This window comes from Camellia sinensis, chromosome 9 (genome assembly GCF_055761805.1).
Source record: "Camellia sinensis isolate YWXY chromosome 9, ASM5576180v1, whole genome shotgun sequence".
NCBI lineage: Eukaryota > Viridiplantae > Streptophyta > Magnoliopsida > Ericales > Theaceae > Camellia > Camellia sinensis.
In genome coordinates this window covers 162,319,707-162,380,654 of record NC_138969.1, presented here as the reverse complement: position 1 = coordinate 162,380,654, position 60,948 = coordinate 162,319,707, and the positions used below count along the sequence as shown (strand labels likewise).

The following is a 60,948-nucleotide window of genomic DNA, read 5'->3' as shown; positions in this document are numbered from 1 at the left end:
CTTTAATTATTTTCTGATGATGTGAAATGATCTGTTTTTTGAAATGCTATGTTTTGTATGAATGAATGATTGTCTAAGTTTCTGAAATGTATTCGTGGCATCCTTAGCATCATATGATATGCGTCCCTTTACGGTCATCCCTTTATGGGTCCTCAGAAACGTCTCTGTGCACATAAGTCATCGAAATGCCTTAAGGCTGTCCCTTTATGGGTCATTGGAATACCTTCACGGTCGTCCCTTCATGGGTCATCGGATTTGTTATCGCTAATGGATGTGCCACGTACTATGATGCGAAAAATACGAACTTTGAATACGAATACGACTACGTATATGAAACTGTTTCTGCTTTGATATTTGATCATGCACAAGACTTTGTTTCTGTATGGACATCATTCAATAAAATCTTTACTCTGTTTTTATTCACTAGGCTTCTGCTCACTATTTATATTATGTATATAGGTGAGCAGGCGCGTGACCAGGCCTAAGCTGTTGCCTGGAAAGTTTGGGTTAACTAACCACTGTGCCTCCCGTGGAGGTTCTCTTTTGAGATCCGATCAAGTTTTTGAGAAACAAGCCTTTGGGGCTTTTGCACTTCCTGATGTTTATATTTTGTTTGAACATGTTTTTTGAAATTCTGTATATGTGGTTTTGGTGACATATGACTAATGTATTTATATAACGTCACTCTTATGTATCAAAATTTTAAGCTTTTGTTCCATGTATGTCTGTATAGCTCTATGGACTATGAATATTTCTATATTTGCTTCCGCAGCTCCTTATCATATGATATTCAAGTCAGAGGCCTTTGGTAATCCCAGGATTACTGGCCGGTTACGACGCTAAACCTACAAGGGCGGGTTTGGGTCGTGACAGAGTGGTATCAAAGCACGAGTTATACCATACACGCGAGTCTATATGAGCTGTAGGATGTCCTAACAAAGAATGAGGGACATTTCATTTGCATGTGTGAGTGTGTTAATTTCTGTGAATGCGCAAACTGAAACTGAATATGAACATATGAAGTGGAAAAGTATGAATTGAAACTGGATACTCTAAGCATGGTGAAAAGAATTATTGGCTTATGTTTATTATTGTTTTGTTTACCTATAGCAACATGGAGAATGCAAGGGAAAATGATACAAGTGAATCTTCTTAGGCCCGAATGAATAGAATGGAATAGATGCTTACAGCCCTAACTGAGGCAATGACGCAACAACAGAGGCAACAACCTTTACCTCTCCCGCCTCTACCGGTATAAGTTGAACCGAATAACAATGACATTGTTAACTTGACCCAGAAGTTCATGAAAATGAAACCACCAACTTTCTTAGGTGGTGTTGAGCCGTTGAAGGCAGAAATATGGCTGCTTGAGATGGAAAAATTATTTGAGGTCTTTCCTTACTTTGAGACTTAAAAGGTTCTTTTGGCCACCTATATCTTAAAAGATGAAGCCCGTAGATGGTCATTGTTAATCTAAAGTAGTAATGGGAATATGACATGGGCTAGTTTCAATGAGATCTTTTATGACAAGTACTTTCCCCAATGCTTCAGGGATCGGAAAGTGTCAGAATTTCAAGAACTCAAGCAAGACAGGATGTCAGTGGCCGAATATGAGGCCAAGTTTACTAAATTAGCTCGTTTTGCCCCATACATAGTGGGCGTGGATTATAAGAAAGCTCGAAAGTTTGAAGGAGGACTGGATCTAGATGTGTTTGATTGGGTACGTGTTTTAAAGCTACATACATATGTGGATGTACTTGATAGAGCCCTTATGGTTGAAGCTAACTTAGCCTCAAAGAAACAGACTAACGCTCTGACAACTGAATGGAGGGGTAAGAGATCAGGATCTAATTTTAAAAGGGGTTGGTCATTCTCAAAGAAGCAAAATATGAGATCTTACAGTAGCTCAAGCCAAAGTAGTGGATCTGCACCGACTTGCCAGAACGTGGTAGGAAACACAAGGGGGTTTGTTATCGAGCAACGGGTGCCTATTTCAGGTGTGGTAAAACCGGCCATATGATGAGAGATTGTCCTATTAGGCTCGAAAATACTAACTATCCAGCAGCAAGTATAGCTGGAGCCGATTCTGCATCAAGAGCGAATATAAAAGCTAACACCGGGAAGGAAACCTTAAGGCAGGGTCGAGTATTTGTACTTGTGCCTGGTGATGTGCAAAACACCGAATTTGTGGTGTCAGGTATAATCTCTATCTGTGCTCAGAATGCTTATGTGTTGATCGACTCTGGTTCCACACATTCATTTGTATCACATGCCTTTTCTCGGAAGTTAACTAGACCATTAGAACCTATGAACTGTGCATTGTCTGTGTCCACCCCATCTGGAGGTTCTATGATATGTGCTTATGTATATCCGGCATGTGATATTATGATTGGTGATATGATATTGTACGTTGATTTGTTGCCTTTGAGCATTGATTATTTTGATTGTATTCTAGGTATGGATTGGTTAACGAAATACTATGCCACCATTGATTGTGTGAGTAAATCGGTTGTGTTTAGACCACTTGGTATGCCTGAGTTTGTTTTCCCTAGAAATGGGGTGGTTTCTTCTCCGTATATGATTTCATTTATGAAAACCAAGAAGTTGTTGAGGAAAGGGTGTCGGGGTTACTTATGTTGCATTTTGACTATGACTTCTAATAACTCGACTGTTGAGAACATCTCTGTAGTGAATAAATTTCCTAATGTATTTCCTGATGATCTACCTGGGGAGTTAATTGATAAGGAAATTGAATTCACCGTTGACGTAATACCCGGGACACAACCAATTTCTAAGACCCCTTATAAAATGTCAACTTCTGAACTGAAAGAGTTAAAAGTCCAACTCCAAGAACTCTTAGACAAGAAATTCATTTGTCTGAGCACCTCACCTTGGGGAACTCCAGTGTTGTTTGTCAAGAAGAGAGATGGGTCTTTGAGGCTATGTATTGACTACCGTGAGTTGAACAAGATAACTGTCAAGAACAAATATCCATTGCCTCGAATAGACGACTTGTTTGACCAACTGCAAGGGACACAAGTGTTCTCTAAGATAGACCTTAGGTTTGGATATCACCAATTAAAAGTTAAGGCATAAGATGTAAAGAAGACTGCATTTAGAACTAGATATGGGCACTATGAATTTTAGTAATGCCGTTTGGAGTGACTAATGCACCTGCTACCTTCATGGACCTTATGAACAGGGTGTTTAAATCATATCTGGATGAATTTGTTATTGTGTTTATTGATGATATCTTGATTTACTCCAAAAGCAGGGAAGAGCATGAGAACCATTTGCGAACTGCTTTACAGATTTTCGGAGAAAAGAAGCAATATGCAAAAATTGTCCAAATGTGAATTTTGGCTTGACAGTGTGGCATTTTTGGGACATGTAATCAACAAGGATGGTATCTCTATTGACCCTCAGAAAATTGAAGCCATTGTGGACTGGCCAAGACTAACTAATGTGTCAGAAGTTGGAAGTTTTCTAGGACTTGCAGGGTACTATATAAGATTTATGAAAGATTTCTTAAAAGTTGCTATGCCATTGACACGGTTGACGCAAAAAAATGCACCGTTTGACTGGAACGATCAACGAGAGTCAGCCTTCTAAGAATTGAAAATTAGACTGGTAACTGCACCAATTTTGACTTTGCTAAACGGAACGGATGAATTTCAAATTTACAGTGATGTTTCCTACAAAGGCTTGGGGTGTGTCTTAATGCAAAATGGAAAAGTAATTGCTTATGCTTCTTAGCAACTCCGTCCCCATGAAAAGAATTATCTGACTCATGCCCTTGAACTCGCCACTGTGGTTTTTGCTTTGAAAATTTGGCGACATTATCTGTATGGTGTGACTTGTGAAGTGTACACAGATCATGAAAGCCTCAAATATTTCTTCACCTAAAAAGAATTGAACATGAGACAGAGGAGATGGCTAGAATTGATCAAGGATTACGATTTGTAGATTTTGTACCATCCAGGGAAAGCTAATACAATGGCAGATGCCTTGAGTCGAAAATCTATTGGAAATTTGTCTTGTTTTCTCACCAGTCAAAGAGAGTTATTATGTGACTTGGAAAGGAATGAGACTGAAATTGTATTACGTGAACAGGGCGGGATCTTGGCCCCCATTTCTGCTCAACCTACAATCATTGAAGAAATTAGAGAGAAACAACTGCAAGATGAATTTTTTGAAAAAGATTGTGGATGGCATAGACTCAAAACCGAGGCCAGGATTTGTGCTGGAGAATAATGCGCTAAAATTCCAGAATAGACTTTGTGTTCTTGATTGTTTGGATTTGAGAAAACGTGTTATGATTGAAGCCTACACCTTTAAATTTTCTATGTATCTAGGGAATACAAAGATGTACCATGACTTGAAGAAAAATTTCTGGTGGCTGGGAATGAAGAAAAGCATTGCTGATTTTGTGGTTCGATGCTTACATTGCCAACAAGTTAAAGCTGAACATCAATGATCTGCCATATTGCTACAACCGCTTCCAATACCAGAATGAAAATGGGAACATATCACGATAGACTTCATTGTGGGATTACCTCACTTGTCTCAAGGTATGGACTCTATCTGGGTAATTGTTGATTGTTTAACTAAATCTGCACATTTCTTACTTGTCAAATCTTTGTATAATGCGGATAAGTTGGTTAACTTGCATGTTAATGAGATTGTGAGATTACATGGTGTGCCAGTATCTATTGTACATGACAGAGATCCTAAGTTCACTTCAAGATTTTGGCAGAGTCTACAGCAAACTCTGGGGACTAAATTGAGACTAAGTAGTGCTTATCACCTACAAACAGATGGCCAATCTGAACGGACCATTCAAACATTGGAATACTTGTTACGGATGTGTACCCTAGATTTCCAAGGTAGTTGGGAAACCTACTTACTATTGGTCGAATTTGTGTATAACAATAGCTACCATTTGAGTATCGACATGGCTCCTTATAAAGCTTTGTATGGTAGAAATTGCTGTTCTCCGATTTGTTGGGTCGAGATAGGTGACAGACCATTGTTGGGACCAGAACTTGTGCAAGAAACAACTGAAAATGTGAACTTGATTCAACAAAGATTGAAAACTACACAAAGCCACCAAAAGAGTTGTGCAGATGTTCGAAGGCGAGATAGAGAATATGAAGTCGGGGATCATGTGTTTATAAAAGTGACTCCAATGAAAGGACAAACTGGGGTTGGTGTTAAGGGCAAGTTAGCACCGAGATATGTTGGGCCATATGAAATCCGTAAGAAAATCAATCTGGTGATGTATCGGGTAGCCTTACGGCTGGTCATGGAGCATATGCATAATGTTTTTCACATATCTATGCTTTAAGAGTATTTGAGAGATCTATTCCACGTGATTGAACCAACTCATGTGCTTTTGAAAGATGACTATACTTATGAAGAACGGCCAATGCAAATTGTCAACCGAAGAATTAAGAGATTGAGAAGCAAGGAAATTCTGTTTGTAAAAGTTGATTGGCAGAACCACGGAGGGACCTATGCAACTTGGGAAACAGAAGAAGATATGATGAAAAGATACTCAGATTTGTTCCCTCTGGATTCGATTTTCTTTCAAAATGAAGATAATTCGAGTTTGGAGGACCAAACTCTTTAAAGGGGAAAAACTGTAACAACCCCGATCCATGATTACCTACTAAGCTATGATTAAGTATGCCTAATGAGTAATTAAGATCAAACTTTGAATTAATTGCATACAAATAGCATCATTTGTGTTTATATCTGTTTATCGTAGAAATATCTGTTTGCATTTTTGTTTCGTTTTGCGAATTGAAGGCCTTATCAGCATTTGATTATGAAATTGACTTGATTTCTGTATTAGTTAGAATTTTTAGAATTTTATGGTAGGTTCAATTGAAATTCGACTCGGAACGGATTAATTAGAATAATTAATGTCCAATTGATTAACTTAATCAATAATTTAATTAAGCCACTAATTAAGCCTATATAAGGCCCATGTGAACTCATTAGTTCATTTTACACTCTCATATCACCCTACTTTAAAGAGAAAAATGTAGAGAGAGAGAGAGAAAGAGAGAGGTGAAAATTGAGCTCATCTTAGGTGAATTGCTAAAGAATTTGGAGGGTTTGGTTGGGGCTTCAAACAATTGACCATTGAAGGTAAGAATTCAACCTTCTAGCTTTGGGATTAAGTCACTTAGCACATGAATTCAAAGAGTTGAGTTGTGTAGTGCAAGAATTGAACTTAGATGGTTAACTATAGGAGTGTAACATACATGCGTGCATGCATATATTTTAGCATTTGAGTTTGATTCTAAAGAATTTTCATATGCATGCGTCTATCTTGACTTGGTTTTGAGAATTCATCACATTTCTTACCATTTGATCTTAATTGATCATGTTTTGGAAAGTCTAAGGTCATAGTAATTCATCCATGTCATATTCATGGCATATTCATAAGTTTCAAGTTGACCTTTGAACAATTGGCATGCTATTGGGCCTTGATTGTACGAAATGGTTTTGAATTCAAGATGTTTTCCAAGTTTAGACTTGTTTTCTCAAGCTTTGGGGCCCAAAGGTTGAGTTTGAAGGCATTGAATTCGAGTTTTGGACTTAGGAATGCAATCTGGAAATTCTAGAATTTGCATCCTTCGCTCGAGCGACATATCCTACGCTCTAGCGACCACTCTGTGGTCTTGCACTTCTGTTTGAGCGGCCAGAAGTTCGCTCAAGCGTGAAATGCAAGCTCCCAAAAGTTTTACTTTTTTGCAGACCGCTCTTGAGCAACAAGAGGTGCACTCGAGCGAGGACCTCAGTCTTACGCTTGAGCGAACGTCGAGCGGAGAATTCACACAACCAGTACTTTTACAGACCGCTCAAGTGACAAAAGTTACGCTCGAGTGGGACCTCTGTTTACAGTATTTTTGACTAATCCACATTGCATCATGGGCATTCCTAGGCCAAGATTAAGACATAATATGAAGAATAAGGACTAGAAACACACTAAGAATGAAACAAAATAAGTTAAGTACGACCCGAGCGTGTGTTCCAAAATGCGTATCTGTTACTTTGTGTAGGTCACACGCCATGAACCGTTGATCCATTGGCTGCTATCAAAGTTACCTGTGCAATAATTTGTGAGTAATAACTCTGTAAAGTTATGTTTAACTTTAATTATTTTTTGATGAAGTGAAATGATCAGTTTTCCAAAATGTTATGTTTTGTATGAATGAATGATTGACCGAGTTTCTAAAATATATTCGCTGCATCTTTAGCATCATATGATATGTGTCCCTTTATGGGTCATCGGAAATGTCTCGTGCACATGAGTCATCAAAATGCCTTATGGCTGTCCCTTTATGGGTCATCGGAATGTCTTCACGGCCGTCCCTTCATGGGTCATCGGATTTGTTATCGCTAATGGATGTGCCACGTATTATGATGTGAAATATACAAACTTTGAATATGAATATGACGTATATGAAACTGTTTCTGCTTTGACATCTGATCATGTATAAGACTCTGTTTCTGTATGGACATCATTCAGTAAATTCTTTACTTTGTTTTTATTCATTGGGCTTCTGCTCACTATTTATATTATGTATGTAGGTGAATAGGCGTGTGATCAGGCCTAAACTGTTGCTTGGAAAGTTTGGGTCAACTAACCACTGTGTCTCCCGTGGAGGTTCCCTTTTGAGATTCGTTCAAGTTTTTGAGAAACAAGCCTTTGGGGCTTTTGTACTTTCTGATGTTTATATTTTGTCTGAACATGTTTTTGGAAATTCTATACATATGGTTTTGGTGACATACGACTAATATATTTATATAACGTCACTCTTATGTATCGAAGTTTTAAGCTTTTGTTCCATGTATGTCTGCACAGCTCTATGGACTATGAATATTTCTATATTTGCTTTCGTAGCCCCTTATCATATGATATTTAGGTCAGAGGCCTTTGGTAATCCCAAGATTATTGGTCGGTTATGACGCTAAACCTATAGGGGCGGGTTTAGGTCGTGACAAGAACCATACAAAGCCTGCAAACATAATGGGCTTGTTTGGTTTGTGTTTGAAATTTTTTTTTCTGAAATATTCTCTACAAACACATTTCTGGGAGTAATCAAACCAAACAGATTTTTCCCAAAAAAATTCTCAGAAATGTGTTTGGTTGTCTTTTTTCAGGATCACTTTTCAAAACAAATTCTCAAAAATCCGTTTGGTTGGTTTTTTGAGAAACAAAAATACAAACACCCCTAATTAAAAAAAAATAGTGTGTAAACATGTTCATAATTTGGGAATCTCATTTAAAATAAAATTTATTGTTGATAAGTTCCACTGTATTACAGTTTGTAGTGTTTGAAAAGCCTATTCAGTTGTGAAAATTTCCCGATGATGCCTGCATTTTCAAATTCATAAGAAGGACCATCTCTCATCAGTATTCAAACACACTGCACGTTGTGGATAAAGGAAGTAAGTTGGTGTTGTGGGACGGACAGGGTGAGTGAAATCAACCCTCATACATGCCATTTTTCGGTTTGGGCGAACCAAGAGAGGGGAGCATTATCATTGACGATGTCGCTATTTCGAAGAAAGGACTTCATGATTTGAGATCAAGGCTTAGCATCAACGATAAGACCCAACGATGTTTTACGGTTCCCCCACGTCCACAATTTGCAGTCTACCACCCTAACAATTTGCACTCTACCACCCCCACGTCCACATCCATACCCACGCCCACGCCCACGCCCACGCCCACGCCCATGAACACGCGTACCCTTACAAACTTATCCCTGCCAACTGCCATCATCTGTGTTCCTAGCAGTATCCCCACCATAACTTCTTTGATAACCATCAGCATTTCCAATGCTTTGCTGATACCTAACGTCCCCTCCACCATCAGTTTCACCACACTTCTGTTTATAACCATTGGCTCCTCTATTATTTGGTTGATAACTATTTGCATAGTCCTCCGTCTCAAACTGCTGCACATCATTCTGACCCTCAACGGTTCGACCTTGGCCTCCTGTTCTTCCCTGGCTTTCATTTCTCGCTGAAATCAGTCAATACCATATTGTCATATCACTCAACAGGATTCAACAATTCAAAGGTAAGAAAATAAACCCACAATAAAGTTTTATTTTCAGAAAACTAAATTAAAGTTTAAAAGAAACTAAATGAGAAAAAACCCATTATCACGTTTATCATTTTGACTCCATCAGTTTAAATAGATCAAAATAGACATCAAAATAAAAAGCTTGCCTCCATCTCATGTTGATGCAACATCAAATAAAATAAATAAATCTTAATTCATGAAAAAGCATTTGTGCAACTTCATTGAATCAGATAAATGAAGTCCAACCCTCAATTCATACAAACGACACAAATAAATATCTACAAATGAGATTGAGTTGCATTAAGTGATGCTGAGCTTAGTCGCATGAGCCTGACACCGAGCAGGGTTAGAAAGCTGTTAAGATCAACTCCGTCTAGGACAAATACACCAAGCACCACCACTTTGTAATCCACCAGAGAAAGCATAGAGTTATGCAACTCTTAAACTGTGTTTGGATCTCGAATTTGTTTTGAGGAATTTTAGCCAATACTCCATAGTCCTGTGACAATCATGCCAATTAGATGAGATCAAAAATGTAGATAAAGAGGAAACAACTTTTGATTGTTCTTTACAAGTAGCAGTTTTTTGACAATTTTCTCAGTGACAGATTACAAGAAGTTCAGCTCATTGTTGATTTAGGTGAAAAAATGATCAGCTTATTGTTCCGGATGAACTAAAAAGCACCAACAAGGTAATAAGTGCAAAAAAGAAAATAATTATGCCAATAAAGTAAAATTAAACAATAAATAACCTGAATTTGTCTTCTATTCATTTACGTGTCCAATCTCCTAATTTATCATCCCATGTCGAATTCCTCTGATACCCAACAGGAGGAGACCTTGATATTCAAACCACTGTTGACTATCTGCAATTTGGGCATCCCATGATAATGGGTTTTTGTACAGATGGAAATTTGCCCCTAATTTTCTCCAATTTTGGCAATTCTTGTAGATCAAGTTTATCACCAACGAACACAGCAACAAAAAACAAACATGCAACACATTCTATTCTACACTTTCTTAATCTACACGAATTAAAATAGTTTTAGCTACGACCCAACGATGTTTTAGCTTTAACCATATGAGTGCAAATTGTTGCACTACATTTTAAACTAAGTCATTAACTACTACATTAGTGTACCCGCTGAAGGAAAAAACGAAAAACCACAAGAACCCATGGTTTAAAAAAAAAAAGGATCATAATAGTAAAACAACTAGCCCATAGTTTTAAAAAAAAAGTACCCCATGGTTCCAAAAAACCATACATGACCAAACGGACATTAAAAAACATGTAACTATAGTACCGATACATGAACCATACATGCACAAGAAACATTTAACAAACCGTACATCAACACTTCTGACATAAAACAACTACCACAATCTGTTTGAAAATAATAAAAACCAAAATAGTACAACATAATTACTACCAATGGTTGAGCTACCATAACTAAACAACAAGTTCAAGCATTGTTTCAACCACAGTTTGGAATATCCTACTTAAGTACAATGACAAACAAAGTACCAACAAAAGGATGATAATAGAAAAACAAAGAAAAACATTGCATCCACAACGAACCCAAAACAACCACTTCCCGCCAGTATGAGGCACTTGCGCAGGTGTAAAATGCTGTATGCCACCATCATAGTCATCTACCCAGAGGAAGGAGCCCCTATGATTATCCCAATTAGGACAACGAAAAAAATAACGACCATTGTTTGCTTCGGTGCGAGCCATAATCACCAACATTGGACTAGCGCCACATGAACAATTTGGTGTCACCTTCATCTGCATATGGCATGAAATTAGCAATCCCATTTTAAAATATATACAATAAAACATTTTATAATGTGAAGTTTAAAACATTAACCTACTTTGATTATGTGCTCCATTTTTTCCAATTACCAAAAAGAATCTACCTACTTGTAATCATATACCTATTGTTGTATGCTTCCCACATATATGCTGCAACCTCATCTCGCCATTGTCCCATCTGCAGTAGTTGTTCACGTGACATCTTCACATGGTTGTGTTGTTGCATAACTAGTACTCCATCTTCATTTTCGTGGACATTTTGAACTCCAACTTCACACTGAACTTCACCTGCACCTTCACCTCTACCTTCACCTTCATCTTCATCTTCGTCTTCATCTTCATCTTCGTCACTTGATTCTTCTGCATTGAAAAATTCATCCTGCTCTTGCACCGTCCAGATCCAATTGTGCAGAACACAACATGCCATAACGATTGGCCCTTACCGTACCATATCATACCGTGGCATGTGTCTCAATAATGGAAACCGTTGTTTCAACACTCCAAAGGTTCTTTCTATAACATTCCTCAAAGAGGAATGTCTATGGTTGAATAACTCCTTTGGACCATGATAGCGACGCCGCCTATTGAACTCCTACAAATGGTATTTTTGGCCACGATGTGGGGCTACGTACCCGGGCATGTGTGTATACCCGGTATCAACGAGATAATACTTGTCTACAGTAAAACACTTTCAGTAAGAACATTTCATGGCATATTTGGGTGTGAGAAAAAGAAAAATACAAAAGTAAAAACAAATATACTTACTAGGTGGTGGGTGTGGAAAGTCAGCAGAATTTGTGGTGAGTGCTTCTAGAAAAATTCTCGAATCATGTGCACTACCTTCCCAACCAGCCTATACAAACGTAAACTTCATGTCAAAATGAACATGCAGCCATGACATTTTGAGTTGTATGCACTTTTCTACCTCGATATGGCATTTGGTCACCTTCTGGTGCCACAACAACAATATGTGTGCCATCTATGGCCCCTACATAGTCCTAGATGACATTAACTTTGAATTAATTTATCAATTTAATCTTTAAGCCATATAAAATAATTCAAATCAACTGCCATTTATGTTACCTTAAACCATGGCTAGTACCGTCTGTCATTCCGAATTTTAGGATGGGTAACAGCCATGTTCGGTGGTTGGATTACAAATGGCACAAGATTTCCCAACGCTCGCATCATAAGTACGAAATGATGATGAATTGTCTCATTTGAGTGCTGAAATCGATCTCCAGCATTTCTTGTGCCTGAACTTTGACCACAGATAAATAAAAACATAGCCAACGACTCTTCCAGTGACAATCGCATGTTCGATCAGCCTATAACATTTCTACGGACAATTTGTTTAACCAATTCCACAAATGTCGGGACCTCTATTCGCAATTGGTTACGGATTGATTTAGGATTTCCACTTAGTAAGAATTTTATGTACAGATCACCGGTGTATGGACAATTACGTTGCGGTCGTCTCGTAGGAATGTCACGTGTTAGTTGACAAATCATGTGTAAGTCCATCACATCATCATTGTCATCACTGTACGGGTCGTACATATTGTTCGGTTGCCCTCCATTGGGTCGTGACGACGACATCTAAAGCGGAAAGTGTAAAACAATCAAGGTATTATCAGTAATGATATGAGTATAGCACTAAAAATTTAATGAGGACATTGCAACAAAGAAAGCATGACGAAAATAAATTACGACAACATGGTGCTAAGTCTAAAGCAAAACCACATAGAAAGCATGAAATATCAAATTAGCTCAACACCCAACATAGTCCAAACTGAAAAGGAAAAACAAAAAAATTAAAACAAAAAAAATTTAGAAATTCAAGTTTAATAGAAACAAAAAAACATAAACCTAAACAATTCTGCAAGCATCTTCATTTCCTTCACCTCAAACCAAATAGTGGGATGACCAAGCTTCTCACAAACTGAGGATCCAAAGGTACCTCATTTCCGGTTCCATGGTCATAAACATGGTTCGCCATTCTAGTGATGTGAACATGTTCATGGCCTTCAAAAACAAGCTTGGATCCAGGGCCATCGATTTTAGGATGGCCATACATGCTGCGACAGAGTACGCATCAGCTGTCCTAGCGTTTGCCTCTGCTCGAAGGTAAAACCATTCACGTGCGTCACATGAACGTTGCCATGATTGCAGTGTATCATCCATTCTTGGGTTTTTGCTGGACTGACCCTGGCCACTAGACTTACGCTTACTTCCGGAAGTGCAAGATTCATCTACTACGCCTTTCCCCGTCGTATATGCATGAAAGCGTTCATTCATTTCTCGCTCGTCATCAGATGTGGGTGCACCCTGATGAGAAGAATGGGCAAAAGCGCCAGTGGCAAATGACTTGGCAAATATTTCTGACATGAGCTCATAATGTTCAAGGCCTTTGGTTTGGAATTGTTTTGCATTTGGGTGTGCCTACAAGTTGTAAACATTAATTAATCATTTAAAAAAATATTTCTCTATACACATGGTTCTGGTAAATGTATGCGCCAAAATAATTACCTAAACATAATTTTCCCAAACATCATTTGGGGCTATCACTGTTTGAGTTATTGGATCCCAGCCCAAACCCGTGTGGTTTTTTAGAGCAACAAACTCTTTGTAGTTCGCCTTCAAACGCGCGAACTTACCTTTCAATTTTTTTAGCCCAAAATTTTTTCCAACCTTTTTAGTCATCTCCTCATCAATTGTTTGCCACTGCTTTGGGTAAAAAATCCTATCTTTCTTTGACATGGAAAGACCCTCTTTCTTAATTTCGTCCACCAATATTTCTAAAAATATCTTCACAATTTCAGATCCCCACATCTTAAAGTCGTCATTATCGTTAGCCATTCTAGCCTAATACAAGTGCAACAAATGACCGTTTATAGTTATGTGAACAACTTAAGTTCCAAAAATATCATTGTGTTTGGCAGTAAGTGAAATTAAGCATATGCATAATAATAGCCATTACAAATATTACGAATATTTAATATGAGATTTCGCGTGCAAAAGTTTACCGGATAAGGACAATTGTTTTCAGCAGTGGAGGAATTGACTTATGGTTGAGGTGATCTCTTCCTCTTATTTGTTGGTGTATTGAACAATGATCGAGGAGTATGTAGTTGGCTTGGTTTAAAATCAAAATGAAAAATTCACTTATTAACAATTTTGTGCACGATAATGGTCTTGCATAATACATCTGCAATATTTTACACATTTATTATAAACCCTAGGCACAAGAGCAACGAAGCATCATTATTGTATTGTTTTTTCTCTAGTCATAATCATATAAACCGAGTCATTACTTTTCGTATACCGCTTTACATGTCTATGCAATCACTTACATATTCTTCCAATACAAGCTAGACCCACATTGGTACATTAAAGTCAACAGTTATAAGCATAACAAATACCAAAAAATAGTTTATTTTAAGTGCTTAAAAGAGATAGCTTTGCTATTTTAGAAGAAATATACCCAGTGATTAACAAAGTGGAGGGAATGAAAGCAAAAGTTATGTTTAAATTATTTGGCCAAATCGCTAAAGGCAATGCATTCATAGTCACACGGAAAAAATAAAATAAAATAATGCAGAGTATGGCATTTAGGATGGTATACGGTGTTTGGATGCTATAGATAATGATATGTCAGATACAAATACAGATGAAAACCAAAAAATGAACTAATTATTCCAGAAATCATTTTTCAACAAAATAAGAAGGTAACATAAGGATATGGTTCTTAGTTTGCAAACAAGAAAGTTTGTGAAGAGGAAAAATGTCTATTAACTAAAAGATGCAGTTGAGCATTCACAAACATCATTTTAACCCAAATATTTAAACCTCTGTAAATGCATAGTTAAGTGACTCTGGTGTGTTGGTCAATCACACATGCACATGGACAGTCAGTCTTGGTACACTGGGAATGTTACATGAAATCAAACATTGTTAACCTAGACTTTGTGGAGTTTGTAACCACAGGATTAATCGGTGTATAGCCCCAAAATAAATGAGACAGAGAGAGAGAGAGAGAGGATTTCCATACGCACACACAAAACGAAAAAAAAGAAAAAACTATTTGCTAAAATATTTTCAATCTGCTAAGCTATTTATCACTACAAAGATGTCCTCAAACACTAATGATGACAAGTGTGATGGGTAAAATAAGTTTACTCAGCAGTGCTAAGTAAACTTAAGTTGCACTCGCAGACGATCAACAAGAACGAATTTGATAACAAATCTATGGACTATTTTCCAATAAACAAGCATGCATTACTCAAAAGGTAAGGTTTGCAGCATTGTTTTGAGGTAATACCTAAAGTAGATAGCTTTAAATTACTTAGTGGCTAAAATCTGGTTTGTTGATCTGTTCCAGTAGTTGTATTCTACACTTCTGCATATTTGTAGAATTTGCGTACAAATTTCGTTTGGATATAACAACTCATATCAAAATTTGCTTTTTGCTGCATTTTTTATCAGTAAATTGAAATTTCAAGTAATTTCCTGAATGCAGACAGTGCTGCTACAAATTTTCAAAAATTTACCAATTCAGAAATTTCACCACAAATTGACAAACCCACAATCTGTTTGAAAATATAAGCCATGCGAACTTTGTAAACCAAAATCAGTCAATACATTGTTCAAAACGCATGTACCAAATGAAATTAAAAAAAAAAAAGAAAAGGTATTCGTTCATCAGAAATACCTCTTGCTTGCCTGCTTTTGGTGGCCCTCAAATCCCACCGCCCACAACGAAATTTTGAGCACGGCCTCTCTGTTTTTGCAAGGAAGGATGAAGTTATGTTTTGTCTTGGTGGGGTTCGAAGGTGGTTGGTTTGCATTTTATAGAGCCCAGAAGAAAAAAAATGATAGCTATTGATGTTACAAGCCCCGATTGTGTGAAGATTTAATTCAGTTTGACTAAGACCAAAGCTAGGGCACAATTTGGGGGAATCTGTGAGGCAGACAAGTTGTGGCTGTTCAAAAAGGACCCGTACGAGCAGATGCCCCCTATTGCCTCAAGCCTGTGTGACACAGAGATGAAGGAGGCGATAGACAGTGTCGGTGCATCTATGGCGGAAGATTTCTCAAATCTTCAACAGCGTACTGATGGAGGAAAGACAAGTGGGTCTCTTCGAAGGCACTTCGGCAAGTGCAAATCTTGGCCTACAGGTGTGAATCGTCTTCCTTGACACAGCCAAGAGAGAGCCGTTGGACTGCCTCTGAAGGATTTTCTTTGTAGCAGAGAGATGAGGTCAGAAAGGTTCTTTTGAGAGAGAGAAGTTAATGACAGAAGATGCGTAGTGTGTTGGGAACCATTTCTCTTAGACGAGTTTTCAGAGAATATTTCAGAAATTTGTTTGCCAAATGCGTTGTGGTACTTTTTTCTCTCAAAAATTGTTTCTGAAACACAAACCAAACAAGCCCAATGACTCTTGTGCTTGGCTTATAGAAACCATATATTGGCCCCGTTTGGTAGAGCTGTGAGAAAGTGATTATAGCTTATAACTTAACAACTTATAACTTATAACTGTGAACATAAGCTGATTTTTTACTAATAAATTAAGCTTTTCCTCCCCCACTCAAAGAATAAGTTGATTTTTGACTTACAAAAAGCTATAAGTTGTATTGTTAAACCGAACCAAACACATCAAAATATCTTAAATTAAGCTAAAAGCTGAAATAAGCTGGAAATAAGCCCTACTAAACAGGGCCAATTGTAATAAGTTAATAACATCTGGATTATACAATGTTTTTCTTTGTAGAATTACATATTTCATAAAAAATAAAAATAACTTCACGCCCTTAATGAAAAAGTCTGTTTGTCAAGTGTTTTCTCTTCACCCCACATGTAAAAGAGGTTTATTACATATATTCTAGAATTTGGATGTTCCTGATTATCTACATTTTTTGGGGAGGTTTTTTTTTTTGCTATTTTTAAATTTTATTTCTATTATTTTATTTTTAAATCTTTCTCTTTATTGTCTTTAGGATTTGGTTGTGATACTGAAGATGTGATCAATATTATTGCCCATCGTGATGCAACACAACGTGCTCTGATCCAACATGAGTACAAAGCTATGTATTGTGAGGACCTTCTTAAATAGTTGACTTCAGAACTTCACGGAAAATTGGAGGTATTAATTCCCCAATTCCCTGGCACTACCCTCGAAATTTAAATTTCCTCTCATGCTTCTTGTTTAGTTAAACACATAGAGATTGATTTCTTCCCCTTCCTCGAATTTGGATCTTGTAAAATCTCTTCTATGTGTCAGACAACAGTTTTGTGTTAGATGCATGATCCAGCAGGACATGATGCAATTATATTAAAGCAAGCATTAAGTAGTGGCTCCACTAATCTTGAAGCTGTCACTGAAGTACTATGCTCTCGTACACCATCCCAGACTTACACACCTTGAAGCAAATCTATTATTCCATGTTTGGGATTTACCTTGAGAATGATATTGAACAGCAAACCTCAGGCGATCATAAGAATGTAGTCCCTCTTTTTGTTGTGTGTTTGTGTTTATTGGATTTAGCATTATTATAAACAATGTGCTAGAAACATACAGCATAATTGCCCATTTTAGTACCTTATTGGGATTTTATTGCTAGCCTTTTTCACAAAATAAATAAATAAAATTGGGTATTTCATCCATGTTTTGTTGTTCTAGTTTACAGGCTTGTCATTTTTTTTTTGTGGCATAATATATATATTGGCAAATAAGAAACAGAATAAATATTTATACCTTGACTACTACTTGTATATATATTTATTTTAAATTTATTTCTTTGTTAAAAAGGAGTTAGAAATCTATCGCTAATCTTGTTGTTCACCTGCACCTATATTTGCTAAATGAAATCAATTAACGTTGAACTAGATCTCTTTGGTTATCATAGCAGCATCTCTAATTTCTCATTGAGTCTTTGAGACTGCAAATATGCTTCTCCTGCCAATCATAGCTTTTCATCACATGGAAAGCAAAGTTTTATGTACATATATATAGATATATGTTTTTACATATGTGTACACATAAATACATATATTTCCAGTGTTATGAATTTCCCCCCTTTTTACATTCATGGGAGGAAATTGAGAGTCTGACTTCTTAATGTGAAATACTCGTTGCAGCTTTTGCTTGCTTATGTAACCACACCACGCTCTGAAAGCTTCGAAGTTGATAGAGAGATAGTTGAAAGGGATGCTAAGGCTCTCTGCAAAGCAGGGGAGAAAAAATTGGGAACTAATGAGAAAACTTTTATCCGCATTTTTAGTGAATGAAGTAGGGTACATTTGGCTGCTATAGATTTTTCTTACCATAACATGTATCGTTGTAATTTGTTCTTAATGTCGTCACCGTTTCTTGCCATCGGAAATTCTTGTTATGATTTTTAACAAATTGAGATAATTACAGGCTGTAAAGAGTGAAACTTCAGGGAAATTTAAGCTTGTCCTTTTGAGAATCCTACAGTGTGCACATAATCCTGTAAAGTACTTTGCAAAGGTATTTATCTAGTCTTAAGTTTTTCTTTTCTTATTAATGTAATTAGGACTTCTTAGGATGCATATATATATGGCTGTATGTAATAGTTTTAGGGACTAGACCATCATTTGAGTCCTGAACAACTGGTTTTTGAGATATTGACTTAGGATTGTGACTTTCCAATTTCTTTGTTCTTCAACAATACTTCTATGCACCGCCACTAGTGCATAATGTTTTGTCAATTTCATTTTTGGTCAAGACAATATGCAATATATCTTTACTTTTTGTGATGGGATTATAGTTCTCACAACATATGGAGTACAAAATTTTCTTTTTAACATATAAAGGCTCTTTTGTTTTGATTATTGTGTTTGTTTGTTTGTTTTTTTTTTTTTTAATAATTTTCCTTCCATATATCTATATAATAAGGAAGCTCAGTTTTTTTTCCTTGATGGGACTTCTGTCCGTTTGTCAAAATATGAACTATTGGATTGAACTTAATCCAAAGGCTCAGTGTTAAACTCTCCATTTTCAACCCACACCCTCTCTCTCTTTCTCACACTCATCTCTTTGTTGCTGGTTTTTGATTTCAAATTTTGAAATCAGACCCCCTTTTCTCTCTCTCTCTCTCTCTCTCTCTCTCTCTCTCTGCATCAGACATGTTACCCTGTCGGAGCCCAACCCTTGCCGGCGACCGAACCCCAAATCCCCTATTAGTCTCTTCCCTCTTGATTCAGAGATGGGAGATTCACAGATTCGGAGACCGAATGTATGTATGTATATGCATTTGTGTGTATTATATACATAATTTTATATATGATTATATATGATAAATGTGTGTGGATGACCCGTGTAAACAGAACAATGGTTTCGATCTCGCTGGACTGTCCTTCACTCGATCTCACTAACAGAACAATGGTTTGTCTTCTCAAGCCTTTTCGATTTCATTCAGTTACATATATTTGTTTGTCTTATCTCAATTCCATATATTTGTTTCATTAGCATTTTCTGAGAATAATTTTTAGTTTCTGGATTCAATCAAAAGTGGAGCTCTTTGTATTGGTTCTGTGATGCATTAGGGGTTTTTGTGAATTATAAACTTCAATATTGTGTGCCTCAAATGTGTGTGGTTGCCTCAAATGCAAATCATGTATATAAATTAAATGTGTGTGGATGACCCGAATGAATGTAAATGTGATTATATACATAATTTTATATATGTATATATGATCTATATATGATTTCATTGACAGGGATGTGATTATATATGATTTCATTAACATGGATGTGATTATATATGATTTCAGTAGGTATAAAAATATATCTATATATATATGTATATATCTATATATATTTCTTGAGAAGCCAATTTATTTTCCCTTGCTTAAACCCCCAATTTATTTTCTCTTTGATTTTCCCGGGAAAAAAAATGTATTCTGGATTTAATTCTTCTGGAATTTGCTTGGTTTGGATAAAATTATTGGAAAAGTGGAAAACGTTAGCTGTATTTTTTCGTTTGTTATTTTATAGGAATTTTCTTTTGTTTGTTGGGTCTGATTGGTATAGGGAATTAAATCCAATCAACTTGAAATGTTTGATTTGTTGGGTCTGATTGTTTGTTGGGTCTGATTTGTTTGATTCCCAATTTGTTGGAATCTTGGTATTATAAACATTTTAAACATTTTACAACCAATCAACTTGAAGTGGAATCTTGGTATTATAAACATTTTACAACCAATCAACTTGAAATGTTTCTCAAGAATGTTTCTCAAGAACAGTTTTGAAATGTTAATATATGTATATATATACACATACACATATTTCAGAACAGTTTATGGTATATATATGTAAAAATTTAAAATAACTCTTCTTGATATGGTTAATTTGAAACATTTCAAATTAATTTCCTAAGAAACATTTCCTATTTGAATGAGTTATGTTATAAACATGTTAACATTTCAAAACTGTTCTTGAGAAACATTTCAAAACTCTTCTTGATAAAAGTACACCCTCTCAAGAAGAGTTAACATTTCAAAACTCTTCTTGAAATGTTTTGAAATGAACAGTTTCCTCTAAAAAACATGTTTCCTGTTTTGAAACATTTGAATGAGTCATGTTATAAACATTTCCTGTATATATATATATATATATATATGCTTTTATCAAGAAGAGTTATATAATTTCCTATTTCTCTTAATCTGATATGGTTAGTTTGAAATGTTTTATTTTTTACATGGTTTTGATTTATGAAATGGGTTTGATACCAATCCTATGTATTTATATATATAACCAAAATTATATATTTATTGGTTTGGTTTGGTTTGGATTGGTGTGTGTTCAAAATCTGAGGAGTTTTACACATAGGATTGGTTTGGTCACTCATAAATTCTCTATATATAAATAATAACATAAACAATCACATCCTAAGAATCTTTATATTCAATCACTGTACTTCAAATATTCTAATGCATACCATACAAGGGAAAATTAAACTTCAATCACGGACCAGTATATATAAAATTCTCTCTCTAGGAATCTCCATGACTTCAGGCTGTCAATTTTGGTTTTTTTTTTTTTTTGGTAGATTAATGAGAATTTCTCCATGCATGTCTTCATTGCTACGACAGATTTTTACTCTTGAGAAAGAAATGAGTAGATATCATGATTCATGTATATGTTTTTGGTGTTGTTTGGTTCAATTAATATATGGTGCTTTTATTTTATTTTTTATTTTGAAAGTATGTGTCGTATTGCTTCTTTTACTATTTAATTATCAAACTTTATTCACCCAAATTTTTTTTTTATTTACCCAAAAAAAAATTATCAAACTTTCAATTAATAAAAAGTTATACCAAATAAGCCGTTTGTTGAATACTATTCCATGGTGGAATTTGGAATTATTATTATTATTTTTTTTTTCATTTTTCCTTCCTCTCAAGGTAATGCCCTATTTCTTTATATCAAAAAAACTTTTTACCCAAAAAAACTTTCATTTATTTCTTTATACCAAAAAAACTTTTTACCCAACATTTCACTATCACACATCTGATATGGTTTTTTACATGGTTAGTTTATCTGAAGGTAGTGACCAAACCAATCCTATGTATTTATTTGTGTGTATTATATATATAATTTTGAACACACACCCTCTGTTTTTGTCTCTTTGTCAAAATGTCTGAAAATGTAATATGATGGCTCTGTTTTTTAACACACACCCTCTCTCTCTCATACATGTACTCCTCTCTTCTCTTTCAAATTTTCTTTGGGAAGACACAATGCTGTGTTTGGCAAATTAACAATCTTCTTTGCATTTGTTGCATTTGTTCCCACCTTTCATCATGGTCTCTACTTTCTTTTCCTTTTTTTTATATTTATTTTAATCCATCATTTTGAAAACAAAACCAATATCACTTTTTTTAATTCCTTAATTTATTTTAATAACATGAGTGGCCTCTCTTTTCCACCATCTCCCTCTTTTTCTACACAATATTTTTGTACCACCGCCCACTCCATGATTTCCATATTAATATTATTATTATTATTATTATTTTCACAAAAAAAAAAAAAAAAAATTCATTCCAGTTGATTTTTCTGCCTTACCACACCTACCATTCGAGTTTGCCAAACACACTTATTTTATTCATGTCAGGATCAACCCCGATCATAATTTTACACGGAAAAAAAAAAAAAAAACCACCATAACACACCCAACACCCACAGTGAGATTTTTCTTCTCTACTCTGCTGCAGATCTCTTCTTCTTTCCTCCGCCCTGGGCGGCCCTTGACGGTGTTGCCTCCGTGTTTCCCACTCCACTGGGCACGATCACTCCTCCCTGCTCCTCTACTGCAGCATACGGCGGACCTCCAAATCGGAACATCACAGTGGCCTTCCGCTTCAGCTCCTTATTTTCTGCTTTCAGCACACTTATCTCTGCTCGCGCATCCTTATACATGCGTTGGAGCAGAGCCAGTTGGGCATTTAAATGCTGCACCTCATTTGTCCTACTCTGCAGCCGGTTCGACAAGTTTGTGACCGCCGTCATGCTTTCCACACATGCCTTCAAAGTATACTGATTGGCCTCCACATCCGACTGCACTGCCATTCTTTGCTCCACAGACCGCATCGGAAAGTTCAACGGAGTAAACTCCGGGGCGCTTGGTTGAGGTTCCAGTGCCACCGCACCAGTTGTCTCTCTTGTTGACTCGTTGAGTTCTGGAAAGAGCGTGAGCAGACCACGGGAAGAGGAGGCCATGTTCTGGGTAGCTGGACGGGAAGAAGAGGCCATGTTATGGTTGCTGAGTGTTTCAGAGATGGGTTGGTTACAGAGTGTTTACAGAGTGTTACCAGTGTATCTCTCTCAGCCCACGAAGAGTTTTTCAGAGGTTTCAGACTGGTTTGATTTCCACATGTTCTCTCAGCCTCCGCATTGCTTTATATAGAACATGACGAAGAGGCCGACACGCGCACTGTCGATCACGTGCATCGCCGCGTGTCTGGCGCGCCTTTTGATGGCTCGTCTTTTGATGAATTGGGCACGCCTTTTGAAAGATTAGGCACACCTTTTGAGGGTGCGACTTTTTAAGGGTCCGACAACACTCTGTAAACTGTCCCGACATAGATTCCGGTTAGTTTCTACAAGGGTCCGACAAGACTCTGTAAACTGTCCCGACATTGATTCCGGTTAGTTTCTACAAGGGTCCAGCAAGACTCCGTAAACTGTCACAACAACTGTGTGTGGTTGCCTCAAATGCAAATCATGTATATAAATTAAATGTGTGTGGATGACCCGAATGAATGTAAATGTGATTATATACATAATTTTATATATGTATATATGATCTATATATGATTTCATTGACAGGGATGTGATTATATATGATTTCATTAACATGGATGTGATTATATATGATTTCAGTAGGTATAAAAATATATCTATATATATATGTATATATCTATATATATTTCTTGAGAAGCCAATTTATTTTCCCTTGCTTAAACCCCCAATTTATTTTCTCTTTGATTTTCCCGGGAAAAAAAATGTATTCTGGATTTAATTCTTCTGGAATTTGCTTGGTTTGGATAAAATTATTGGAAAAGTGGAAAACGTTAGCTGTATTTTTTCGTTTGTTATTTTATAGGAATTTTCTTTTGTTTGTTGGGTCTGATTGGTATAGGGAATTAAATCCAATCAACTTGAAATGTTTGATTTGTTGGGTCTGATTGTTTGTTGGGTCTGATTTGTTTGATTCCCAATTTGTTGGAATCTTGGTATTATAAACATTTTAAACATTTTACAACCAATCAACTTGAAGTGGAATCTTGGTATTATAAACATTTTACAACCAATCAACTTGAAATGTTTCTCAAGAATGTTTCTCAAGAACAGTTTTGAAATGTTAATATATGTATATATATACACATACACATATTTCAGAACAGTTTATGGTATATATATGTAAAAATTTAAAATAACTCTTCTTGATATGGTTAATTTGAAACATTTCAAATTAATTTCCTAAGAAACATTTCCTATTTGAATGAGTTATGTTATAAACATGTTAACATTTCAAAACTGTTCTTGAGAAACATTTCAAAACTCTTCTTGATAAAAGTACACCCTCTCAAGAAGAGTTAACATTTCAAAACTCTTCTTGAAATGTTTTGAAATGAACAGTTTCCTCTAAAAAACATGTTTCCTGTTTTGAAACATTTGAATGAGTCATGTTATAAACATTTCCTGTATATATATATATATATATATATGCTTTTATCAAGAAGAGTTATATAATTTCCTATTTCTCTTAATCTGATATGGTTAGTTTGAAATGTTTTATTTTTTACATGGTTTTGATTTATGAAATGGGTTTGATACCAATCCTATGTATTTATATATATAACCAAAATTATATATTTATTGGTTTGGTTTGGTTTGGATTGGTGTGTGTTCAAAATCTGAGGAGTTTTACACATAGGATTGGTTTGGTCACTCATAAATTCTCTATATATAAATAATAACATAAACAATCACATCCTAAGAATCTTTATATTCAATCACTGTACTTCAAATATTCTAATGCATACCATACAAGGGAAAATTAAACTTCAATCACGGACCAGTATATATAAAATTCTCTCTCTAGGAATCTCCATGACTTCAGGCTGTCAATTTTGGTTTTTTTTTTTTTTTGGTAGATTAATGAGAATTTCTCCATGCATGTCTTCATTGCTACGACAGATTTTTACTCTTGAGAAAGAAATGAGTAGATATCATGATTCATGTATATGTTTTTGGTGTTGTTTGGTTCAATTAATATATGGTGCTTTTATTTTATTTTTTATTTTGAAAGTATGTGTCGTATTGCTTCTTTTACTATTTAATTATCAAACTTTATTCACCCAAATTTTTTTTTTATTTACCCAAAAAAAAATTATCAAACTTTCAATTAATAAAAAGTTATACCAAATAAGCCGTTTGTTGAATACTATTCCATGGTGGAATTTGGAATTATTATTATTATTTTTTTTTTCATTTTTCCTTCCTCTCAAGGTAATGCCCTATTTCTTTATATCAAAAAAACTTTTTACCCAAAAAAACTTTCATTTATTTCTTTATACCAAAAAAACTTTTTACCCAACATTTCACTATCACACATCTGATATGGTTTTTTACATGGTTAGTTTATCTGAAGGTAGTGACCAAACCAATCCTATGTATTTATTTGTGTGTATTATATATATAATTTTGAACACACACCCTCTGTTTTTGTCTCTTTGTCAAAATGTCTGAAAATGTAATATGATGGCTCTGTTTTTTAACACACACCCTCTCTCTCTCATACATGTACTCCTCTCTTCTCTTTCAAATTTTCTTTGGGAAGACACAATGCTGTGTTTGGCAAATTAACAATCTTCTTTGCATTTGTTGCATTTGTTCCCACCTTTCATCATGGTCTCTACTTTCTTTTCCTTTTTTTTATATTTATTTTAATCCATCATTTTGAAAACAAAACCAATATCACTTTTTTTAATTCCTTAATTTATTTTAATAACATGAGTGGCCTCTCTTTTCCACCATCTCCCTCTTTTTCTACACAATATTTTTGTACCACCGCCCACTCCATGATTTCCATATTAATATTATTATTATTATTATTATTTTCACAAAAAAAAAAAAAAAAAATTCATTCCAGTTGATTTTTCTGCCTTACCACACCTACCATTCGAGTTTGCCAAACACACTTATTTTATTCATGTCAGGATCAACCCCGATCATAATTTTACACGGAAAAAAAAAAAAAAAACCACCATAACACACCCAACACCCACAGTGAGATTTTTCTTCTCTACTCTGCTGCAGATCTCTTCTTCTTTCCTCCGCCCTGGGCGGCCCTTGACGGTGTTGCCTCCGTGTTTCCCACTCCACTGGGCACGATCACTCCTCCCTGCTCCTCTACTGCAGCATACGGCGGACCTCCAAATCGGAACATCACAGTGGCCTTCCGCTTCAGCTCCTTATTTTCTGCTTTCAGCACACTTATCTCTGCTCGCGCATCCTTATACATGCGTTGGAGCAGAGCCAGTTGGGCATTTAAATGCTGCACCTCATTTGTCCTACTCTGCAGCCGGTTCGACAAGTTTGTGACCGCCGTCATGCTTTCCACACATGCCTTCAAAGTATACTGATTGGCCTCCACATCCGACTGCACTGCCATTCTTTGCTCCACAGACCGCATCGGAAAGTTCAACGGAGTAAACTCCGGGGCGCTTGGTTGAGGTTCCAGTGCCACCGCACCAGTTGTCTCTCTTGTTGACTCGTTGAGTTCTGGAAAGAGCGTGAGCAGACCACGGGAAGAGGAGGCCATGTTCTGGGTAGCTGGACGGGAAGAAGAGGCCATGTTATGGTTGCTGAGTGTTTCAGAGATGGGTTGGTTACAGAGTGTTTACAGAGTGTTACCAGTGTATCTCTCTCAGCCCACGAAGAGTTTTTCAGAGGTTTCAGACTGGTTTGATTTCCACATGTTCTCTCAGCCTCCGCATTGCTTTATATAGAACATGACGAAGAGGCCGACACGCGCACTGTCGATCATGTGCATCGCCGCGTGTCTGGCGCGCCTTTTGATGGCTCGTCTTTTGATGAATTGGGCACGCCTTTTGAAAGATTAGGCACACCTTTTGAGGGTGCGACTTTTTAAGGGTCCGACAACACTCTGTAAACTGTCCCGACATAGATTCCGGTTAGTTTCTACAAGGGTCCGACAAGACTCTGTAAACTGTCCCGACATTGATTCCGGTTAGTTTCTACAAGGGTCCAGCAAGACTCCGTAAACTGTCACAACAACTGTCACAACATTGTCTGCTACAACGGTCCGACATGACCCCATAAACTGTCTTCTACATCGGTCTGACACCGCCATCCAGTGCCCTCTACACCGTTATGACACCACCATACAGTGTCCTCTACAACGTTATGACACCACCATACAGTGTCCTCTACAACGTTATGACACCACCATACAGTGTCTTCACCAACGGTCTGACACGACCATACAGTGTCTCCTATCATTTTTTTTTTTTATATTTTCTTGTTTTGTTCCTCTCTTCAAACTCAAGTTGGTTAGTTTCTATCCTCCTTGAGTTTGCGGGGGGTTGTTAGAATTTACCATCACCTACCACCACTACCACCTCACCTACTCCACTAAACCTAACCCACTCTACCACTACCACCTACCACACTTCTCCTACTCTCCACCTACTCCCAAACACACTCCTATATAATAGGAATCTTTGTAATTGTAATAAAAACAACACATCAAGACATCAATCAATAATACATAAATTCTTACACAGCTCTTAATACCTTTCGCTTGAATCCTCTCCTTCTCTTATCTGTAAGCTCTCTCTCTCTCTCTCTCTCTCTCTCTCTCTCTCACTCACACACACACACATCTTGCACAGATTTTCTTTGGAGAAAGTCTTTTTGGTCCCCAGTGACTCTTTATTGAAACACCCATTATTCATCTTCTTGATAATTATCTGTTATTGCTCACTTTTTATAATTTTGTTTGTTGTAGTTGGTAATTATCTTCTGAACCAATAGGATACTCTTGATGCTATGGCTTTAATTTGTGATAATCTGTGAAAGTTTGTTAGACCTATCTTTAATTATCTTTTGAACCAATAGTTGGTAAAATAAACATCAATAGTGGCAGATAAACATCTATTGTGGAAACATCATCCAATGGGTTTGATTCTTTAATGGAAAATGGGTGTTGATTTTCTATGGTTTTGAAAAGCTTTTGATTGATAAAATCATTGGAATGAAGACTTAAGTGGGTCTTTCTGATTAGAGAATTCTAATTTTACATTACGAAAAAGAGGGTGTTTTTTTAAAAAAAAAAAAAATTGAAAATTGGAAGAAGAAAAGAAACATACATTTTTTGTGTTGGATGGGTTTATTTTTTGTGGGTTGAGAAAAGAATGGGTTGGTTTTTTGTATTAATTTTTGACTTTTTAGCTAATGTTTCAAATTTAACCAATATAGATAGGAGTTAAATTAATCTTTTATTTTTAAATTAATCTATATGTATGATTCCAAACCCAAAACCCTAAACCCCCTATTTATGTATGATTCCAGTATGTATATATAATATTGAGAAGCCATGTCTAACAAAACCTATGCCAATTAATTAACAAAACGGAAGTGGGCTTTTTTTTTCTAAATAAAAAAAATGGAAAATTGGAAGAAGAAAATAAACATACCTTCCTCTGCCTCTTAGGGCATGTTTTTTGTGTTGAATGGGTTTATTTTTTGTATTAGTCTTTGACTTTTTATCTAATGTTTCAAATTTAACCAATATAGATAGGAGTTAAATTAATCTTTGTTTTTTTTCTTTTTTCTTTTTTCTTTTCTCCTTGAATGACACTTAGGGCATGTTTGATTGGTAGTATTAGTGGTACTATTTTATTAATCTGTTAATCAAACAAGGCCTTAGTTTGAGTTTTATTTATTGCATAAAACACATGTTTATTAGTTTGTATAGTATTTTGATAACATTCGAATTTATTAGTTTGTAATATTCGATAACATTTGAATTTTTATTAGTTTGCAAAATTAATCTATTAGGACTTAAATTAATCTATTATTAGTTTGAATTTTATTAATTTTATTAGGAGTTAAATTAATTTTACAGATGTGGTAAGTATGGAAATCTAAACCACATTTCGTATTTTTCAAACCCCAAACCCCCTCTTTATGTATGATTCCAGTATGTATATATATTGTGTGCCTCAGATATCTATATAACAATAGAAGGCTAATTTTGAATTCAAAATTGAAAATGTCTATGTGTCAAAATATGAATCATTAGATTGCTTCAAGGACATTCTATGTGTTAAAATATCTATGTGTCAAAATACCTAAAAATTGTCTCATTCTCATTTGTCCTACAAGGACATTGCAATGGTTGAGATCAATATTGTTATTCACTCTGGATGGTCCAGATTTGGCCTTTGCTTTTCCTCTCTCATGTTTCGTCTCTGCCCAAATCCTTCCTCTCTCATTTCAGAGATACCCCTTCTCTTTCATACGCTCTTCTCTCTCTCCCTCTCCTTTCCTCTTGCTCTCCTCTCTTCTTTCGACCACCGACCACGGACTCTCTTCTCTCGCCCTCCTGATTTGCCTCTCTCCTCTTGCGACGACATTGCAACCATTCAGAGGTAAACTACAACTTACAAATTTGCAAGTGATATTTTTGTGGGTTTCTCTCCTCTTAGAAGTTTCACTTGATTTTTGCTTAGAAGTTTCACTTAGAAGCTCCAGGGGTTATGTGTATTTTGATTTATGAAGGCTTTATATGTATTTTTTCCTTTACGAAGTTTCTCTCCTCTTGCAAAGGTTCCTGGCATGAGTTTACTCTCTCTGTCAAGTTGGGGTTTTCTATTGGGTTTATTGGTTATGTGCATTGGGTTTTCTATTTTTTCCTTTATGATCGGTAATTTTTTATTGGATTTATTGGGGTCTTCAGGCTGAATTTGGGAACATAAACTGAGAACATTTTTATCTTCTCTGAGTACATAAACTGAACCAAATGAAAGGTTCAGAACATTTTTTTTCTTCTTTTTGTTTCACTCAAACATGGAAATTAAAGCTGAACCAAATGAAATATGTATTTGTTTGGTCATATGAGATTTGGACGTCAATTAAACTGGGTTTGGTATTCTTTGCTAGAAAAAAGAAAAAAAAAAAAAATTAAACAGAAACAGATTTAAAATGAATTGAATTAGATCTTTTTTTCTTAGTTGGAAATCAAATAGGTAGTTTCATGTGTGTATATATGTAACTCTCTGCACATGTGAGATAACAGTGAACATGATTTTGTATTCTTTGCTTAAAAAAAAAGAAAAGAAACGAGAAAGAAAAAAGAAGAAGTGAAGTTTCAATGTGGGTATATATTTGTATCAATTAAATAGATTTGGAAATTAATTGAAATAGATTTTGTTTACTTTGCAGTTTTCTTTTCAATGTGGGTATATATTCTTTGTGATTCTTTTTGTTTTCTTTTTTTTTTTTCTTTTTGCTTCACTCACAAAAAGAAAAACAGAGTGTTGGATTTATTTATATAGATTTCAGATTTGTTTTGTTTCTATGCTAGAGTTTGATTTGTATTAAATCATTGAGTTTGATTTGGATTTGTTAAATCATTTCAGATTTGTGTCCTTCTAAAAACTTTCTAAGATTTTTTTTACAAAAAATTTTCTAAAAGCTTCAGAGCATTTTTTTTTCTTTTTGTTTCACTCAAACATGCAAATCAAAGCTGGGGGACCATGCTGAATCATTTCCACCAATTGAAAGCTTCATAGAATTCTCTTTGTTTTTTTGTTGGTTCTATTCTGTTAAAAATTTAGATGTTTTTGATAGATGTTTTGTTATTTTAGGGTTCTGTTTTGGTTATTTTTTTGGTTCTGTCACAGGTTTCTAATTTGACAGACCCTTTCATGGTTTTTCAGCATTGTTTGGTGGTTGCAATTTCAGGTAGTTCGATGACTTCTTTCCATTTCAAGTGGTTTCATAAAGCTCTTGACCTCCTTCCCTTACAAACCAAATTTCAATAGGAAATTCCTTCTATAAAATTTGTATCTTTTAGAATAAGAACCAACCATCAAAAACCCAAGGGGTTTGTATTTGATCTACACATTTACAGAGAACTTGGGAAATTTGATTTGCGAAGAAAAAACAATAAAGAACTTGCAAATGAAATAGAGGGTGGTTTTAAAATTTATAAAAAAAGAAAAAAAATACACACACACACACACACACAAATTCTTTCCCTTCTTTTTTCACTGCACAAATGCAAGATCCCAAACACAACTTGAAAGTGCCTATGCAAATAAATCTTAACCACACGAGTTAAATTTTAGAGCAAAGCAAAGCAGAGAAATCATACAAAGTAAAGTAAGGTAAATCATGTATGTATATAACCTACAACATGGATCTACATACTACATTTGACCATCCACTGCTGAGGTTCTTATATATTTAAATTAAAAAAGAACCTTGCAAAATACATGATTTCTTTACAAAACACAAGGTACATTAATGTCTATTTAAGTTTTAGACAACTACTCTGGGCTAATGAAAGTCTACACTCTTTCTTATGCTTCCTTGGTAAAAACCCATGTACAGAAACTGTGACATCATCTCGGATCAAGCCGGCTTCCTGCCCTGTACGAGGTTTCATCGGATTATTGAAGGCTGTCTCAGTCTGCACAGTCTATGTCCTCCTAATCCCTGCAAATAAACGTAGGGTGGACTACTTTAGCAACAGATGCATAAGTGTTAAGATTATTGATCTCATTTAAGAATTTACAATGTATCTTTTACAATTTGGCTGAAATCTTCATATCAGTGGAGCTTCATTCTCAGTTAATGGAGTCGTTTTCAATTTTTAATAACTCATGAGTTGTCTTGGGTCTTCATTCTCAGTTCTGCTAATTTTTGCTGATGTTGTGTGCTGTTTTGCTGGGGTTTTTGCTCTGGTTTTTGGGTTTTTTTTTGCTCTGTTCTGTTTGATTATGCTGCTACTGGTTTTATGAAAAAGCTGCATGTTCAACTTTCAATTGGCCATTGATGGTTTAATTTAATTATGGCTATAGTCTTAAATGTTTCAAATGTTACAGCTTTTTGTTAAAGAGTCTCTGGTATGGTTTAGATGGTCCAAATTGGCAAGAAATTATGTGTCTTTTTATCTAACATTGAACACGCACTGAGACGAGCTGAATTTACAGATACACTAGAACTGATGACATTGTGTGCAGCTGAGATTGCTTGATTGAGATGTGCAATTTGAACATGGGTTCTATTCTATTGCAGGTGCTTATCTTGCAAGATAGTGTAGAGGAGAAGGATGATAAGATCACAAGGTTGAAGTAGGAGTTGCAGCAGATAAGCATAGTGGAAGAGGAGAAGACTGAGGTAGCTTCTGATAAGAAAGATGGTGACATCGACGGAGGGATGCTATGTCCTGAAGCAGAAACAGAGAGTTAGTAAACTTACATATCCGAAAGGATGTCACCCCCCAACACCGCCGCTGCCCCCCTCGCGCTCTCGCTGTCTGTATATTGTACATTAATTTTGGTTTTTTATTTTTCTTGACTTAAATTTTCTGTATCTTTTAATAGGCCAATAATTTTTTAGACTTAGGAATAAATTCCCAAAGCTGTTGTAACATGATGCATAGGCATGATTTTTGAATGGGACCCCCCCTTTCCTAACCCTCCCATTAAATGGTTGATTGTGGAGGCTGCAAAATGGGAATTAGGAAGTTCAGGACAACACTAGGGATGACATTCGTCCTCTCGCTAACTTGCTGGACCGCATTCCATTTTTTTTAGTGTGCATACGGGGATTGTGTTCATTATCAATTTAGGAGTTAGAGAATATGTGCTAGAATGAAACCTATACTTTGTTATCATATTGATGGGTAGGCAACCGTAAATGTTTTCAAATTTTTGGAATTGGTTTTGCAGGATTTGAAAATGATGGATGTTTTTTTAACTTTTAATTGTTTTTGTTTTTGAAAACAAAGAAAATGAAAATACAACCAAATAGGTTACTACAGTTCTCTTACAAGTTTATTGTGCATTTAAAAGTTATAGGATGTCCATTCAATAATTTTACTGTTTCTCAATATACTGCAGGGGACGAAAGAGTTGAATCCTAAGTTATTCTTTGTTTAGGTAGGCTGAATTAGATATGATTAACATTCTTAAATTTATTAGCTTTAGAATTATCAATGCCTTTAGGATTGTGTATCATAGGTGAAGTTTTAAATCGGAGTAATATTATCATTTTGAATTGATTTATTACCACTGAGTTTCATAGCACATGATATCAAAAAAATTGTTGTCACTGCCTTCAGGCACGGGTTATCTCTAGTATATATATATATATATATTAACTCATATGATCCATCATGGGGATTCAAGTTCAATCCATTGATAACTACTCTGGAATGTTACAGATATTACATAAGGCGATGAAAGGATTGGGAACCGATGACACAACACTTACAAGGGTTATCGTGACAAGAACCGATATTGATATGCAATACATTAAAGCCGAATACGAGAAGAAATATAGGTAGCAAGGCAAATTCTCTACAGGTAATGATGATATCTATCATTATTGACATGATATCAATAATGATAAACCAGAGTTTGAACCCAAGTGTTGCATATCAATAATGATAAACCAGAGTTTGAAAGTTTGAACCCAAGTGTTTCAAATTCTCTACATGTTTGAACGCAAAGTAATTCTTTACAAGTGATGAGGCAAATTTCTCTGTGAATTTCTCTGGAACCAGAATTTCTCTGTAGAAGTCCAGAGAAATTCTCTAGATCGATTCGAGAGACCTTAGACATTATAAAAATATTAAATGTACTTTATGCTATAAAATCTTAATACTAGGGAGCCTAAAAAAAAATCCCCTAAAAATTATACCCATCAATTTGACACAGACTTTGAAATTAAAATAAACTATGAGCAAGTTATTTCAGTTGTAACAAACACCTCCAATGCATTTTTATACAACATCAAAATTGTCTTTTAAATCCAACAATTTGACACAAACTTTTAAATTAAAATAAACTATGCCTCTAATATATTTTTGTACAACAACAACAATTTTTTTTTTTATAAATTAAAAAGTTTGAAAAAAGTTAGGAAAAATTAGTGAAACATCTCTATTTAACTTTTGGTAGTAGAAGAGATCCAATATGTTTTTTTCTTATTAGTTAAAGTCCGTCAATAATATTATTAGAGAAATTTTAGCCCATCATAAAGAAATTTGTGAAATTTCTTTTTCTCTGTGATGAGTTGAAATTTCTCTATAAAATTTCTCTTTGAATAGCTAAAATTTCTCTATGAAGACATATTTTTATATTTTGTAATTTCTCTATACCAAAATTTCTCTATGCCGAAATTTTTCTTTAAAAATGTTGAGGGATTCCAATTACTATAAAAATATTACATGTCTCGTATCTTATATCAGACACCTTAAACTAAAAATAAAAAAAGTTAATGCTAAGTTACCTTTTTTTTTTTTTTTGCCTTTTATTAAGGATTGTTTTATAAATTGACTTTTTACGACAACCAAAAAAAAAAAAAAGAGCCGTCTAAGAAAATTATAAAAAAAAAAGTTTTGAATTTTTTTATAATGAATTTTTAACTTTTTAATTAAAATAGTGAGTTGCTAAAACAAACCAGAATTGATTTTTTTAATAATATTTTAATTTTTTGCGAAAGGACTTGTGAAAAACAAAAATAATAATATATATTTTTTTGGTAATGATTTTTTCACTAAAATGTTAAATTTTGAAAGTAGACCTAAAATGAAAATCATTAACTACAATCAAACGAAACCTAATAAAAATAAGGTGTGAGGATTACTAAGATTGCTAAAAAACACTAATTTTCATATCCAAACATATACTAATAGTGAGAGTTAGGTATGAAGATGAGATGAGTGTGATAGATCATCTTTAATGCTGTTTCTATGTTCTCTATCTACAGAAGCCTAAATAAACCACACTTTTTGGCTAAATTAATAAGCAAAATTGTACAAAATCATACTTTTTAGCTAAATTAACTAGCAAAATCGTACAGAATCAATTGTAGTAGACTACCCAAACCTACTTATGCTACAGTAATCGCTGACATAGGCGAGCCACTGTTCACATGCCATTAATTTTTTTTATTATTAAACTCTCTTTCTCTTTGTATTTGGACAATTCCTTCCATCAACAAATCTTACCTTTGCAATCCATTGCTACTGAGGGCAAAACAACAAAAATTAAAGATTATATTTGATAGATCCTGTCATTGATCATTGCAAACCAAATACTTGTCCATAGTCACAAACCAAATCACTACAAAACAATAGAATTATAAATAATTGAAGGTTTGATCAGCAAAAACAACATTTATGCTGTGTTTGGTTGAAGGATTTGGGGAGGGATTTGGAAAGGAAAAGGGAAAATGTGTGTGAAACTATGTGAAATATAGGCATAATTTATTCACATTTTACTTACCTTTTCCATTTGATTTTCCAAATCTCTCCCCAAATCTCCCAACCAAACACAGCATTAATATCTTCTTTCATTCAAAGATTTAAGCACGTATGCTTTTACAGAGAGAATATCATGTGAATAAAAAAAATTGGAGAAAATTAATATTTGAAACATGACAATTGAAATAGAGACTGTTGTTGAAATGTATATTGAAAAAATGACTAGATAAACTAGTGAAGTAAAATTTTGACTAGTTATTTTGCCGAGTATTACTGAAGATGCTCTTAGTTACAATAAGAAGTAGAATCTTCAAAATGTATTCCAATAAGCTCGTGAGTGGTCGACCCCATAACTCCAAATAACACAATCCAATTCGTATGTGGATTGAAAAATTCTCTTATGAAAAATGAGGTTTTATCACCGTTGCAAAAAAATTTAAATTTGAATAGAAATCACTTAAACGCATTCCACTCCACCATGACTAGATTGAAAAATACTCTTTCCAAAAATGAGGGCGGTTCCACCGAGGTTGGTGGCCCAGTGGTGAGGGCCTTGTCTTCCCACAGCCATGAGTCAAGTTCGACTCCTGAGGGGCGCGAAAATCCTGAATTTTCCAGGGGTTCTGTTCGGAGATCTCGCACTGTACTCCGATAGAATCTTGGCCATGGTTGGGGCGGGTGATACACTCCACTGGTGCCTCGGTGGTGGGTTCCTTCCTATGGATTGGGTTAAATCAGACAGCTCCGGACCACCGGGCCTGGGCCTCTGGAGGTCGTGATAACACCTCAGAACCTTCTTTTTTCTCGATCAAAAAAAAAAAAAAAAATGAGGGCGGTGTTTGGTGCAGCATTCTAATCATAATTCCACCCCCTTCTCTTGAAGCCTTTGTTTGGATGGAGTGTTCAAAACTTAAGTTCACCACACATTTTAAAGCACACTTTTTCTTTCACATTTGACAGAATTTCTTCGAAGCAAAGCTCTCACCTTTTCGTACATACCCTCTCTTTCGTACATGTTTGGTAAAGCAGAATTTTTGAATTTTTGGTCTACCCGGACATCTTCCCGGATGTCCAGCCGGTTGACCGAAACAGTAATCTTTTTTTTTTTTTTTTTGCAATTGCCAATCGCCATCTGTTATTTAGGAAAAAAATTATATATTTTTTGATATTTTTTAATTATAGAAATTATATTTTAGACCAAAATAATAAATTATTTTTTTGAATTGAATTTTAAAAGAGTTTGGTTATGAGTTTTGAATAAAATTTTCAATAGAGTTTTGAGTTGTGTGTTTGGTTATGAGTTATAAGTTGTTTAATTAAGTATTGAAATCTCTTTTCAAAACTTATAACCAAACAAATTTTCTCTTTTCATACGTTACATCAAAAATTCAAAACTCTTTTCAAAACTTATAACCAAATAAATTTTCTCTTTTCAAAACATAATTCCAAAACTTAAAAACTCAATATACAACTCTATTCTAAAATCATAATTCTAAATTTCTACCAAACACTACCAAGATTTTCTCCCCTATAAAAAAAACTTTAAATTTGAGTAGAAATCACTCAAACAGCTTACAACACCCATTATCTCAAATTTATATAAAATTGAGATTTATTCAAATTTTTACAAAAATCAAAAGAGAGTTGAGACTTAAAGGTTTCCTCAATTTTTTTTAAAAAAAATTATTTTGTGATCTCAAATTTACTGTTTTGCTTTTAAGGTTTTTATTTATGCTTAACAATATTGTTATGAAAATAGAGAAAGAAGAGAAAAGAGAAACTCTATATTGAATTGAATGAATAATACAAGAGGAGAAGCCTGTATATATAGGCAGAAAGGAAACCTAGATAGGTACAGAAAAGATAGAGATAAGCATAGAAGGAGATAGAGATAAGATATACAGCTACAATAATATACATCTATAATAATATACAGCTAACACCCCCCTCAAGCTCAAGGTGATAAGTCAAATATCAATTTGAGCTTGGAGAGGAGATCAGAAAAGCGGCCTGGAAGATGAGCTTTGGTGAAGAGGTCGGCGGTCTGATCAGCAGAGGTAACAAAGAGAAGATGAACATGGCCACTAGTAACATGTTGTCATATGAAGTGACAATCGATCTCAATATGCTTGGTGCAATCATGGAAGACATCGTTATGGGCAATCTGAATAGCACTTTGATTGTCACAATAAAGATTAGTGGCAGTTGAATGAGAAACACCTATGTCAGAAAGAAGCCAACGAAGCCACACAAGCTCCTAAGTAGTGTCTGAAAGAGCACGATACTCAGCCTCGGTACCAGAACGAGCAACAATGGTGTAATAACCCCGATCCGTAATTAGCTACTAATCCGTATTTAAGGATGTTAATGAGAGGATTAAAATAAATTATGTGTTCATTCCGTAGTTTGCATGATTTTGGCTTTTTATCTGTTACTTGTAGAAATATCTGTTTGGAATTCCGCTTTAATATGAAAATTGAAAGCCTTATCGGCATCCGAAACCGAAATTGATTACATCAATGTGTTATTTGGAATTTTTAGAATGCTATGGCAAATTTTATTAAAGATCGATTCAGAATGATTAATTAAGTTGTGCTTAGTTGGACCAATGTTCTAAGTGTTGTATTATTTAGCATTCCAACTATAAGTGGGCTTTAGACTCATTCTTGAACTCACACATATTTTCTTTGAGTGGAAAATTCTGAGACTACATTTTAGAGACAGAAAGAGTTCATCTTTAGAGAGAGAGAGTGTGTAGAAATTGAAGAGAATTGAAGGCTTTGGCTTGAACTCATCAAGATTGTGCAATGATTTAGTTAATTCAAGACTATAAGTATGAATTCAACCCCTAATTTATGAATCTAAGTCATCAACATGAAGATTATGAGTTTAAATGTGCACATTGAGCTTAGAATAAGGATTTGAGTTACAATTCATACATACATGCCCATGTAGGTGTTAATTTACCATGTTAGTTTTGTATTTCACCAATTGTGTTGAATATGGAGGTTGAATGGTACATGCATGCATATTTCATCAAGTTTTGTAAGTCAATCCCATGTTTTTGAAGTCTTGAAAGAGAATTTGGAAGAGAAATCCCCATGCATGCATGAATATATGGAGTTTTGGCATGTTAAGTTTGATTTTAAGCATCTAAGTTATATTAGTAAGTTATTTGGTGCTTGCATGTTAGAATTGCCATGTTAATCACTTAAGTTCATGTTTTGCAAGAGAATTTCTTACATGCATGGAGCTTATGAGCTCAACTTGATAGTTTCTTGAGTTTTGAAGAAAAGAGTTTGAAAGATTTTACATGCATTCTTTGTTTCTTAAATTTCAAGATGAAATGTGAGCTTTTGGCAAAACCTTGGGCCATGATTTTATGAAATGATCCTAAATTCTTCATGTTTTACAAGTTTACTATGTTATCTCAAGTTTTGGGGCCTAAGAGATGTGATTTGGAAGATTAAATTTGAGTTTTGAGCTTGGTGATCAAATCTTTAAATTCCAGAATTTGCATCCACGCTCGAGCGTGGGAGTTCACACTCGAGCGACCACTCTAAGTGCGTGCACTCCGCTCGAGCGACCAAAAGTCCGCTCGAATGTGAATTGCAAGCTCTCAGAAGTTTCATGTCTTTTATAGATCGCTCGAGCGAGAGAATATGCGCTCGAGCGACCATCCTCATTTTGCATGTCCGCTTGAGCGTGGAAGTTGTAGCTCGAGCGTAGATTGAGACTAACCAGTACTTTCTCTGAGTTTGCAGATCGCTCGAGCGAAGGAAGTCTCGCTCGAGCGACCCCTCTCATTTTGCATGTCCGCTCGAGCGAGGAAAGCTACGCTCGAGCGTGGACCTTATTTTCAGAAATTTTGCCTAAGTGTTCCAAGGCATGTTTTGGCATCCTCATTGCATCTTAGGCATTCCTAAGACCTAATTAAGCTTTGATAATGAGGTTATGGATTAGAAACACACTAAGTGAAGAATGTACTAAGTTATGAGATTCAAGAGTATGTTTTGAGCAATGTGTTAAGCAAGAAACCTATATAATAAGAAAACTAAGCCGTGTTAGCCACATGAATGTGTAATGATAAGACATGCTTGTGTTATGTATTTTGTGATTGTAGGTCAAGACTCGAGGATTGATTGACCACTTACTAGAACCACTGTGAGTAACGTTATCGTAAAGATACGTTTATATAAAATTATGTTCCAAATGAAATGTGATAAGCTATGATTTCTGAAATGATATTTGTTTTCGTGAACGAATAGTCCATGTTTAAAATCTATTATGGCATCCATAGATAGTCCCAAGTCATGGAGGACAACATGAAAATGTGGGTCAATGACATACAAGTAATTATGAGATCTCATTAACCACTTCATTGTGGTGATATGTGTTTAATCAGTATTCGGAACCGATTACTCTAGTCGGAAGACGTTCTGTGATGTGTTCTATGAGATGTACCATTATTATGTTCTGATATGAGAATGATTACGCTCTGGTCTGTTTTCTACTTATGATATATTCGGATTTCGTTCACTAAACTCTTTACCTTAATGTTATTCATTGGGCTTTAGCTCATTGTGTGTATATATATGTATAGGTGAGCATTCTGGAGCCCGAGCCTGAAGGCTTTTGTCTGGATCTATGTTCTGTTGTCAGCCAACCATTGTACCTCACGTGGAGGTTCTCGAAGCGTCTAGTGTTTAAGTTCTGTCGTTTCTGTATATATAAGACTTGATTTGATGTCGTTGGCTGTACTTAAAATACTGTAATGTGTGTGGGTATAATGTATGAATGATATTTGAATATATATATAAAGTTTTAAATATTATGTTCATATAAGTCAGCACAGCTCATTGGACAACTATATTTATGTATTTGCTTCCGCTAGCCCTTTAATCTTGTTAATCTGTTCAGAGGCCTTCGGTAATCCAAAGATTACTGGCCGGTTACGATGCTAAACCTATAGGGGCGGGTTTGGGTCGTGACAAAGGGTTTGCTTCTTGCTACGGCAGGAAATGGGAGAGGTGCCCAAGAAGAAGCAGAACCCAGTAGTGGAACGACGATCGGTAGGATCCCCTGCCCAATCTGCATCAGAAAAGGCATGCAGCTATAGAGAAGAGTAATGGGAATAGTGAAGACCATGAAACAAAGTTCCTTTGAGATAGTGCAAAATGCGAACCAGAGCAGCATAGTGTGGAGAGCGAGGAGCAGTCATGAATTGACTGACAATGTGAACATCATAAGCAATATCTGGACGAGTAACTGTGAGATAGACAAGACTACTAACTAGCTGACGATATAAAGTTGCATCTGACAATAGGGGGCTGTCAAAAGGTGTAAGACAAGCCTGAGGATCAACTGGAGTAGAGACAATCTTGCAATCGGAAAGGTTAGCACGAGCCAAAAGATCAGAAGTATACTTGGCCTGAGTAAGAAAATAACCAGAGAAATCTTGAGAAATTTCCAAGCCAAGGAAGTAGCTAAGTGCACCCAAATCTTTCATCTCAAACTGGCGATGGAGAAACTGTTTGAGACTAGAAATACCCCCTGTGTCATCTCCAGTGATAATCATATCATCCACATAGAGGAAAAGGAGAATAGTATCGCGCTCCGTCTTACGGATAAACAAGGCAGAATCATGGGCACTGGAAGAAAAACCAAAGTCACGAATGGTAAAGCTGAACTTGGCAAACCAGGCACGTGGAGCTTGTTTCAAACCATATAAAGCACAGCGGAGTTTGCAAACCTTGTTTGAGGGAACAAAAGAACTAGGAGGAGGTTGCATAAAAACTTCCTAGGTGAGATCACCATTGAGAAATGCATTCTTGACATCCATTTGAGAAAGGTACCAGTGGCGAGCAGCAGCAACGGCAAGTAAGCTGCGAATTGAAGTAAGACGGGCAACATGAGCAAATGTTTCCTCATAGTCAATCCCATATTCTTGACTAAATCCCCGGGCAACAAGGCGAGCTTTGTAACGCTCAATGGAACCATCAAAATGAGTTTTGATCTTGTAAACCCATTTACAACTAACAGTACACTTGCCAGGAGGAAGATCAACCACATCCCAGGTATGAGTTTGATCGAAAGCCTACAGTTCATCAGTCATAGCTTGTTGCCAAAGAGGGTTAGAAGAAGCTTCTTGATAAGAAGTAGGTTCATGAGAGCAAAAAGCAATGGAACCAACAATATAATCACAGAGAAGAACAGAAGGTTGCCTTACCCGGGTAGAATGATGCTCAGGTAGAGGGGGAACCTCAATGGAAATAGGTTCCGGAGGAACCTCCGCCGGAGCCGGAGAAGGCATAGGGCCATCAGCTGACACAGGATCCTCAGGATGGACGATAGGCGTAGGTGGCTGTGGAAGCATGGGGCCAGAATCTGTATCAAAGTCATCAGAAAACAAATCTACAGAAATATCAGTGAAGACCGGTGAGTGGGTAGACTGTGGTAGGTGAAACTTGGAAAGAGTGGAGAACATTTTGTGTTCCCAGAAGACCACATGACGAGAAATACGAAGACACTTGGAGATAGGATCCCAACAACGATACCCTTTATGTTTAATACCATACCCTAGAAAAAAACAAAGACGAGAACGAGGTTCTAGTTTAGTATGTTCATGAGAATGAAGTAGAACAAAACAAGCAGAACCAAAAACTTTAAGAGTGGTATAATCAGGAGGAGAACCATACAAACGCTCGTAAGGAGTTGTGTTAGCTATGACAAGAGTAGGGACCCGATTGATGGTATGGATGGCAGTGAGGGCAGCTTCCCCCCAAAATTTTTCAGGATAAGAAGAAGAAAGGAGAAGAGACAGACACAACCTAACTGACCACTAGAAACTAAATTTTTTAAACGACTAAAAGAGATATGTCCTAAGCGACAATGCCAAAGATGAAAAGGAGACATAGTAGATGCATCAGCAACATAAGATGATTTGTGTGGACTGCAAAGATGAATAAGCTCGAACAAACGTCCATGCTTACGGCCTATCCCAAGGATCTGTCTCGTCTGAGGGTCCTGCACCAAACAACCATTAGCAGAAAAGGTAATAGTTAGACCAAGTTCACATAACTGACCAACAGAGATAAGGTTCATTTTAAGAGAAGGAATATGGTAAGCATTAGAAAGAGACATAGTGGAAGTAGAGATTTGGCCAATATGACTAACAGACATATGAGAACCATCAGCAGTGTGTATAGTGGGAACAGAAGAGGATGATGACAAAGAAGAAAATAGAATGGAGTCAGAAGTCATGTGATTACAGCATGCGAAATCAAAATACCATGAAGAGTTACCTGAGGTTACTGAAAGAGCAGTAGAATGAGGAGTACCCGATTTGTTGAGCACCTGGTGGATAATGGACTCAACATCATCCGTAGAGAAAGAAGGAGCAGAAGAACCCCTAGAGGCAACAATAGCAAAGCGAGAACCGGGGTTAAATTTGGACTGAGACCCAGAACGAGAAGCCCCTTTCTTAGATGAAGTAGTTGAGGGAGCTCGAGGACAATTGCTTTAGAGATGGCCCGAAGCAATCTTATGACAAGTCAAGCATTCGTGAACCTGGCAGTGAACAAGAGAATGAGTGGCTGGCAAGCCTCGGTTGCGACAATAACTGCATATGAGTGGCTGTGAAGATGAGGAACTCTGAGAAGATGGAGTAGCAACAACAAAATCCATGTCGTGAGATCTGAGACTCCCAAAACGAGTCTCCTCTGATAAGAGCTCAGTAATGGCTTGCTCTAAAGTGGGCAAGGGCAAACGATGAAGCAAAGAAGCACGCACGGGCTCAAAAGTGCTATGAAGAGCCATAAGAAACTGTGATAGTCGCTGATGATTCCGATAAGTAATAAATAGCTGTGCATCATCAGAATGAGCCCATGGTGGTTCAAAAAGAGCGAGCTGGTCCTAAACGGACGACATGTAGGATAGGAAGTCATTGAGAGACTGACCGGGTGCTTGGCGCATGTGATGAAGAGTCTGCAACAGTTGATATTGACGAGCATGGCCAGTGGTCAGATAACGTTCCTTTAAAAAATCCCAAATTGCTTTGGCAGGAGAGGCAATGGAGTCATCGTCCTGAAAGCGTCCAAATTGAAGATTGATGAAAGGAACTAAGGTAGCCCGGAACCATATGATAATTTCATAATTCTTACTTTTTCATTCGTCAAGACGGTCATCGAATTCAGAGTCCGTCTCATCCTCCTTTTGGTTGGGTTTGGAAAGAGTGCCAGTAATAATCTGCCAAAGGCATTTCCCTTTAATGAAGCTAGAGAGAGCTTAGGCCCAACTAACATAATTAGACCCATCAAGTATAATAGGAACAGATTGGATATTGTCAGTACGATCCATAAGTGCCAAAACGGAGGTCATCAACAGATTCAGAAGCCCAAAAAACCTTAGGAACAAGTAGGGCTGACGTCAGCACTGTGCTGTGATGATGTCAACAGCCAGCCAGGGGCTGAGAGAGGCTGACATCAGCGGCTAAATAGGGCTGACGTCAGCGGCTAAACCAAACAAGGCACGCGGCTGAGAGAAGTCGGGCGGAAGCTGAGGGGAGATCGGCTGAGGCGGAAGTCGATGGGCGAGCCGAGGTTGATGCGGAAGCCAATGAGCAGAAGCCGAGGGAAGCCGGCTGAAACGACGCGTGTGGGAGCGTGTCGAGAGTAGAACCGAAGCAAGCTGACGCGCCGATATTTGGGTGGTGCGTGAAGGCGTGTGTGATGGCCGATGGGGGTGATTCTGGTGGCATTTGCTTCCTCTTGAAGAGACGAAGAGTGTGGTGTAGTTTAATCGTTGAAACAGAGAGGAACTAGATACGCAGAAGCCAGCAGAAACCAGTCGGGGATAGAACCAGAAAAAAAATGAGGCTAGGAGAGAACCTAGGCTCTGATACCATGTTATGAAAATAGAGAAAGAAGAGAAAAGAGAAACTCTATATTGAATTGAATGAATAATACAAGAGGAGAAGCCTGTATATATAGGCAGAAAGGAAACCTAAATAGGTACAGAAAAGATAGAGGTAAGCATAGAAGGAGATAGAGATAAGATATACAGCTATAATAATATACATCTATAATAATATACAACTAACAAATATGAAGAATGTAATTTTTTTGTTTATTAGGATGTGTTTGCTTTATTGAAGAACTAGCGTCTGTTCGTGCCTAAAGGCATAGTGTAATTAATAATAATATCAAAATATAATTGAATATAAAATTATTGAGTTAAAATGTATTTTATTAAATTGGTTGCTAAAAATTTGAGGTCAAAATATAAATACAGGTCCGATTGATTTCGACTTTTAAATGAATTTGTAAAATTATACAGCATAAATGCACATGGTGTTTGTGTGTCGTGAGCTTTGTCATTAAGGTGGATAACAAAGTTCTGTAAAAAAAAATAAATAAATAAAAAATAAAAAACTCTTATTTTCAGTTTTTAAACAAATCACACCACCCTCATTCTCTCTCTCTCACACTTGTCTTGTGAAAATATTCCGTAGTAGTAAAATATAAACTATTTTATCACATTTTTTTTAACAGAACTCTATTTAAACCCAATTTAAAATTTAAGTTTAAATTTGTTCACAAAAAAAAAAAACCAACATTTTCCCCAAAAAAAAAAGTGAGTTTAAAAAAAACAACATTTAAACCCACTTTTTTTTCTTTTTTTTAAATGTTACATTTCTTAATAAACAACCTTATTTATTTATATTTTCCACAAACATTTTTTAACATAACCACATTCACAATTCCATTTTTAAAATACTTTATGTTTTTTCTTTTTTCTTTTTTTTCTTTTGTGTGTTTGTAATGTTGAGGCATTGATTTTTTTATGTATTATTTTTATATTTTGTGTCTTGGATGATTAATTAGGGTGAGGTGATGACAACAAAGTTTAGTGTTGAGTTACATCATGGAGGTTACTTTACTAAGCCTCCATATAGAGTGTATAAGGGAGAGAAAGTGAATTACTTTCAGTACTCTGATCCAGATAGGGTTGGGTTTTTCGATTTTCAGAAGTTGTACTTGAGCCTAGGTTATCCCTCTACTAGCCAACTGTATTACAGAGTTCCTGGGGAAATACTGCACATTGGTCTTAGGGAGATGAATTCAGATAGGAATGTAATTGATATGTTATTCCATTAAATAGGTCTGAATGTGGTTGCCTTGTATGTAGAGAAAGGTCATGAGACATTTCAGGTCTTAGGGCCAAATGGGGAAGTCATAAAAAGGCCACAAATTCCACAAATAGAAGCATAAATAAAATTGGATGAAGAAGGGATACATGGGCTTGAAATAGAAAAAGATGAATGGGGAAATGGGACCGAAAATGAAGAAGAAGATGGGGGTGATAAGGAAATGAATGATTCTGATGGTGGTGATAACACAGATCCAGATTGGATGAATGATGGGTTAGAGGGTAGTGAATATGAAGATATATTTTCTTATGTTGATAAAGATGTGGGGGTAGAATCAAATGTGCGTGTTGACACAAATGTAGGAAATGAACCACATGCTTCAAGTTCTAATGAATGGTATTCAGATCAAGATTTTGAGATGCATACTTTGTATAGATCATTAGATGAGGAGGAAATGGATGATAGGTTTGCAAAATTTAATGAGGATGTGGACATGGTGAAACCTGAACTAAAAGTGAGGATGAGATTTAAGAATGCACAAGTTTTTAGGTATGCAATGAAGGAATGACAAGTACAACAGGGATATGATTTGAAGTGGGTTAGAAATAAAATAAGAGGATTACTACAGTGTGTAAACAAGAGTGTGGGTTTGGAATTCATGTATCCGCAATGCAAAATGAAAGCACATTTCAGATCAAAAGCTTAAAATCACTTCATTCAGGTGGTAGGACTTATGACAACCATCTAGTTACGTCAAGGTATTTATCACAAAAATACCTTGAAAGATTGAGGAACTCTCATAACATAGAGATCTCAGCCATGCAAAAGGACATTTATAGAGAACTAATGATTGATGTAAGTAAGAGTCAAGTGTATAGAGCAAAAAGAAAAGCAAAGGAAACAATTGAAGGGGATTTAAGGAAGCAGTATGCTAGACTATGGGATTACTGTGAGACAGTCAAACAACATAATCCAAATAGCTGTTTAGTGATTAAATTGGACAGACCTATAGTTTATGAAGATGATGATGAAGTAGAAAGGCCTAATAGACAACTTACACCTGTTTTTAAGAGGTTGTATATCAGACTAGATGCACAGAAGTAAGGTTTTGTACAAGGTTGTAGGCCTATTGTTGGGTTAGATGGTTGTTTATTGAAGGGCATATATGGTGGCCAGCTTTTAGCAGCCATTGGTGTTGATGGGAATGACAACATGTTTCCCATTGCCATTGTTGTAGTGGAGGTTGAATGCAAGGATTCATGGGTATGGTTTCTGACCTAATTAGTAGAGGACATAGGAGTTGGCAGTGACATTGGGTGGACATTCATTTCAGACAGACAAAAAGGATTGGTGCACACCTTTACACAGATTTTGCGTAATGTTGAGCATAGGTATTGCTTGTGGCACTTTTATATCAACTTCAAACAGAAGTTCAAGGGAAAAGAGTTTAAGGAATTGATGTGGAAAGCTACAAAGGCTAGGACAAAAAGGGAGTTTGATTACCACATGATGAAGTTGGGGGAATTGGACAAAGAAAACAAGCCAAATGAGTGGTTTACGCAAGAGAATCTTGAAACATGGGCCAGGTCTTACTTCAGCACAAGATCCTTGTGTGATATTCAAGTGAATAATATGAATGAGTCTTTCAACAAGTACATTTTGCTAGCAAGGGATAAATCAATTATCTCAATGGTGGAGTGGATTAGAAGGAAACTAATGAACAAAATGCAAGTGAAGAAAAATAGAATGGAAAAATATGGTGGCTCTATTTGTCCAAATGTGCAACAAAAATTAGAGTCAAACAAAGAGGATGCTAGGAATTGCTTTGCTAGCCTTGTAGGTGACTTAAAGTTTAAGGTGGATTATTATGATACAACTTATGTAGCGAGCCTGAGGGCAAGAACATGTGGGTGTAGGGATTGGGATCTAACAGGTATACCTTGTAAACATGCCATAAGTTGTATATACCTTACAAGGGAGAAACTTGAAGCTTATGTGCATAACTAATTTAGCAAGGAGACATACTTGAGGACATATTCTTTCATGATAAATCTTGTGCAAAGGGAATATGACTGGATTGAGACTGGATATGATGCCATAGCCCCTCCTTACTATAGAAAACCAGCAGGGAGGCCTAGAAAAGAGAGGAAGAAAGCTGCTGATGAGGCCAAGAATGTACATAAGATGTCAAGGAAGTACAAAACAGTGCAATGTGCAAAGTGTATGGGTTTTGGACACAACAGAAGATCGTGCAAAGGTCCAGTACACAAGAAATTCACAATGTTCAAGAGAAGGAGTGGACCAACCACCAGTTCTAGAAAATTTGCAAGTCAACCAAGCAAGGTAAATTCATTTCAATTTCAGTAATTTCATTTGTATACAAACTAAATTCATTTCAATTTCAGTAATTTCATTTGATGCATTTCAATTTGAATTGAATTGTTATTGTAGTTCTCAAATGCTTCATTTCAACAAGCTGCAAGACACACATCGTCATCCAACCATCTTCCATTCATCTTGTTTTTCTCCCAACAAGCTGCTAGTACTCACCCATCTTCATCCCAACTAGCTGCCATTACTCAATCACAACCAACAATGCCTTGTGGAGCAAGTGCAAGTGGAAGTGGATTTGTAGCAGCTGGAATGAATGCAAAGGACAATGCAAAGGGTTTGAGGGATTAGGTTTAGGTGGACTATCGTATGATTCGAACAGAAGAAGTTTTTTGTAATTGAAATGTTGTTGACATGTTGGAATGTTATTAAATTGTACTCACAACACTTATTCTTTTTGCTTAGGGTTTAGATTGTTATCTTATGTTGGAATGCACAAGTTTTTGTAATTGATATATTGGAATGTTGTTGACATTAAAACAGGTTTTGTAATTCAATTGTTGACATGCTGGTCTTAAGGAGCAGGTTTTGTAAACATATGTTGATATATTGATGCTTAATGAACATGCTTCACATGTTGGAATTGAACATGTTTTGCAATTGAATTATTGAAATATTGGTCTTACACAGTCAAACAACATAGTGCTTCAAAAATATATTTCAAATATAGTCTTCAATATTACATATCTTCCATCCTCATATTAGGTTACATAACATTTTTTTTTTCATTTGAGAGTACTTGCAATATTACATAAAAATAGTATCTAGGTTCCTAGTAACATTCTTCGATACAACTTTTCTTCTTTTTTTTGAGCCTTTTCCACTTCTAACTCCATATGATTTATTTGTTGCACAAGTCTTGGTAGTAGATCACGCTAGCGGCGACACAATGGTGGGTCAATCCACTCAAAATATCCACAAGTAGTATGAATCTGAAATTTTTAATAAATAAGTTTAGATTTTTTTTAATATAATATAACATAACAAATAAATTAACTAATTCTTAATTATTAAATATTGAAAGTGATTACCCCATAATTTGCATATCCTATAAATCTTCTTCCCATATTTGCATTTGTCCAAGCTATTCTAACTGAGATCTTTGGCCACAGTAGCATGTACGAGCTAAACTTTGTCCAGTATAGTGGGAACCTTGAGAGGATGACATCTTTAACAATGGAAGTGGTCCCAGAAATTTTTTGGTTGGAAAAAGTGGGTTTGGAATTTTTTTTTTTTTTTTGGCTGGAAAAGTAGATTTGGAATTTTAGCTGGAAAAATGGGTTTGGTTACTTCATGTTTATATAGGCAAGTGGTTGGCTAAATTGGGGGCAAATTGGTCATTTAACACTTCCATTTTGGTGCCAAAACACTTAAAGCCAGTGAAGACAAGCTTCTCTGGTGCGTGTTCCAAACGCGCTGTTAACTCTACCAATTCCCGTCACTTTTGCACTTTAGTCAAAATCACAGGGTGTTTATGAGTATATTTACAAACATAAGGGGGGTAATGTGAAAAAGCGTTAAAGTACAGGGGGTAAAATGTAATTATCCCTAAAATATTAGACATTATTGTCTTACCAGCCTATTTTGATAGTATTTTTTAAAAAAATTCTTCTCTCCACCTTTTTTTTTTGGTTTTCAAAAAATATTTTTCCAATAAGATAAATGAATTGAAAAAATTGTCTAATCTTATGTGATATTATTTATGTATGCATATATACAAAGATATATGTGTGCCTGGGTGAATGTGTCCCAAAAAAAGTAGGGAGATTTACCAATAAATCCCAAAATGTAAACTTATAAACCAATTGGTCCCATTTTTATTCTAGTAAACCGTTTAGTCCTAGAAAATTCTGAGAGACGTAATTACCCTCATTTAGACACCACTCATCTCTCTCAGCATTCTCTCTCTCTCTCACATGGATACCCAGCCACACACATATCTTCTCTCTCTAGCAGACACAAGACACCATGCACACACACACACCAAACCCAGCTATCTCTTCTCTCTCTAAGACACACCTAGCGCATAACACACACACTGATACACGCGCGCGCACACACACACACTGATGGCTTCAACACACACCCACACATACACACATTGATACACACACACAGCACATACAACACACACAGTATACACGGCACAGACTGGGACATCAACACACATACATCTACATGCACACACTGATACACACACACACACACACACACACACTAATGGCTTCAACACGCAGACATACACACTGATGGCTTTTGTCTTCTCTCTCTATGACACACCCAGCGCATAACACACACACACACTGATACACGCATACACACACACACACACATACACACACAAAGCACACACCAAACCCAGCTCTGTCTTCTCTCTCTAAGACACACCCAGCGCATAACACACACACTGATACACGCGCGCGCGCACACACACACACAAACAGAGGCAAAAGCTGCGGTGGCTCCGATCCTCTCGGCGTCGTAGTTCTGGGCGATGGGTGCAAGTAAAACCCCTTCTCTGCAATCGTTTTCTCTTCCTCCGAAGAAGAACTCCCAATCGATGGCGAACAAGACTTGTTACACTGATACACGCGCGCGCACACACACACACACACACAAACAGAGGCAAAAGCTGCGGTGGCTCCGATCCTCTCGGCGTCGTAGTTCTGGGCGATGGGTGCAAGTAAAACCCCTTCTCTGCAATCGCTTTCTCTTCCTCCGAAGAAGAACTCCCAATCGATGGTGAACAAGACTTGTTAAATGGGTCTTCAATCAATGGCGTCACAGGACTCAGAACCAGCGATGGAAAATCTAGTATGCTCGGCGATAAGATCTTAGGGTTTCCGATCAAAAACCCAACTCGATTTTCTCTCTCTATAATTCAATTTTCTAAGTGTTTACTCTTTTTGGTTGTGTGGAAGGGTTTGGAGGGAACAAAATTTTAGAGAGAGAGATGCGCGGGTGGGCTTGCAGATAGAAGGTGGAAGAGTTATAATGTGGGAGATGGTGAAGTAATGGTGAAGTGAGGGATCACATTGATGGCCCCAACAGTATATGGAAACATAACAATAATGGGTAAAATCGTCCACACAGTTACACTAAATATGGAAAATAGGATCAACAAGAAACAAACTTGCCCACTGATAGGACTTATCCGAACAAAAGAATAAAGTTGGAACTAATTGGTTTAATAGTTTATGAAATGGGATTTATTGGTAAATTTTCCAAAAAAGTATTTGTATATATATAAAATAAAATATTATTTTTGTTGTAGGGTGTTGTGCCGAGTGGTCGGCGTGGGATAGAACCCACATGGGGTTGCCTATCAATTCCCAGTTGACTCATTTTATTATTATTATTATTATTATTATTATTATTATTATTATTATTATTATTATTATTATTATTATTTCTTTCCCTATTTTTTCGGTCACTCTCTCCCACTTTGCTCTCGCTTTCTCTCTCTCTCTCTCTCTCGAGCAAATCTGACTCTCCCTCTCTGGCGGCAGCCTCTCTTGCTTCGTCGAGTCAATGTCTCTCTATTCTTTTCTCTCTTTCTTCAGCAAGTCAATGTCTCTTTCCCTCTGATCTTTTAATATTTTTTAATACAACAAATTTGTGAATTTTTTACTTTATTTATGGAATCAGAAAATAAAATCCAATCTCTACAATTTTTTTAGTTTGCTTTTAATCTCATTCCCCCCCTCTTTAAAGCTTATAACAGATTGCAATAAAAACATAAATAAACACACAACAATTAAAAGCTAAGGTCTGTTTGGTAACGTTTACGTTTTCAATTTATATTTACAAAAATCTTATAAACTAGTTTTTGTTTATTTTTAAAAAAATATAAACTACAAACGTGTTTGGTAATTGACAAAATGTTTAAAAAATTTTAAAAATATAAAAAAGAGTGAGAAATGTCAAGTGGTGGCAAGTGGCGGCGGAAGACGGTGGTGTAAAGTGGTGATGGTGGGTGGTAGGTAGCGGGTGGTGGCGGGTGGGTGGTGATGGTAGGTGGGTGAGTGAGTGACGGTGGCGGGTGGCGGGTGGTAGCGAGTGGGTAGTGGTGGTGGCGGTGGTGGTAGCGAGTGGTGGGTGGTGGGTGGTGGTGGCAGGTGGGTGGTGGATGGCGGGTGGTGGTGAGTGGGTGGTGGTGGTGGGTAGGTGGCAGGTGGTGGTAGTAGGTGGGTGGGTGACGGTGACGGGTGGTGGGTAGTGGTGGCAGGTGGGTGGCGGGTGGTGGGTGGCAGTGGTAGGTGGGTGGCGGATGGCGGGTGGTGGTGGGTGGTGGGTGGTGGGTGGTGGTGATGGGTAGGTGGCAGGTAGTGGTGGTGGGGGATGGGTGACGGTAGCGGGAGGTGGGTGGTAGCGAGTGGGCGGCGGCGGTGGTGGTGGCAGGTGGGTGGCGGACGGTGGACGGCGGATGACGGGTGGTGGTGGGTGGTAATGGGTGGGTGGTGGTGGTGATGGGTGGGTGGGTGACAGTGACGGGTGGTGAGTGGTAGCGAGTGGGTGGTGGGTGGGTGAGTGGTGGGCGGTAACGAGTGGGTAGTGGTGGTGGTGGGTGGTGGTAGCAGGTGGGTAGCCGGTGGGTGGCCGGTGGTGGTAGCGGGTAGGTGGTTGGTGGTGGTGGGTGGTTGGTGGTGGTGGGTGGTGAGTGGTGGTGGCGGGCGATGGATGGTAGTGGCGGGTAGGTGGCGGTGGTGGGTAGGTGAGTGAGTGACGGTGACGGGTGGTGGTGGTGGTAGGTGGTGGGTGGTGGTGGCAGGTGGGTGGCGGATGGCAGGTGGCGGTGGGTGGGTGGGTGGTGGTGGCGGGTGGTGGTGGTAGGTGGGTGGGTGACAATGGCGGGTGGTGGGTGGTAGCGAGTGGGTGGTGGTGGCGAGTGGTGGGTGGTGGTGGCGGGTGGGTGGCGGATGGCGGGTGGTGGTGGGTGGTGGGTGGTGGTGGTAGGTGGTGGTGGTGGAGGGGTGGGTGACAGTGGTGGGTGGTAGCGAGTAGGTGGTGGTGGTGATAGGTGGGTGGCGGATGGCGGATGACGGGTGGTGGTGGGTGGTGATGGGTGGGTGGTGGTGGCGGGTAGGTGACGAGTGGTGGTGGTGGGTGGGTGGGTGGTAGCGAGTGGGTGGTGATGGGTGTTGGTGGCGGGTGGGTGGGTGGTGGGCGGTAGCGAGTGGGTAGTGGTGGTGGTGGGTGGTGGTAGCAGGTAGGTGGCTGGTGGGTGATGGTAGTGGATGGTGGGTGATGGTGACGGGTGGGTGGTGGTGGCAGGTGGTGGTGGGTGGTTGGTGGTGGCGGGTGGTGGATGGTGGTGGCAGGTGGGTGGTGAGTGGTGGTGGCAGGCGATGGATGGTAGTGGCGGGTGGCGGGTGGATGGTAAGTGGGTGGCAGGTGGTGGTGGCGGTGGCGAGGGGTGGGTGGTGGTGGCGAGTGGGTGGCAAGTGGGTGGTGGTGGCTGGTGGTGGTGGCAAGTGGGTGGTGAGTGGTGGTGGCAGGTAGTGGTGGGGGTGGGTGGTGGGTGGTGGTGGCAGAAGACGGTGGTGGAAAATGGTGGCGGGTGGTGGCTAGTGTTGGGTGGTAAAAAAAAAAATTAAAAACTCAAAACGGAAACACATTTTTTGAGTTTACATTTTTTGGCCAAATTTATAAACTGAGACCACTGATTTATAAATTAAAAATTTACCAAACAAGTTTTATTTGAGTTTTTAAAATTTTTGTAAATATAAACTAAAAACTGAAAACGTAAATATTACCAAACGACACCTAAGAAATCAAAATATAATAAATGAAAAAAATGGTCTCACAGTTCACTCCAAGTTTCATTTCCCATTCTCTCTCTACCTATTATTTCTCCATAGTTTCTTATTCATTCTCTCTATACCTATGAGATACATATTTCCTACTCTCTCTCATCTCTCTAGAAACTCTCTCTCTCTCTCTCTCTCTCTCTCTTCTCATTCTCTTCTCTCATCCTCTCTTAGATCAAATAACAAACCCTTATATCTTCTTTTTTTGATCTTCCTTTTGAATGGTGGTGGACAGTTGCAGAATTGTTATAGCATGACAACGATGATGATGAGCAACAGCGGGGTGATGAGCAGCAATGGTTGCAATGATTAGAGGAGGTGGCATTGAGCGATGGCGTTGAATAGCGGTGGTGGTGATGACTAAAGAAGGTGATAAGCAACACCCATGGTTGGGTTACGGAGAGAGTTGTTAGAAAGAGATGTGCTAATGTTGTGGTAGGAAGTAAGGTTGAGAAACAAATGGGAGAGAGAGATAGAGACGGGGGTGTTTTGAAATTTGAAAATTGGACAGTGAGGTTGAGAGACAAAGAGATGAGAGTTTATAGAGAGAGTGAGATGAATGTGGTCTCTCTTCTTGGGAAAAGAGAGTGAGTAAGTGTGTTTTGAAATTTGAAATATGGAAAAGTGAAGTGACACTTGAGACAAAAAAGAGAGAGGATCGATGGAGAGTCCGGATCCTCGGCCGCCATTCTCAGCAGCCCTTCCCTGCAGCCCCCAAAACGACGTCGTTTTGGGGGAAAATTTTCAAGTAAAAAAAAAAAAAAAAAAAAAAACAGAGATGGGTTCATTGCTTGCGCAACTGATTCCCTTCTTCCACTTTGTTTCCGAAGAATCGAAACCTGTAACTTCCAACAAACCCTTATCTTGCAAATTAAATTGCATTCTTCTCATTGTTTTGGTGTCTTTTTTTTTTTTTTTTTGGCCATTTCTGAAGCTGAAGAAGAAGAAAAAAGAAGAGGAGAAGAAGAAGAAAAATGCAGAATACACGGAGAGAGAAGACATAATGTAATGCAATGTCGCAGAAGAAGATCTGGTCTACCTTCCTTCATTTATTCTTAAATTAACAATATTTATTGCATTACATTTCCTTCATATTTTAAGCAATTAATCTGACTGGGTTCATCAACAGAATTTTTTTTCCTTCATCTTCAATCCAGATCAACATCAACAAATTTTTTTTTCTTTTTTCTGCGTTTTTCTGCAGATTTTTCATCAACAAATTTTTTCTTTTTTCTCTTCATCATCTTTTTTCTCCTCAAGAAACAACCGTTGTGGTTCCCCATTGATGACACAGAGAGGAGCTTTCCCCATTGATGACACAGAGAGGAGCTTTATGAGTATGTAAAGTAGTGTTTTTTTTTTTTTTTTTTTTTTTTTCAATCTTTGAACCCAGCCTCTAATCTAGAAAAAGTTAGGTAGAATTATGTATGTTGAGAAATTTTTCTATAAAATTTTTCAACCTTATATATATATATATGTATTGTAAATTTTTATAGATATAAAGATATATATATATATATATATCATCTTCATCAACAAATTTAGCGTGGATCTGCAGAGAAAACATCATCATCATCTTCAACATCATCATCATCTTCCCCATCTTCATCAACAACAACACAGATCTTCCTCTTCTCTTCCTCTCTGGATCTGTCCTAATTCCCCATCTTTCATCAATATCAACATCTTCATCAACAACAACACAAATCTTCATCATCTCCAGATCAAAAAAAAAAAAAAAAAAAAAACAGATTGGTGATGGCAGATTCACAAGAAAACGAAGATCTGAAGGGTATGAAAGAGGGGGGGATGTGTATTTTTTTTTTTCGAAAATTGCCCCCAAAACGACGTCGTTTTGAGGGCTGTAGGGAAGGGCTGCTGAGAATGGCGGCCGAGGATCCGCGCTCGATCGATGGAGAGGAAGTTGAAGTAGAGTGAAAGAAAAGAATCTCATCTTTACCGTTCATCTCAGAGAAAATGAATTCTAATCGTTCAAATGCCCTACTAGGATAAATGTGTCTAGGATAAATTTAAAATCCGTTTTGTCATATTATATAGATAACATTTGGGAAGAATTATTTTTCAAAAAAAAAAAAAGTGGTAGGAAAAATTAATTTTGGTAAAGGTTCCAATATTTGCTCTATTTTTCAAAATTAATTTAGTGAAAATAGTTACCAAATAGAAAATGAAAACATACATAACAGGTGTGGAATGTTTAGACTTGATAATTTTTGTAGTGGGCTGGCTTTTTAGTAGACGGGCTTTCGTTTTCTTCGGCCCTCCAATCAGCTTCCGGCTTTAGTATCATTTTAGTTGTTACATATGTAATTACAACTCCTGCCAATGCAGTTTGCAATTAATTCTACTTAAATGGTGTAAATATTATTAGTTTTTTTATTCTTCACACAAAATACGAAATAATAATCACTTTCTTTGATTTTGAATTTTTAAAAATAATTTGTAAGTTGTTAAGATTTTTATTTTGGGCGAATTACACTAAAAGTCCCTATAGTTTAGGGTTTGTGTTACTTTGGTCCTTGACTTTTCAATTGTGACACATTTGACCATAAATTTTGAATCTTGTTCCAAATAAGGACAATTGAATATACCATTAATCAATTTCAAGGGTAAAGTTGTCAATTTGATAAAATATAAAACTAATTTGACAAAAATAAATATAAAAAAATATTTTTAAATTTTTAAAAATTGTTTCTACCCACCAATGATAAAATTATATAAAATTGATAAATTTTTTATACATTTTTTTTAACAAGTTAATTTTTATTATATGTTTGGATGATGATCATGTAATGGGTGGTTGTTTTTATTTTCATTAAATTAGTTTCTATTTTTTTTCAAAAGTCAAATACGGCTACAATTTTGATATTATTATTAAACCAATCCATTAAATCAAAAAAATTCAAAACTAAAAACATTTCATATATTTAAATATATTGATTACACATTAAAAGCCTAGCTACTACCCATTACATGATCATCATCCAAACACATAATGAAAATTAATTTGGTAAAAAAAGAAATAAATGTGTAAAAGATTTATCAATTTTACATAATTTTATCTTTGGTGGGTAGAAATAATTTTTAAAAAATCAAAAATATTTTTTTGACATTTATTTTTGTCAAATTAATTTATATTTTATCAAATTGACGACTTTACCCTTGAAATTGAGCAATAGTATCTTCAATTGTCCTTATTTAAAATAAGATTCAAAATTCAGGGTCAAATGTGTCACAATTGAAAAGTTAGGGACCAAAGTGACACAAGCCCTAAATTATAGGGACTGTTAATGTAATTCGCCCTTTTATTTTTTGTGTTTTGTTCTTTTTACTAATTTTTTTTCTTCATATTTTAGTTAAATTTTCTCTTATATTTTAGGTATACCTAATCTAGATGTATTAAAAAAGTAAAATATTTTGTAAAAAATATTTAAAAATTTAATAAATACAAAAAAAATAAAAATATAGTTATTCTTTTCTTGTATTTAGTGATTTTTTTACAATTTTTTATATAAATTTTATACTTTTTAAATGTACCAAAATTAAAATATTAAAAAATTCACTTATAAAATTCTAACTGAAAACTCAAACATTAAATCAGTGAATGCTATTTGTGCATCCCATCAAGAGACAAATAGAGAGAACTTTGCCAAAAATAAATAACAAACAATAAAATATGGTCCAGTTCAAAACAATAATAATAATAATAATAATAATAATAAAATTTGGGAAGCGCTATTCTTCTAAAAATAAATTCATAGAAAAAATGATATCTGAGAATTTTCATTGATCTGGCCAATATTATTATTATTTTCTAGGCTAATTTTGTGAAATTAAAAGCTCGTACATTAGATTAATGTAATATGTTCATACAATTATATCTAAGATTGGATAATTTGTTTTGTCTAGGGAAATTGACAAGACACTAGACTCACTATTTATTATTATATTAGTAGTTGTTTGGAATATGCTATATAAGTACACTTTTTAATTTTTTGATTAAAAAAGTAAAGAAAAAAAGATCTTAACTTTTTTAGTTTATTTCAAATAAGGCCTTCGTATGGATAAGATTATCAAAAGGAAATGGGAATGGAACAAATTGTGTTAAACTCAATACGATCATAATAGAAAAGGTTTGAATCAAAATTGATAGGATAAAATAGGTAAGTTAAAACTATTAAAGTATGAAGTTATATTAGTTTAATATTACTACTGTTGTTGCTTTAAACTCTCTCTCCAACTTCATAAAAAAAAAAAAAACTGTCCAACAGTAGAATACATTGATGGCTCTTAATAGTAAGCCTTTTTGGATTGGATTTATATTTACAATCGCGATTGGTAGTTCGAGATTTTTGGCTTGAAATTGGTTCGAAAAAGTGAGAGAGAAGAAGGAGGAGGGAGAGGCTGGAGGAGGGGCGGAGGAGGAGGAGGGACTGGAGGGGGCCAACATATCGGGGTGGAGGCGGAGGCGGGGGCGAAGGCGGAAGAGGGGCGGGGGCGGGGGCGGGGGGCGGGGGCTGCGAGGCAGAGGCTGCGACGACGATCGGCAGATGCGGGGCTGCGATGATCGGGCAGAGGCGACGGCGGAGGGCTGCGACAGCGGGCGGAGGGCTGCGACGGACGACCTGCCTCCTCTCTCTCTCTCTCTTTCTCTCTCTTCCTCTCCCTCTCCTCTCCCTCTGTTTCAGACCAGCATGACGAAGAAGAAGAAAAAAAAAAAAAAAAAAAGACAGCCCAAAACGACGTCATTTTGGGCTGTCGAGCCAAAATCGAGCCACAATTTCGAGCTACCAGTCATTTTTCTTATATTTAAATTTGAGATGCCCACAAGACTCATCACGAGTTTTGTTTTCATAATCTAAAATTTTCATTTTGTAGAGCCCTTCATATATATATATCATTCATGAAAAAAATTAGATCGATTTGATAATCGTACTCTTTTCATTTTATTGTACTTACTTACTTTTTGGTATGAATTATGTGTCTGATTATTTTTTTTAGACAAATGTGATCCAATTAAGTGCCTATCGATGTCCAATTGACTTGACTTTTGTATGAAATAATGTACTCGAAAAGTCTCACAAGGCAAAAAGATTAATGGTTCAGATTATCAAGATGGGCCCTATGTGGACTCACAATGGGCCAAACAAGACTTCTATAGTCCGACCATAGATTGAAAATGAGTTGCTCCCAAACAAGTAAAGAGATGCAAAGGCTAACAAATATCACAGTTATCCGTTTCTATCCAAAAATATTTGTATTTAAATCATGAATTTAAATAAAAATCTACAAAATAGCAATAATAATCATTTCCCTTTCTTTCTTTTTTTTTAATTTTTTTTTTTTAAATCCTTGCTCAAATTCATAATTCCACACAATCTGACCAAGCAAATACCACATTTATCCACTTCTATCCAAAAACATATCCACAAGGGCAAAGGTGCTCCAAATTGAATGTTAAAGTGTGGGCGGTGAGTGTCATGTGATGATGATACCTCTCTTCTTTCATGATTTGCAAGACCGTGACCAAAATGACTATCCTAACTACTTTCCTAACCTTAATAGAGGCGAAAAGGTTATCCAAATTTGATTGAAATTTGTGGCTTGTGTTGTGTTTTGTCCTTTGCTTCATTTGCAAGACCGTGACCAAATTGATTAGTGACCCTTTTTCTTGAAATGTCCCAGGCTTAACTCACTGTTGTGTTTTGTTATCCGGAAGGTCCTTTTAATCTAATTAGTTCTCACGCACACAAACAAAAAGAAAAGAAAAAGGGTGATTCTTTATTTGAAAAAAATGTGAATTTGATCCCCCACTTGGGATTAAACTAGTGGATTTTAGAGTTTCTTGTTGATTGATTTTGAGGGTGGATGTTAGCGCAATGATACGATGGCTTCACTACATTTTGTGTTGGGTAGTGTGAATTCTTGTATGTATTCAAGACCCTTTAACAGTGGATCCAATCCAAATTTTGAATTAAGAATATTTCTATAGATTTGACTTCTCTCGAATTATCATTTTAATTTGAGAGAATATTTACACTTAGGCCTGATTTGGCATCTTCAAAATAATTTAAAACGTCAAAAAGTTATAAAAAAAATTAAAAAGCTATCACTATTCACCAAAAAACATAATAAAAAAATTAATTTTACACAAAAAATAATATAACTCAGTCTGACGTCCCACAGGGTGAAGCTGATTTTTTTGGAAAAATTGTACAGGCAGGGTGCACAAACAACACACTACTGTTCAGCCTGTGGGGGCCATCACGGGTCTCGTTTTGATAATCTAAACCGTCAATGTGTAGAACTCGTCGAGTACTATATGCTTGTAAAAAATCACGTTGATCGGATATCGCTAACCATATGATCAAATTAGTTTTGTATAAAAAAAATGGATGGCGTTATAGTTAACAGTTGAAAAAAAAACTAATCTGATCAAATAGCTATCAATATCCGATCAACGTGATTTTTTATTAGAATATAGTACTCGATGAATTGTACATACTAAACGGTTTCGATTAGCAAAACGGGACTCATGGTGGGCCCTCAGGAGTCAAACATCATAGTCCAATCCAATGCCATGTCAAATGCCTCTACCCAAGACGGTATGGCCGTACGGCTACTCTCCCTAACTTTTTCTACACACTAATTTATACAATTTTTTAATACACGTTTTTTCGTAAAAAGTTAAAAAGTTAACCCAAACAACCATATTTTTCCCTCAACTTTTTAGTCCAAAAAGTTAAAAAGTACATTTATTTAGGATATCCCAAACAACCCCTTAATAGGCCAATTTTTAGAGTAATTTCAGTATCCAAACTTTTTTTTTTTTTTTTTAGAACTCGTTGAGTAGAATATACATGTAAAAAAAAAATGATTAGATATCGGTAGTTATATATTTGAATCATATTTATTTATTTTTTTAAAAAATGAACGATAAATATAATTTCAATAATAGTCATCTATTTTATGTAATAGAAATTTGATTCAAACATATAACGATTGATATCTGACCATTTTAATTTTTTGAGTGAATATTCGACTTAACGAGTCCTAAAAAGTTAATAGTTTTTATCACTGAAATTAATCTCAAAATGAGCTTACCAAACCCAAACACTCTCTTAAGTTGAGATGACTAACTTGAGAGAAACTGAACCTATTTTTTATATTTCACAATTCTACCCTATTATTCTAAGACTATGTATTTATTAGTTGAAGTGTCGCATTTTTATATAGTTCTGTCGAAACTTTTTTCATATTATGGTGAAATAGCAACGACGGGCAATTTGGGAGGCTAGTAAAAAGTTAGTTTTTAACTTTTAACCTATTTTATGTCACATTATCTCTCACATTTTTTATACACATAAGGACAAAAAAGTCAAAAAAAATCAAAAAGTCAATTTTTAACTAACTTCTCAAATCACCTCGTAGTCTTAGAAAAATGTTTCAGACTACTAATACACCATTAATGATGTGGCACCATGTGAACCCCACTACTTATGTGATAGTTTGGACTTTATTTTTTCATTTTTTTCTTGCACTGCTATATTATTAGAGCTGGCATTAGTGCTGTCATTTTAGAGTACTGAATCAGTGCT

The 60,948-nt window shown here is 36.3% G+C and overlaps 1 protein-coding gene and 1 pseudogene across 7 annotated transcripts; one reads left to right on the top strand and one right to left on the bottom strand.

The window, feature by feature from the left end:
- Nucleotides 1–9,283: 9,283 nt before the first annotated feature.
- Nucleotides 9,284–16,333, bottom strand: LOC114293707 (uncharacterized). 7 transcript variants are annotated; one of them, XR_014340521.1, is made up of 6 exons: nt 15,636–16,333; nt 13,951–14,132; nt 12,008–13,366; nt 11,690–11,922; nt 11,047–11,599; nt 9,284–10,897 (listed from the first exon to the last, which is right to left on the bottom strand). XR_014340521.1 is itself a non-coding variant. In XM_082887886.1 (6 exons), exons 5-6 carry the CDS (start codon nt 11,349–11,351, stop codon nt 10,894–10,896), a joined length of 309 nt encoding a protein of 102 aa, XP_082744012.1. In that variant the 5' UTR covers nt 11,352–11,599; nt 11,690–11,922; nt 12,008–12,523; nt 13,951–14,059; nt 15,636–16,333; the 3' UTR covers nt 9,284–10,893. The 7 variants fall into 7 exon arrangements, 3 of the variants coding, with proteins under 3 accessions (XP_082744012.1, XP_082744013.1, XP_082744011.1); XR_014340522.1 differs by having other exon boundaries at nt 13,951–14,059; XR_014340523.1 differs by lacking the exon at nt 15,636–16,333 and having other exon boundaries at nt 9,284–9,608; nt 9,861–10,897; nt 13,951–15,622.
- A 405-nt stretch (nt 16,334–16,738) lies between these two features.
- Nucleotides 16,739–33,058, top strand: LOC114293701 (annexin D5-like; annotated as a pseudogene).
- Nucleotides 33,059–60,948: the final 27,890 nt, after the last annotated feature.

Bases quoted from the DNA above. Each gene is read 5' to 3' on its own strand.
- LOC114293707 (XM_082887886.1), bottom strand. From the start codon at position 11,351: ATGGCATGTTGTGTTCTGCACAATTGGATCTGGACGGTGCAAGAGCAG.